We start from the raw sequence: 72,089 nt of genomic DNA on the forward strand, positions 1-72,089 counted from the left end.
TATAAACTGCCTAAAAATATAAACTGTCACTGAATGTTTCCAGTGTGAATTACATAGAGTACTGATTCTTTAAAAATTATCTTTATGGAAAAAAAATAAATAAATAAAATAAAATAATAACAGCTAACAGGTTTGGAACGACATACGGATGAGTAAATAATCCTTTTAATATTTTAGGGAGAACTATTCACTAACACCATTACTGAACGAAGAGATTTGTGTATCCTTATTCATGTAATATAATGAAGAAATCAATAGAATGCATTAACAGTGAAACCAAGACTTCTTTATTGTTATTCCATCAATAAATTAGCACGACCTCTTTGTGAACCAGCCTGACTCAAATTAACAATCAAGGACTCTCCATCATAAATCACAGAAGACAACTCTAAAAATATAATGTTCCTCACAAAATGTGTTCTGTTTATAGAAAGAAATAAACTTCCATTATAAACAAGTCAAAAGATTTACATGTGTGTTTTGTTCATATTCATTCCGCACGGCACTCCAGGTGCTTGTACACATACACATAAAAATGTTGAAATGTGGAAAGAATCTGCAGGATATAGTATAAACACAAAGAATAAAAAAATATAGGGGTGTGAATAATAAAAAAAAAAAAAGTTAAATTTAGTATTAAATTTGTCTTCCCTCCATGGACTATTGCAAATTTCCTACAGAACTGAAAGGTTGGGCAATTTTCTGGATCTGTAATGTGTATAAAGTTTACAGTATTTACTGAAACTGACCTACATATATGGCACCTGATAATTTCATATCAGTTAATTAAAAAAAATTAGAATAATGCTATATATTATATATATTATATACTATAACTTTGAACTTGAGCATTTCAATAAATGATAATTTCAATACTGTATGATCTTCGATAAAATTCCCTGTAAAGGCATAAGCGTAAAACTCACGAAAACATATATATATATATATATTAAGAATATGTATATACTGTAAATATCATTAAGAATTTACATTTTTAACATTATTTTCAAGACAATTAAGCACATATTCACTCAAAACTCTCAAAACTAAATATTAACCGTAATGCTGTAGTCCAGACATGTCACTTTTTAGTTTTTGTAATTCTACTGTATTACAATAAAAAATACTGTAATACAATGATTAGATTTTTTATTTTTTTTATTTTTATTTAACCCTTATGTTGTGTTCCAGTCATTTTCACCCGGATTACTTTTTTTTTTCTATTACTTTTTTTAATCCAATTGGAATACATTTCCTTGACTTGACTGGTATCTGAAAGCACACAAAAAATTTAGACCATTTTCTTTACATTTGATTTAACATTTTTACACCTGTTGTGTTCCCAAAAATGACCAGCCATTGAAAATGACTCATTCACACACACACACACACACACACACACACACACACACACACACACACACACACACACATGTTGGTGCAGCTATCATTATGAGGACTCTCCATAGACATAATGATTTTTATACTGTACAAACTATAGATTCTATCCCCTAACCCTAACCCTACCCCTAAACCTAACCCTCACAGAAAACTTTCTGCATTTTTACATTTTCAAAAAAACATCGTTTAGTATGTTTTTTAAGCGATTTGAATTATGGGGAGACTAGAAATGCCCTCATAAAACATATTTATAGCATAATACCCTTGTAATTACCAGTTTGTAACCTAAAAAAATGTCCTCATAAACCACGTAAACCCCCCACACACTACATACTACAGGTATGTGCAATTTCTGAGAAATTAAAAGTGTGTCAAAGCAAACTTCTTTGTTAAACATTAAAAGAACAGTAAAATAATAATTGTGTGATAAATAGCAAAGACAATTTTGAATGTTTTTTTTATTTATTATTATTTAGTTAAAAATAATCAATAAATAATGCTATTTAAAAAATGTTTTATTATTTATTTATTTTTAATTTATTTTTTTAAGTTTTATAAGGTCATGTCACTAAAGTCTACTATATATAAGTTTCAAAAAGAAGTACAAAACCACAAAGTGAAATATCTAGTGAAAATACCTTCATAATGAGAGATTTATATGCAATTTAATGGGCCAGTCATTTTCGATGACGCCACAAGTGTGACTTTCTGCCATTTTTTACTAAATAAAAGTTAATGTATGGCATTTAATATAGTAAAAATATCCATAAAAAAAAAAATAAAAAATTTAGAAAAAAGATCTAATGCAATATTTCGTGATAATATTTGGATTATGTGAGATTCATAAACCATTTAAATGGGCCTGTCATTTTGACCTGGGAACACAGGGAGTGGTAGCTAATGAGGAACACCGCACAAGGGTTGAATCATCAAAAGTTAAAGGCAGTACAAAAATACAACCATGATTTATAAATAATTACGGGGGGTAAATCTGCTTAATTGTCTTAAAACTAATAAAAAACTAATATCATAATGCAAAAACTCTTAATGGTCCTAAAAAGTGGCTTTCATTTTTGATTTTGGGATAAAATGTGACCTGGGCATATTCTTGACAGTTTTCGTGAGATTCACTTAAAAAAGTAAGGGTTATTTTAACTAATTCCATATTGAAAAATGTTAGATTTTCTTAATTTTTTTCCCACTTTCTTTTAGTTCCTTCCTTCTACATAACATACAAACCTTCTGAACTCCTGTCTACTGTCTTTTTATATATTGATATAAATATCTACAACATATTTATCATTTCCAGTAATCTTTACACTTCCTGTTACCTTTTCAACTCCATTGTCTCTCTATACACGTTTCTCCACACCTCCAAAGGTGATATTTTCACCCTGCATTCAAAGCTCTTCATCATTGTGATGTGCTTTCGTGTTTCGGAAGTTTGCACAATTTTTCATTCTGTTCTGACAAGCTTTGTGTGTTGCAGATAAATTAGACGTCTCCTTCACTCTCCCTCTCTCTCTGGCCCTCAAGGCCTTGTTGTCATCCTCCTAAAGTGTGGTCCTTTGAGATGCTTTCTGTCGCTGGTATTTCGGAGACTTTTTCGGAGAACTTTCGCTTTTGGGAGGCCAAACTGGTTTCACTAATTTCACATCCAGATCCAAAGGGAAAGTGTTTTTCGGAGAGGTTGTTTGTGGGGGCCACACTAAGGAAATTTTGTTAGGGTTTTGATCTGGTTTTTCATACAGTTTATTTACTTCTTTTTCAAACATGTCTGTGAGTGAGTAGATGCTGCTTTGAGAAAGTGAATATCTCCAGTCTGACCCTTCATGGTCTTTTTGCAATCCTTGTCCAAACCCATCCTCGAAATTTCCTTTAGACTTGAGGAGTTGTTTATAATGTGGTTGGCAGTATAAATGTCCATGGAGAGAGACAAAGTTGCCAAGGCTGTGAGACAACAGAGTTTCATACATTCATAAGTCATATAAAATATGATGAGCTCTGGGCATTTGCACAAATTTGTCAATAATTACTGCACAGCAGGACAGACAATGTTATGCTACTAAAGTAATAATGATACTTTATGTTCACTACCAGTCAAAAGCTTGGACACATTTACTCATTCTTTATTATCGCTGCTTCCCACATTGTGAAATAATAATAAAGTCTGCAAAACTATAAAATAAGAATGGGAATTATGTAGTAAAGTCCTTAGAAAATAGCACAACTCTCCTCATCAGAGCTGCAAGATTTGAGATATCATTCATATTAAATGTTCATGTTAGGCACAAATAGTGTGGGATGAGTTTTACATCAAAGTTTAATACAGCACTTATGGTGCCTCACCCTACAGTAAGTATGGGCAGTACTTTTAGTGATGCTTTCCACAGCAATCACAATATAATAAAACAACATATTTTGAAATACCTCAATTTGCTTTTGCAGTGTTCACATAAAAAACAGGTTTTATGGAACTTCTTTTTGTCGGCTATCAGGCCTTCCATCGGGTACACCCTCTTCCTGCACACTGCACACATCTCGGACTTTGGTACTCGAATCTGGCGAGAAAACAACAGAGATTTGTTCCAGTTTGTTTTATTCACAATAAACATAACCACTCACAGGGGCGGTGCAAGGATGGGATCTTTGGAGAGGCATTTGAGTTTTTACGGTGGGCAACTGTTTATCTCTTTGTCAGACCTTAGACCCGGCAAAGACCATGCAGCATAGGAAAGCAAGACAAGGGCAATACGGGCATATAACATCCACAACTGCAATTAAATGTTATCTGTAAATTTGACAACAGAATTAGTGAAAAAGACACACAATAACAAAATTCAGTTGGACCAAATTGTTAAATATGGATATAAAAAGCGATTTAAATGTCATTTGAGATCTTTGAGGCTGATATGTCAAGGTATCTGGCACTTTCCACAAACGGTACAAAATAGGGCAGAAATTCTAACAAAGTGAAGTATTTTTTTTTAACCATTGGTGTAAAGGAGGTGCTTATGAGCACTTAAAGGAATATTCTCGGTTCAATACAAGTTAAGTTTAATCGACAGCATTTGTGGCATAATATTGATTACCACAAAAATTGGTTTTGACTTGTCCTTCCTTTCCTTAAAAAAAAAAAAAGCAGAAATCTGGGTTACGGTGAGGCACTTACAATGGAAGTGAATGGAGACAATCAGTACACATTAAAATACTCACTGTTTCAAAAGTATAGTCACTAGACGTACAAAAATAAATAAAAAATATAAAATAAAAAAATGTGTCAACATGATTTTAGTGTGACAAAATCACTAACTAACCTTTTCGGTTTGAAGTTATAGCCAATTTTACAACTTCGTTACCATGATGATTTAATGCCAACAAACCCTAAACTGACCAGTAAAAACATTCATTTAAACAACTTTACAGCTCAGATAATACAGAGTTTTATAAAAGTGTGTGTTTTATTTTTAAATAAATAATAAGCATCACATTTCCCTCCAAAAAACTGGCCCCATTAACGTCCATTGTAAGTGCCTAGAATTTTGCTTTTTTTAAAGAAAAGGAGGGACGAGTCAACATAAATTTTTGTGGTAATCAACATTATGCCACAAATGCTGTCAACTGAGCTTAACTTGTCTTAAACCCAGAATATTCCTTAAAAAAAAATAAAATAAAAAAATTCCCAGGAGGTCAAAATAAATGTTCTCTGAGCTGATTTATCTTCTACTTTATATATTTCATATGAGCAATTAAAGGTTGCAATTTTGCAACCCTGTTGGAAAATCCCATCTAAGTACTGAGCTTGGTTATTTTAACACTGATTTGAGCCTGTTAGTGTTTGGTGTTGGGTATTTTTTGTGTAACCCACCTTGCTGGGTTAGTTTAGTCCAACATGTGTTCTCTCCACTATTTACCCTGTTCTGAGTTTGCCAGTTCAGTTATTTTTAACCCAACCATTTTTAGGGTATACTGAAGCCTGAATGTGAATTGGGTTATACATTTTTATAAGTTACAATTTTTTATAAGTTATTATAGGAAATACGAATCTAACAGATACTCCAAAAATTGTTTATAATGTACAGATAGTGTATAAAAATACTTTTTAATTTATACAATGTATACATTAAAATGTATAAAGACTCTCTACAATGCAAAACAGCACTCTCAAATGCAAATAAGACTGAGATGAAAGCCAATTAGTGAAAGCTCTGTGTTTCTGTTTCTCATATGTGAAATTCTAAGCTGATAAATAGCCCAATTTGATTCTTTGAAGGTAAAAATGTTGTCACATGGCTTAAGCCTTGGTGTTCCATGTGTAACACTGCTTTTATGTACTGCATGTAAATTATGATTTATGTTCAGTCTGAGAGGAATAAAATGCGTTAAGAAAACATATAAAGAACAAATGCACTGCAGACAATGAAAAGGAGTGCTAATGTTCTTATTAAAGGGATAGTTGACACAAAAACTTAAAATTCTGTCATCATTTACTCGCCCTTATATTTTTCCAAACCTACATTCTTTCTTCATTGAGTGATGCCACGTGAATGGTGACAGAGGGTGTCAGTCCCTAACATTCTGCCGAACATCTCCTTTAGTATTTCATGGAAGAAAGTCAGAGAAAATTATGACAGAATTTTCATTTGTTGGTGAACTATCCATTTAACTGTACCTGAAAACTGTACCTGAAAAAGAAACTAAATCCGTTCCCCAAAGGATGGCGAAGTTAGAAACAAGCAAACAATCTGAACCAAATTAGCCATCAGCTCTAGTAACTCAGAAGCTGTGCAGTGGCTTGGTGTAAATTTCCACTCCAATCATGCACCACAAGCGTGTTTACCAGTCACAGCAGCCTTTGTTTGAAGCACTAGTGGGTGGCATGGCTCTCTCACCTGTGACACTCAAGCTTTTGAATACATTCTCACTTTCTGTCCACGTCTTGTGGAAATTCTTCATCAGTTCCTCAGCAGAGGCCTCGGGCGAAACCTTCACCTCTGTTGTTTTTTTCTTCACAGCATCAGCATAGGAGAAAGGCACCCTTTGCGTTGTAACATTTTGAGTGTGTTTGGAAACTGTTGTAGAGCTTCTTGACCCGATCATTTTTATGCCGTATCCATCAACAGAGGAATATTGTTCAGTGACTGTTTTTGTCTCCGAAAAGCCTGTTGGATCGACAGACGTGTCTACTTTCACTACTTTGCACACAGACGGCGGGGAGCTCTGCAGGGTGCATTGTTCCCTCTCTGGAGGAATCTCAGGCTTTGAACCGTCAAACATAATTTCAATCACTCTTGACTCCTGTTCCTCCTGTTTGTTTGGTAGCTCTTTGATGTGGGAACTTTGCTCACCCATTTCAAAAACATTTTTAATATCCTTAAAGTTGAAAGCGGGCATATCCTCTTGTTGACTTGCTTTCTTCTCCATATCATGCTCCAGGTCACTGCCAGTCTTCTCTTTTTTGTCAGTTTGGTCTTTTTTAATAACACCTTTCTCTGCCAAAGTCTCAATTTTGTTGCCCAGCTCAAAAAGCTCCACCTTGGAGCGATTTTCTTTCTCTTTCACTTGACTCTCTGACTTGGTGTCTTCCTTGAGGCCTAAATGCTCTGGAACTTCAATGGCATCTCCCTGTATGTTAGTTTTATTCCCTTTAACTTTTTGAGCCCCCTCAGAAACTAACAATGTCACCGTTGCCATTTCAGAAGATCCGAATGTCTTTTCTTTGGCCTTTTTCTCTTCAACAGGTTTAGAATCTATTTTTATTTGTCGATGGAACGTGGCAGGAGATTCTATGATTTCAGACTTCTTTCCGGTGACCGGCACTACGCGAGGCAATGAATCGGGCGAGGCTCCGCGGGAGAGTGTTGCTGTTGCATTTCGTAGTCGTGTCAGACTATCCGCCCTGCTCGAGGAGGGTGATGGAGAGGCTCTGCTTATGCGTGGTGGAGGTGTTGGCGCCGTTGGCAGAGGCAAAAGTGGCACTGTCTGGGGGGAGTCAGTTCTCCTCGTGGACTCGATGGTGATGAATGTGGGTGAGGCAGAGCGCATTCGTAATGATGGAGATGGAGCTCTGAGGTCTAGAGTTTTATTGTCGCTGTTTTGCTGCTTTCGGCTTTTGTGTTGTTTGACTATCTTTTGTTTTTCACACTTTGTAGAACCAATGGTTATTTTGGAAATTCTTTGTGTTGCTCCAGCAGAGACTAATTTTTCTGATGTGGCATTACATTCATGCTTTTCAATAGTGTCAGAACTTCCATCGAAGTTTGTTAGTTTAGTTTCAATAAGTATTTTTATGTGAGCAAGAATTTCTTTGAACTTCTGTTCATTGGGCTCAGCTGCTGCTCTTTCCAAATCACTTTTCTCTTCTGGCCCAAGAAGCCAGGCTGGCATTTCAGTAAGCCATGCCTTCACAGACTTAAAGTCATTTTTTTCCGCACCCTGTAAGTCTGTGATATGAGACAACATCTTTTGAGCTTCAGCATGCCTTAACAGTGTGCCAACGCTCTCCACTGAGGACTCAGCAGGCTCCCTTTGTGCAGAATTTCCTGCCATTTTTATTGGAATATTTCGGCTTTTATCTTTCGATTTCTCTGGAATCTGCTGCTTGCCGTTGTCCTGCTTTTGAAGTTTCACAGCTGTGTCCTCCTCATGGAAACTCTGCTGCTGGACTGTACTCTCAGTAATGATGACCTCCTTGTAAACCTCTGAGTGTTCCCCTCGAAAGTTCTGCAGTTTTTGCACAACTGTGACTTCCTCTTGCTTTTTATTGGATGATAATACTGGCCATTTTGGCTCAGCAGGCTTGGCCTCTGTGGGCAAGGTGGATGCTTCACTGGTGGTGCTACTTTGCACTTGCTGAGCCACCTCCCTGTCTTTCTTATTTTTACCCCTCCTTTTCTTTTTTGGAGTGGCGAGGGGCTCCTCAACAGGTTTCTCTTTGGCCTCCTTTTCCACTTTACCATCTATTTCTTTTCTCTCATTGTAATGTATAACTTTCACACTCTGTGTCTGTTCCACTGTTGTTTTCACCAAACTCTCCAGCTTAGCACTGTTACTAACTTTCTTAGCTTTTTGACTGTTAGCCTTTTCTTGATTTTTGTTTGGCATGCTCTCCTCTGTTTTTTCTTCAGACATGGATCCATCTTCATTTTGAGTGCTGCTTGTAAAATCTTTTCCAACAGTCTTGGCCTCAGTGGTACCCTGCACAGGCACATTTTTAGTCTGAGGCTTGTCATTTGTGACAGACACCTTTACTCCTTCAGATGCTTGTGTTGTATTGTTAATAACTGTCCTTGTTTGAGTAACAGATGTCACCTGTTGTATATTGGTTGCCATGGATCTCTTCTTTTTCTTCTTAGTTGAAGTGGAGGTGGTCTGCTGCTGACCTGAAGAGGCTTGCGATGGCTGATTAGAGATAATGTTGTTTTTAGCTGAGGAAATAACAGGAGATTGTGAAGGAGATTTCTCATTTGCAGCAGTGATCAAAGCCTTGCTTGGGGGAGCATCTGAGAGATGTGGGTGCTTGGATGAATCTGTGGCTGATTCAGATTTGGTCACACTCTTTTGAGCTCTCTCTTGAGTGAAATCAAATGATAAGCTTGCCTCTGATTGCACTGTGTCCGTGCTCTCAGAAGAAAGCATTTCAAGGGCTGCGCTCACAGACTTCTGCATGTGAATTTCAAAAGCCGGGGAGCGTGGTGGCGTGCAGCTCCCTTCCCTTTGCTGTCTGTATTTGTTCTCGGCTTGTATTAATGGGGTTTTGAACTTGCTTGTGGGGGATATGCTTGGTGGGGGAGAGACGGGAGGGGTGAGTCTCAAGGGGGCGAAAACTTTCTTGGGAGGCCGTGGAGACTCTGGTGGCTGCTTTGTAAAAGCTGACTGAAAATCAGAGGAGATCAGAGTGGATTTGACTGATGAGGTGGTGCTTTGAGTCAGTACTCCGATGGTGTTTTTCACCATTTCAGCACTCTTGGTCTTTTTTGTAGCTTGTATGTCCATTTTGTCAAATGAAATAGCAGGCTCAAGCTTGGGTACTTTGCACAAGGTAGGCATTTTGATGGGTTTGACGGTCATTTTAGTGGGTTTAGTTGGTGTTATGCTGGGTGCCGGGAGGAGGTCTAGCTCCTGCTCAGTGGGAGGGGGAGGGAGGATATCTTGCTCTGCTGTGGGCAAAGGAGGAGGAGGTGGTGTTGGTGGAGGAGGTAAAGGGTCAAGTTCTGACTTTGCTGGATAACAAATTGGAGGAGGAGGCGGAGTAGGGGGAGGAGGAAGATCATGATCACCCCTGATGCTCGGAGGAGGAGTGGGGAAAGAGATGCTATCATAATCGAGAGGGGGTGAGGGAGGGGGAGGCAGAGGTGGTTCGGGCTCAGATGGTGGAGGTGGTATGCAAATTTCTTGTTGCTTTTCTTTTGCTTTATCCAGTCTGATTAAACCCTTACGACTACTTTTGAGGTTACGGAAGTCCGTCTTTAAAGTTTTGACAGCGTGTGTTTGAATTATCGTTTTTTGTTCCAACACAGTGGTATTTGTCTCCTGGCTGTGTGTTGTGGTTTGACTCTCTTGAGATGTATATCTGTCGTGCATTGATTTGGCAGTTGCATGCTCTTGAGCATTCCTCTGTGATTCACAGCTTATATCAAGGTTTTTAACTGCAGGGGTGGGCCTATGTGTCTGGATCTCCTTTACAGATGGAGACAGGGTTTTGACAGGAACTTTGACCTTTCTTTTCGGCTTCCTCCGGGGAATCGTTGGACTTGCTCTCTGTGCTGTTTCCATTAAGGATTTTATTGTGCCCTTTACATCCCCCTTTATCACCTCCTCTTTCTCCGATTGCACTTGCTCTTGGGTCTCATAGAGTGCTTTTATGGAAAGCTTCACATCACCCTCTGTGCTTGCCCTACGTTGCATTCTGGGAGATGGAGGAGGCTCGAATAAGAGTTGAATCTTTCCTTTCACATCTCCCTGGACACCAATATCCTGCTGGTAAGCCTTTATCTCATTAGAAGCTTCTTGCAGACTCTGTATTGCTGTGTGAACGTCACCCTTAACAACTGTCTCCTTCTCTACCTCTTTCACGGCATGTCTGGCCTCCTCTAGTGATTTTAACATACCTTTGATGTCACCTGGTACTAAATCTTCTAAGACTATTTCCACCTTGGTGGAAGCAGAGTCTTTGAGTGACTTCAGTGCTCCTTTGATGTTACCAGGAATGATTTCTGGTTTCTCTACCTCTCTCATCTGATTTTGGGCCTCCTCAAGAGACCTAAGGGTTGTAGGTAGATCACCTCTAACTAATTCTTCTTTCTCCAGAACAACCGTCTGGTTTATGGACTGTGTCAGTGAGTTCATAGCTGCTTGTAAGTCCCCTCTTATTATTTCTTCTTTATTTAAATGCTCAAATGAGACTGGAGGCTCCGTCATGAAAACCTTGACAGTGTTATGAACATCGCCTGGGACTATATCTTCCCTGTCTACCAGACGACCGATTTCTGTCTGATTACGTGTCAGGCTGAGTTTTGTCCCTTCAATATCACAGCCAATGATTTCCTCTTTTTCAATTTTACCTGGCTCAGTCTCATCTGGCCCTACCTGCAGCTTTCTGAGGTAATCCAGTGCACCCGATTCGATACACGTAGAATAAAACCTCACCTTTCCCCTTTCTGCTTCATCCACTTTAATTCTCTCAATCTCCTCTGTGTCTGGATTGTAAAGTCTCTCTAGGCACCCTTTCACATTACCGCCGACTATATTTTCTTTCAAAGTGGTCGATTCTTCATGTGTATTGAATAAAGAGTAAATGGTCATATGAATATCCCCCATTTCATCTTCCTGAATGAGAATACCCCGTTTTCCAGTGCTCTCCTCTTTGAGTAGGTTGTTTATGGCTTCCTCAATGTCACCTCTTATTATCTCCTCTTTCTCCACAGTGGTGTCACTGTGCTGGTGGAGCAGCTGTTGCACTGTGCCACTGATGTCCCCTCTCTCCTCTGCATTTATAATGATTGCCCTCTCATTTTTCTCCTGTCTGTTTAGGAGGTTCATCATGATGTTTTGTAGATCACTTTTGATGATTTCTTCTTTCTGGATCTGAGGAGCCTCTTTATTCATTAGATTGTACTTAGCCATGCGAACATCTCCAATTTCATCTGCCTCAATAATAATGCCTTTTGAGTCTACCATTTTCTGAGTATATAGTTCATCGAGGGTTGCTTTGACACTTTTACCAACAATTTCATTTTTCTCCAAACTGCTCTCATTGAAATCAGGGAATGGAGTGGTTTCAAAAAGCCATGTTGTCATTTTTACGTCCACTCTGGGGATCTCTTCATGCACCACCTGTTTAGTTTCTTCACTTTCTTTAATTTGATCAAGAGGATTCTTCTCAAACATCCAAACAGATTGTTTGACGTCCCCCTTCAGCTCCTCCTCCAAAACAACTGTATTTATTTCATCCTCTGAACTTTCATAGTGGATCTGATCAATTGTGTGAGTTTCAAACATCCATTTTGCTGTCCTAACGTTACCTTTATTAATCTCACTCATGCTAACAGTACGCACCAGCTTTTGAGACATTTTATCAGACTCGAAACGCTCTTTGTTTGTCTTAACATCCCCCCCTTTAATGTCTTTGACAGTTTTGATTGATATTTTGTCATCCTTTGCGATCTTATCCAGGGGTTGGGTTTCAAACTGCCACCTCGCTGAGCTGACGTCACCTTTGTGGACATCTTCCTCTGTAACAGATTTTAAGAGGTAGACCTCATCTGTGTCTCTAATTGAGTCCAGAGGCTTTGTTTCGAACAGCCAGCGGGTTCCCACCACATCACCTCTTTGTATTTCCTCTTTTGTAAGTGTGGTCACTTCGTGATAATAACCTTCTTTGTCCTGGATGGCGTAAAGAGGCTGAGTCTCAAACATCATGGCGTAGCTTTTTACATCTCCTTTCTCCTCCTTGTCTCGGATGACTTTCTGGATTTTTCTCATTTTGGGCTCGTCTTGAATCTTATCTAAGGAGTAGGTCTCGAAAATGAATCTGCCTTTATCTACATTGCCTCCCTGAATGTCTTGTACAGTGCGGGTTGTTTTCAGCTCACCAGGGGTCTCGGAGATTGCATCTATGGGCTGGTTTTCAAACAGCCATTTGTGGTTTCCAACATTTCCTTTCTGAATATCCTCAGACTGAACACTCCTCAGCTGTCTCATGAAGTCCTCAGAGGTTGAACTCATCACATCTGAAGATTGGGTCTCAAATATGTATTTCATCCGAGACACGTCCCCAGACTGAATGTCTATCTCAGTCACTCTCTTGAAGGCTCCCCTGTCTTCACCAGTAATGTCCTCCAAGTTTTCAGTCTCAAACAGGAAGCGTGCCATGCGTACATCTTTTCCTTGAATATCATCTTGTTTCACAGTGCGAGTTTTCAACACCGTCTCTGAATTATCCTGTACGGCATCAAGAGTTTGCGTTTCAAAAAGCCAAGTGCATGTCTTCACGTCACCTTTTTGAATGTCGCCACAATCTTTTTCACTTTTAAACTCTTCTTTTTCGTAAAGCGTATCCATAGGTTTGGTCTCAAAAAGCCACTTACAAGTTTTAACATCACCTTTCACTATTTCTGTCGTTTCCCTAGTAACACACTCCTCATCTTCGATATTGCTAAAATACTTAATAGCATCGAGCGGCTGGGTTTCAAAAAGCCATTTTGCTGTCTTAACATCCCCAGATTCAACCTCTTGTTGAGTTATGCCCCTTATGATTTGGAATTTGGTGACACTTTCATCAAATTGGTCAATAGGGCGAGTTTCAAACATCCATTGGCAGCTTCTGACGTCTCCTTTGACAATTTCTTCTCGTCGTACGGTTCTGATTTCGTGATAATGTCCTGAGCTGTCTTGTATGGCATACAAAGGCATTGACTCAAACAGATCTTTATTTGATTGCACAGATCCGGTGGTGACACCCTCAACTTGAATCTTCTGACTTTCATCATATTGGCTTAAGTCGTAAGTCTCAAAGATTTTCTTGCAATTGCTTACATCAACATTTTCAATATCCTCCACATTCACCATTCTTGTCATTTTCTTTTTTTCCTCTCTGATCTGCTCGAGAGGCTGGCTCTCAAACACCCATTTCTGGTGTCTAACATCGCCCCTCTCCTCAGATGTCACCATTTGTTTGAGTTTCCCCACCTCTGCAAGCTCCTTCATCTCATCTTTTGGCGCAGTTTCAAAAAAGTTTCTGGCTGATTGAACATCACCGCCTATAATTTCCTCTGTGTCTACTGGTTTGTCATTTGAATCATCCTTTAACGTGTTCATTGGCTGCGTCTCAAACACCCAACAATTTCGCCGGACATCAACCCTGTAAATTTTATCTGTTTGTTCGGTCTCGATTGTTTTTGTAAACTTTCTCTTTTCCTCTCTAATATCTTCCAAACACTGGTTCTCAAACAGCCATCTTTGATGTTTGACATCACCTCTTTCTTCATTAGGTGCTACAGTTTCCTTAAGTTGGCATACCTCATCTTCCTCATCTTTGATGTTCTCCAAAGGCTTATTCTCAAATAACCACCTCTGGTGTCTAACATCACATTTTCCTTCCTCAAATTCAACCTTTTTATTTAACTTTCCCACCTCTGGCAGTTCTTTTAGCTCACTCGGTGGAGCACTTTCGAATAAGTGTCTAACAGAGCGAACGTTGCCTCCAATAATCTGCTCTGTGGTGACAGGCCTAGAGTTGGAATTGTCTTTCAGCGTGTCCATCGGTTGAGTCTCGAATACCATGCAGTGTTTGCGTACATCTGCCCCAAGAATCTCTTCTTTCTGCTGCTTTTGCAGTCTTTCCCACTGTACATTTATGGAGTCAAGACTCTTTGTCTCAAACAGCCATCTTCCCCTTTTTGCATCACCCAGATTGTTGTCCTCCATGGAAATGCTGGAAATGAGCCGAACGTGAGAAAGGTCCTCTTCAATCTCATCCAAAGGCTGGGTCTCAAAAAGCCACCTTAATGTTTTGATGTTACCTTTTTCTGTTTCCTCTCTTCGGACAGATTTAATAAGAACCATCGCACCTGAGTGCTCCCTCATTACACAAATGCATTGAGTCTCAAACATCCATATCACCTTCTTCACTTCTGATTTGATCTCCTCCAGCACAGACTTGAGACTTAGAAGTTGCTTCTCGTCCATAGTTTCCGTGTCGCCAAGAGAGTCCATCTCCTGGTTTTCGAACATATACCTTACAGACTTCACATCCCCTTCGGTTGCCTCTTGTGTGAAGATGACTTCTTTGGTTTGCTCTTCATCAGCATGAATTTTATTCAGCTTATCCATTGGCTTTGTTTCAAACAACCAGGCCGCCGCACGAACATCTTTCTTTCCGACTTTATTCGCTAAATAGTTGCGTTTAGCTGAATCACGATCCAGCCCCAGTGCATCCATGGGCTGCGTCTCGAACATCAAAGCGGTGTTCTTCACATCACCCCTCACGATGATTTCCTGTTGAACCTCACTGTCCTCCTCATTATCTAAATAGTCATCCTTAATACAGTCCAAAGGTTTGTTCTCAAACATCCAGCGCATGGACTGCACCTCACCTCTTAGACTCTCATCCCACTCCAGGTATTCGTGTTCTGGGCTTTCATTTGAAACGCTACCAGTGTGTTCAAACTGGTATGCTGCCTCCTGAACATCTCCTACAGCTTCAATTTCTTCATCCATCTCGTCGTTATAGAAATCTCTTTCTAAGTCTTTCCTGACATCTGGGTGAATGTGTTTGCAGAGTCGTTTTAGCTCTGATAGTTCTCTTTGTGTATAGTATTGCTCTCGGTTCATTGTGTGCTTCACTGGGTAAATTGGGGGTTCTGGGAAATCCTCTGCTTCTTCTGGGAATTCCTCTAGTAAGTCTGGTGGGGGTGGTGGCAGATATTCCAAATAATCATCTTCATCATCATCAAAAGCAGGCAAAGGGCTTGATTCACCCTCCTCCACTTTGTCTTTTTCAACACTGTTCAAAGTTTTTGATATCTCGCTCTGCACAGCTTGATGGGATACATTCACATCTGATGCCAGCTGTGAGTGGCTGTTGTTACGTTCAATCTTGTTTCAGGAAGAGAATATTAAATAGAATAATTCAGTGGTACTCTCTGAAATGATATTTACCTCAACTGGATCAGCTTTGAAAAGTTCTTAAAGGAATAGTTTACCCAAAAATGAAAATTCTATCATTATTTTCTGACCTTCATGTTGTTTAAAATTCATAAGCTGTTGTTATTTTTTCTGTGTCAAACAAAAGGAGAATTTTATAGAATCTTCACTTAGCTCTTGTCCATATAATGACAGTTCATGGTGACCATTTCTAAGAAGCCCCAACGAGGACAAAAAAGTGCTATAAAGCACCATTAAAGTATAGTCTTCTGTAATACAAGCTTGGAGCTTGACAGACATGGTCACTATTAATTGTTGTTGTATGTAAAAGAGCTGCGTGAATAATCTTCAACCAACTTTTTTGTTCCATGGAAAAATAACAGTTTACGGGTTTGGAGCCACAAGAGGGGAGTAGATAATAATACTATTTCCATTTTTGGGTGATCTATTCATTTAATTTCTTGGTAACATTTTACAATAAGGCTGTTTTTTTTTTGTTTGTTTTGTTTTTTTTTTTTTACATTGGTTACCTCTATTATTAACTATCAATTAACAAAAGTTTTACAACAATTTTTAATCTTGGTCATTTTTAACTTCAACATACACCAATACATTTTTAAATTAAAAGTTGTATATGTTAGCATTAATAAATTAATTATGAATTAACAATTGTATTTTTATAGATTAACATTAAACAAGATTAAAAAATGCTATAAAAATACAGTATGTTGTTTATTGTTAGTTCAAGATACATTATGCATTTACTAATGTTATCAAATACAACCTTATTGTAAAGTGTTTCAAATTTCTTTGATCAAATGTTCAAAGGCATCCTATATTAAAGGCCTTAAATCTATTCAATTGACTTTTCAAATGAAAATGTATTTAGTGCATTTACAATAACAGAACATACTACAGTATTTCTGCTTCTGAACACAGGCTCTCAAGTGCTGTGAAGCTCAATAAAATGAAGTGTTGTACATACAGTATTGCATAAACAGAGTGACTGAAAATAGGCTAATACTAGGGTCTCACAAGAGGGACTCTTGGAAATATGGGGGAAAACAAGGCAAGTAGAGCCTTTTATGTTTTAAACCTATTAAAGCATAATGCATTTATATGCCAGAGTAGATATGTAGGCTAAACAGGACTTACCTTAATTTTCTTGCTTGGGGCTGCTTCCTCAATAGTTTTTTCAAAACGCTGTGCCAGTTCTTTAGTTGAGAGTCGTGGAAAGTACTCTTCCTCCTCTGAAAGCAAATGTAAAATTTGTTATGTTATTTTAAAAAAGAGAGTTCACCCATAAATGAAAATTCTGTCATCATTTACTCATCATCATGTTGTTGCAAACCTGTATGACTTTTACTCTTCCATTGGACGCAAAAGGAGATGTTAAGCAGAATGTTCAGTCCTAGTCACCATTCATTTTCATTGTATGGAAAAAGATGCAATGAAAGTGAATGGTGACTGAGACTAACATACTGCCTAACATCATCTTTTCTGTTCCACAGAAGAAAGAAATTCATATGGGTTTAGAACAATATGAAGGTGAGTAAACAATGACATAATTTTCCTTTTTAGGTGAACTATACCTTTAATGTTAATAAAACTAATCTCGTCTATCTTTATAAAATTTACTATAAACCAAAGAGTGAGCTGCTGTGGCTGATTTTAATCAGGTTAATTACGTAATGTTGATTGATTAAACAAACAAATTGCAATTAATCACAGATATGAATATTTGGGTAACACTTTACAATAAGGTTCCTTTTGTTAAGATTAGTTAACAACATTAGTTAACATGAACTAACAATGAACAATACTTTTAGAGCATTTACTTATCTTGGTTAATGTTAGTTTCCACATATACTAATATATATATATATATATATATATATATATATATATATATATATATATATATATATTTTAAATCAACAGATGTATTAGTTAACATAAGTTAACGCTGTATGAAATAACGAACATTTTATTCTTATTAACTAAGATTAATAAATGCTGTAAAAAATATATTGTTCATGATACCTAATCAATGTTGTTTGTTCATGACACCTAATGCATTAACTAATGTTAAAGAATCGAACCTTACTGTAAAGTCTTACCAATATTTGTTAAGAAAAGCCCCCAAATGAAGATAATTCCAAGACAATATTGTGTCAGACAAGTAAATCAATGAATATACATTTACAAAAAGTTGCTTTCAAAGTCATATATTGTTTGTTTAATTTCCATATCATTACACATAAGATAATCACTGGCCGACAGTCCACAGGGATCCATTTTGCAATTGTGTTTGTTCATCTGTATGAGCTACCGTAGACTTGGGATCCATTCACACAAAATGTTAATGTGCTAATTTAAGTTAAGTTTTATGTAATTTTTTGTACTAAACTGACACATTAAATTGACAACCCTAATTGTAATCTATAAACCGTCACAATCAAACTTACCAGTTTCATTATGATGATTTTCATAACTGGAAATAGCCTGCCGGTGATCACATGCAGTCTGTAATATAGCAACATAAAAACAAAAGGTTTTAGAAACATTTGTACAATCAAACAGTGTTCAATTGCAGTAATATAATAATACATATATTTTTTACTTTTATATTCATTTGGCAGATGCTTTTATCCAAAGCAACTTACAGTACATTCAAGGTATACATTAAATCAGTTTGTGCGTTCCCTGAGAATCAAACCCATGATCTTGGCATTGCTAGCACCATGCGTTACCAGTTGAGCTACAACAAATGTAACATTTGGCAGACCCTTTTAACAAAAATGACAACAAGCAACCTGGGATTTAAACCTGTGCTTTACCCTCTGCTTTTCCTCTAATGAAAAAAAAAAAAACATTAGGCTACTAGTGCGTCATACTGCACTTAAAGCAAACCAACCAAGTTCCAACATGGAAATATGGATAGTAGAAGTATCTCTTTCACATACACTGATGAGACAAAACATTATGACACTCACAGGTGAAGCGATTAACATTGATCATCTCCTATTAAGGCCACAATTCAAGGTCTGTGTAGATTCAGTGGTAAGCAAACAACCAGTTCTCGAAGTCAACATGTTGAATGCAGGAGAATTGGGCAGTAGTAAAGACTATAGCTTTGACAAGGGCCAAATTGTTATGGCCAGACGACTTGGTCAGAGCATCTCTGAAATGGCAAGGCTTGTTGGGTGCTCCCGGTCAGCAGTGGTGAGTGCATACAGACAGTGGTCCGAGGAGGGACAAACCACAAACCGGCGACAGGGTGTTGGGCGCCCAAAACTCATCGATGTGCGAGGGCAAAAAAGGCTATCCCGTCTGGTCCGAACTGACAGAAAGTCTACTGTGTCACAAGTCACAGAAAATGTTAATGATGGTTACAGGAGGAATGTGTCACAACACACAGTGCATCGCACCCTGCTGCGTATGGGGCTGCGTAGCCACGGACCAGTCTGAGTGCCCATGATGACCACTGTCCACCATCGAAAGTGGCTACAATGGGCACGCGAGCGTTGGAACTGGACGTTGGAGCAGTGGAAGAAGGCCGTCTGGTCCGATGAGTCATGTTTTCTTTTATATCACGTGGACGACCGTGTACATGTGTGCCATTTACCTGGGGAAGTCATGGCACCAGGATGCACTGTGGGAAGACAACAAGCTGGTGGAGGAAGTGTGATGCTCTGGGTAATGTTCTGCTGGGAAACCCTGGGTCCAGCCATTTATGTGGACATCAATTTGACACGTGCCACCCATCTAAACATTATTGTACACCCCTTCATAGCAATGGTATTCCCTGATGGCAGTGACCTTTTTTAGCAGGATAATGCGCCCTGTCACACTGCACACATTGTTTGGTAATGGTTTGAGGAACATGATGAAGAGTTCAAGGTGTTGCCCTGGCCTCCAAATTCCCCAGATCTCAATCCAATTGAGCATCTGTGGGATGTACTGGTCCAACAAGTCGATTCACGGTGGCTCCACCTCGCAACTTACAGGACTTGAAGGATCTGCTGCTAATGTCTTGATGCCAGATACCACAGGACACCCTCAGGGGTCTTGTAGAGTTCATGCCTTGGTAGGTCGGTGCAGTTTTGGTGGCACGCGGAGGACCAACAGCATATCAGGCAGGTGGTCATAATGATTTAGCTCATCAGTGTATGTACAATAGTGACTTTTAAACAATTAAGGCACTTTCACATTACTTGTGTCATCATTGCCCAATGCATTAAACTCTTCAGCAAATGTCAGCCCTGTAAGTGCAAAAGATACCTTTGAAGTGCAGCCAATGATCACCAGACAAGTCGCCTGACGTATGCAATGTCTGTCTTTGCAATGACCAATGTTGCAGCAGTGGTCCAACTTTGCTCACAAGTTTGAAATTTTCACATACGTTTACACCCAACCCAATTTTATGAAGAATATTTCTGAATATCTCAATTTATTTTATTGCTGTTAAGCCATAGATGTTCAGTGAAATCATTTAAATTCAACATGAGCATCCCGAGACCGTAACGTTTTTTTTAACTTTTTGTAATGTATCTAATCCAATGGCAGGACTTTCTAACGTTCAAAGCTCAAATACATGTACATGTTTTTCACTATTTACTTCATTCACTTCATGTGAAGGTAATTTAGGTTAATGAAGCTTGTAGTGAGCTGTGCATTAAAGCCCAGCTTCAAAGTGAGATTTCTAAGATTTTAGAAAATTGATCATAGTGGTTTATGTACCGTTTACTATCAGGAGTGAAATGGCACTGCAACTCAGTGCCATTTCACTCCTGATAGTAAACGGAACATAAACCACTTCAGCACAGTTTATTGGGTGACTACGAGCTGTAAATTAATAGCTGTGTGATTGCCAGCATGGCGTTCTGTTGGCCAGTGCAGCTAAAGTACTGCTAGCTTCTGACTTTTGTAGTCTTGTGAAAGCTTGTGAGGCTTTGGACTGATGTTTGGTTCAGTTTAAATAATTTAATGTATTAAATGTCACAATAAAATAATACATTTACAAATTGTGCTCTGTTTGATGATCATGATCCCTTCAACCCTGTCTAATAAATAGTTTAGCAGGTTAAAATGCAACAGCCTTCTTTTGGAACAGCTCAAAATAAATGCTAAACTTCATCATGTTTTCAACTATGTTTCATGTTTTCTAGTTTTATTGGTAAAATATAGTGTAATTTATAGCTTTTCAATGCTTGAGATCCTCACTGTTTTTGTGTCAGATAAATACAGCTCTGATATAAAATATACAGTATATTTTAAAATAGCATCAGTGTAATTAGCTACATAGCTAATAACTTCAACAAATGTGCAACTTTGAACTAGTTGTGCAGCTATGGAGAGGTGTGCATAAAATAAATGTATAAACTGAACAAGTTAAAAACATTTATGTTTGCCTGCATATTAGTTTAATATAGTAGTACATATATAACAGTCAGGGGGCCCAGAATTCCTAGCTATTTCTAACTTCCTCCCCATTGGCTATCGGAAATGCCCGTACCGTTTCATCCTTGAGGAAGACCTGCTGTGAGACATGTCGACCCCCGCTGCTGCTCACCACACTCATCGCTGATGAATTAGACACCTCCTGTGTGACAGCAGACAAGGGTTGTTAGAAGATGAGAGATCTCAAATACACACACAGACCTTCCTGGACAGTGTTCACACAATGCTCCTCATAAATACACGCATATACAGTATACTATCTGCACCGCCTTTGCTCAGTCACACACACACACACACACACACACACACACACACACACACGTTGGTGCAGCTATCATTATGAGGACTCTCCATAGACATAATGGTTTTTATACTGTACGAACTATAGATTCTATCCCGTAACCCTAACCCTAACCCTAAACCTAACCCTCACAAAAAACTTTCTGCATTTTTACATTTTCAAAAAAACATAGTTTAGTATGTTTTTTAAGCGATTTGAATTAGAAATGTCCTCATAAACCACATTTATAGCATAATACCCTTATAATTACCAGTTTGTAACCTAAAAGAAAGTCCTCGTAAACCACAATTTATAATGAGCCTAATTTACATTTAAAGGAAGCATATTTGCACAAAAAGGAATTACAGTGACTTAATTTAAATATTCAAGACACCACGCTGTTTCAGCACTGATTGTGCTGGCTTAAACTACATTGCAGGTGGTTAGTGAATTAAACAAAGGTTTTTGCACTGAAATACCATGCTCAAAAGTGGCGCAACTATTTAGTGAATTTTCCCCTAAATGTTTTTTTGTTTTTTTAATACGTATTTTCATAACATTACAGAAATGTTATGGTAACACTTTACAATAAGGTTCCATTCGTTAACATGAGTAAATGCATTAGGTAGCATGAACAAACAATTAATAATATATTTTGTTACAGCATTTATTCATTTTTGTAAATGTTAGTTAATAAAAATAAAATTGTTCATTGTTAGTTCATGTTAGTTTATAGTGCATTTACTAATGTTAACATATACAACTTTTGATTTAAAAATGTATTAGTATACAGTATGTTGAAATTAACATTAACTAAGATTAATAAATACAGTAAAAGTATTGTACAGTGTAAGTTCATGTTAACTAATGTTATCAAATTGAACCTTATTGTAAAGTGTTACCAATGTTGTTATGATGTTGTTAGAACGTCATAAACATTATTAGCACATCCAACCTGATCCGACATATCATCTGCCTAAACATTTTTGTAAAGTGTTTACCAGTAACATGCTGTAAAAAAAGCATTAGTGAGAGAAAGAGAGAGGTATAGAGATCAAATATGAAATTCCGGTGCTGTCTTTTTATATTTCTTTATAACGAATTCGCTGTTTGAATTAAAATTGTCATAGGCCACATGATTCATGTAAATCTGAATAAGCTTTACATGGGTATCTATTTTAATTCCATGCATATATTGTCCATTGTTGGCACAGATAAGCCATTGAACTAAGTTTGTATGATTTGTTTTAGTCAGATTCTTTTTTTTACATTTTTTATCCCCTTTTCTCCCAGTTTGGAATGCCCAATTCCCACTACTCAGTAGGTCTTCGTGGTGGCGCGGTTACTCACCTCAATCCGGGTGGCTGAGGACAAGTCTGAGTTGCCTCCGCTTCTGAGACAGTCAATACACGCATCTTATCACGTGGCTCGTTGTACACGACACTACGGAGACTCACAGCATGTGGAGGCTCATGCTACTCTCCGCGATCCACACACAACTTACCACACGCCCCATTGAGAGCGAGAACCACTAACTGCAACCACGAGGAGGTTACCCCATGTGACTCTACCCTCCCTAGCAACTGTGCCAATTTGGTTGCTTAGGGACCTGGCTGGAGTCACTCAGCATGCCCTGGATTCGAACTCGTGACTCCAGGGATGGTAGTCAACGTCAATACTCGCTGAGCTACCCAGGCCCTGTTTTAGTCAAATTCTTGAACAAAACACAAATATTGTAATGTGGCCTTTTTAGCATTTTGGTCATAGGTAAAATTGGCCATACATTTTTGAAAGGTTTCATTTAACATGTAGATTACGTTATTTTAAAACAAATAGAAATTTGCAAAACGCTTTGATTGGTCTTGTTTTCGTGGTCAAAATACATAACAGTATAATGACGCTTTGAAATGACATGCTTGCTCTTTGATAGGATGTGGGTAATGCCTTTGTGGTGAACCAAAATATTTACATTTCAAGTTTCAAGCTAAAATTCTTGAAAAACAAAAACAAAAAACAAAAGCAATATACACATTTGTATTAAGTTAGAAAACGAGATAAATGTAAATCTCTAATAAAGTGGTAAACAATAAAAGTGTTTGTCATGTTTTGGCGATGTACCATCCAATACTGAGGCCACATACACTATAATCCATTTTTGCTTGAAAACGCATGGATTTTGATACGTTTACGCCTCTCATCCACACTGCAACAGCATTTTCCTAGCCCCAAAACGGAGCATTTCGAAAACGCTCTCCATAACCGTATACTCTGGAAAACAGCGACGTTAGGAAACTAAAATCTGACTTTTCAAATAAAAATTGATTAGTATGGTTGTGACCTACTATCAGAACTCACTTGAGCAGCGTACTGTTGGTACGGTTATCTCCTTTGAGTAATACAGTTTTTGTTTGCAAGCATTTTTAAGTGCCAACTTTGCACTTTGATTAACTTGTGTGGTACTGAAACTACAACGTTTGAAAACACTGTTAAAACATTTCCTATATGTAAAAAGAATGTGCACTTTGGGGAGGGTTTGAGATTTAATTAGCTCCCCAAACCCTCACAATTTGCACCCTGGTTGCACCAGTGGGTCAGATTCTAACAAGTATTCATAAAAGCCATCTATTCTGACACCTGACTGCCTCAACATACTCTCTACTCTGTTAACCGACAGGTACAACAACAGTGCATGTGACATGTAGACAGAATGATGCAAGTCAGTTCACTTGCTGACAGATGGACTGAATTGCAGCACATCTCATGCCACATTCACATTGTAAATTTAGGGAGTGAAAAACACATTAAATGGATAGTTCACCCAAAAATGAAAATTCTCTAATCATTTACTCACCCTCATGCCATCTCAGATGTGTATGACTTTCTTGCTTTTGCTGAGCACAAACATATCACAGCTTCGTAGGTGCTTTGTAATGCAAGTGAATGGTGGTCAGAAGCATATAAAGACAGCATAAAAGTAATCCATACGATTCTAGTGTTTAAATCAATATCGTCAGAAGCAATATGACAGGTGTGGGTGAGAAACAGATCAATATTTAAGTCATTTTTTTTTACAATAAATCTCCACTTTCACTCCCACATTCTTCTTCTTTTGTTTTTGGCAATTTGCATTCTTCGTGCATATCGCCACCTACTGGGCAGGGAGGAGAATTTATAGTAAAAAAGTTGAAGTATTTTGACAGTCTATGTTTGGGTATTAATGTATTTTTACTGTGTGAGATATACATGTATGTGTAGTATATTCAAGGTATGATAGCGGTGTGTTAACGTGAAATAATAAAAAATAAAAACAAACCCAGCCATCTCTAAACATTCAAAAATCTACATACAGTTTGTCAATATTATTTCAGTTGAATAATGTTCTGGTAATAAAGCTCAGTTTGTTTTGACATATTTGTATGAAATTTGCATTATTCAAACACAAACTGAACCCTCGAAGTAATATGTACATTTTCATTTTGCATTTGAGGACCATGATTAGCTGGCATCATTTAATGTATAATCACTATGTTCCAACACAAACTCCCACACACTAATATATCCAGCTAAACACATATACCATGTGATGATATCAACAGGGCCAAAATCAATACTAAAAGTCTATTTAAACAGTCTGAAAACACATCATTAAGAGAGATATGACTGACATACATTGATGTACATTGCATCATTAAAACCAAAAGTGACTGAGAAACAGACTCAAAACAGTGTTTTCAGTGGCCTTGAGTCCAGAAATAATTTTCCCATTGATTTAAAACAATTCTTCAATAATGACTTCTAAACCTTGAACCAAACCAACCAGCTCTGGGATCAATCACAACATTACAACCTTCGATTCTAAGCAAAAAAGTGTTTGAAAACCAGAAAAATAAGTTATTTAATGTTTTTGATGAGGGTAATTAAATCAGCAATAGAATATTAAAACTACAGACTTTAAGTCATTGTATTTAAGTAAAAATATGTTGTTAGCAGTGTATAACAAAATATTAAAAAATATAAAAATATTTTGATTAGGGCTATCAATCGATTAAAATTTTTAATTGAATTAATTACATGGTATGCCGATTAATTAATCGAATTAATTGCAATTAATCGTATAAATATATGTTTAGAAAGCCCCTCAAATAACATTAATTCAATATATAAAGAATAAATAATTAGAATTATATTTAAATGATAAATAATATATATATATATATATATATATATATATATATATATATATATATATATATATATATATATATATATAATACAGATTTTTAAAATGCATTATTTTGGCACACAAGTAAAGCATTAAAAAAATACAATACAAAAAGTGGCTTTAGAATGCAATATATTTTTTATTTCCACACTATTGAACATAAACCTATGTAATCGGTCTGGCTCAACCCGCTCCGAGTGGGATTCGAACTGTGGTGGGAGACGGGCACACTAACAGGGAGGCTAAAGGCTACAGCCTCTAGCATCAGTCACTAGCGCGCCTCTTGAGGCCAGGGGAGTGAGGTTTACACACACTGCACAGCACGTACCAGCTGGCTACCATTACACTCACCCCCCTAAACCTCACTCCCATCTGGGTCACGGCACCACCGTAACCAGTCCTGCTCGACCCACTCCAAGCGGGATTTGAACCAGCGTCTCTGGAATTAGAGGCGGGCATGTTAATGAGAAGGCTAAAGCCCCTAGTGTCAGTCGCTAGTGTGCCTCTTGAGGCCAGGGGAGTGAGGTTTACACACACTGCACAGCTACTTACCAGCTGGCTACCATTATACCTATCATTGGACTGCAGTTCATAGCAATCCATTTTGCAATTGAATTCATCAGTTAGTCCGAGATTTATTATAATGGCTTGTTTAAGTACGCATCAATGTACACCTGTGTCAGATGGACGCTTTTGGACCGTCTTAGTTGTGTCGCGTCATAAACATATTGTTTTTAGGTCGCTGTGTCGAGTTAAATGAAGTTTGAAACTTAGAAAAACATGTCTTGAGATCCCTGCATTTAGATTTGCGTTCCATCAAGCTGTGTTTTGTAAGCAAGAATGTGTTCTCATCTTGTCTGCTCTTGGTAAGTTTGGTTTGTTCTCTGTATAAGCTGCACATTGCCTGTTCAGCAAGTTTCGCTTACTGCCCCCTGGAGAAACAGGTGCTACTCCAAGCTTGAATTGCTCAGATATAAGGAATATTCCTTATTACGGTCCGGGGACATGATTAGTTGCATACATTATTTTTTGTATAATTAATCGCACCGAATTAACACGTTAAATTGACAGCCCTAATTTTGTACATAACAACAATAAAAAAGGTAGCAGAAGTAAAAGCAGCAAAGACGTACAGGGATAGTTCACCCAAAAATGAAAATCCTGTCAGTATTTTCTCATCATAATGTCATTCCAAACCCTTATGTTGTTATTTGTTCAGTGGTACACAAAAACAGAATTTCTAAAGAATGTTCACACAGTTAAGTCAAGTCATTTTTATTTGTATAGCGCTTTTAACAACACACATCGTTTCAAAACAGCTTTATAGAAAATCATGCCATGCAAAAAAAAATTAAACTGTAATATTTATAGTCTTAGAGTGATCATTGTGTAATTTAAATATGATCGTAAACTGTGTATAGGAATTAAATAATTAAATATTAGTTGTATTTAGAACTCCTGTGAGCAAGCTGAAGGCGACTGTGGCAAGGAACACAAAACTCCATAAGATGTTGGTTAATGGATTAAAATAACCTTGGGAGAAACCAGACTCACTGTGAGGGCCAGTTCCCCTCTGGCTAAACAACATGAATAGAATGCCAGTATTAGTTATTTGTGTGCAGTGCAAGTCATGGTTTTAAATGTGTAAATTAAGTTTTACATATAATGACAGTTCATAGTAACTATGTCTGTTTTCAATAAGCTTCAATAAGGACAAAAAAAACACCCCATAATGATTTAAATGTCAGTCTTTTCCTCACACAAAGCTATTGTTTGACTTCAGAAGGAAGTGGAATAATAATAGTATGAAAAGTTGTACAGGTTAAACTTGTGTTAACCTTAGTTAATGCACTATGAACTTAATGAAATGTAAGCGCAGCGTAGTTCTAGCAGGAAGACTAGCAGCTGTACATCATCACACCATTAGCTAGGTAACTCCTAGCCAATCACATGTAAGCCAATGCTTTATAAGTCTGCACACATTCTATCACATTGCTGTTTCAGTGTGCTAACACGGCAACCTCCACCACCCCACCACCACCAGTTGAGTCCCGTCCTGCACGGGGGTAGGCTCCTCACCCCTGCCTCCTGTCTCCGGCAGGATATGACGGTTCCGAGTACAACTTCTTCAAACAGACGGGGCTTACGCCAAAGAGAAACATTACATTTTCTGTTTTATATTCATCAAATAAATGTCATCTTAAATTTCAATCAAGTCTGTGAGTCTTCCTGATAGAACTAACTTTATTTTATTTTTATTAACTAGCATTAACAAAGATTTATAAATGCTTTAAGAAATATATTGGTCATTGTCAGTTGATGATACCTAATACATTAACTAATGTTAACGAATGGAACCTTACTGTAAAGTGTTACCATATGATACTTTATGGTGTGTGTTTTTTATATGTCCTTTTTGGACCTTACCAACCTCCATAACACACACACACACACACACACACACACACACACACACACACACAATACAAACATACACATTTTACTTCAAACTGATTAAGACAAAGTATATTACAATTATTGTGACTTTAAAAACAAACTCAAAAACACATTGTACATACACATAATACTGAACACACATACAACACACACACGAAACTGAAGCCATTTAAATGTTTTACACACACACACAAACAAGTTCAATAAATTAGTTTGTTACCAACAGCAACACAAACTCTACTCAAAAAGCAATCTACTGCAGCACAATCCTTTGATCCTCTCTGGACTAACTGTAGCATGATACATTATGTAAGTTTATAGTCTCATTTGTCTACTTAGAGCATATAATTTATGCCATGTTTCTCTTTGTGAGCTGAGAATTGATGTCAAACATTTTTATCGACTTGCAAAATACTTCTGAAGTTTAGTTAAGTTTAGCATAACCAGAATTTCGACTACTGGCATAAAGTCTGGTCCACATTGCAGCGTATTCTGGCCAAGGACTACCCAACTGGAGAAGAGACCATTTGACAAACATGTAAAGTGACAAACCACATTTAGTTTGGTTTTATGTGCAGTTTAGGGGAAGGGATATTTGAAATAGTTGACACCACAACAATAGATCGAAAATACTCATGTTTATGGCGCAAAAGCTTCATAAATTATCATAAAATTGATACATACTATTTGTGTGCTATAATCATAGCTGTGGGAAATAGGGGCTGTCGGCGTAGCAGCCCACTATGTAAAGTGCTGTCAAAATAGTGTATACATTCAATAAACACAACAAATGTACACTGTTGTGTTAACAGTAAGCAAATAATTATAGCATTATATATTTTGTATAGTAGCCAACTAGATAGGGTTCTGAATATACTGCAGCTTTGGTTAAAATGAAAAAAGACAAATTTAGGTTGTTATTCCCTGAAAATCTTGACATCCCTAGCTTTCCTTGGTGAATTCATGAGAAAGTTCATGAAAGAAGTTGCGAGGTCTGATTTGAGAACAAACTGTTCTTTTGATTCAGAGCTTGTCAATGAATCGGACAAAAAAAAAAGAAGAAGGTTGCAGCGGTTAAAAACTCACTGGATGGGAAGATTATCAGTGAATAATGACTTAAATTTAGGTCTGTTTCTCACTCCAAGCTATAGTATGACTTAAAACAACTTGAAATATAGTGCACGAGTCATACGGACAGCTTTTGTAATACCTTTATGGTGCTTTTACATCCTTTTTGAAGCTTGAAAGCTTCAGTTCCCATTTGCTTTTCATTGTACAGAAAAGAGTGACAAACACAGTCTCATTTTGTGGTCCACGGAAGAAAGAGCGTCATACAGGTTTGAAACGAAACGAAGCTGAGTAAATGATGACAAAATGTTCTTTTATAAGGCATGTAAACCTTACAATCTAAACCTTTGAAGCGCTTAAATGCTGGTGTGATGACAGAGGAGGTAAAAGCACATCTCTTTGTCTCATCTGTTATTTTGTATTCAGGCTGATTTTGTTCTCTATCACTGAGCCGAAGCCCCCGTTCCCTGCAGGGTAACCGAGCACACACAGACCCACTGGTATGGACGGATGGACTAGATTCAATTTGGATCAGCAGGGTTAGATTACACAGACTGTGACCAAAATTGATCTCCATTCTGCTTCTCTCACTATGAGCAGCATCTGATGTTTTCAGAGGCAGGCACTGCATGCATAACATTTGCATGTGCCAATGCTACTGGGCTACACAAGACTGGGTGAATCTATGCAGATTTTGAGAGTATATGTGTACAGATTCCACTTGTTATGATGTGAGATCTTGGGAAGGGTTTGGGAGTTAGTTTTTGCATACGGTCATCTTTAAGAGGATTAAGCAAAAGCCAAGCGCACAATACAAAACTGAAGCTCGTTGCCCTGTGAACGTTCACCCAAAAATGTAAATTCTGTCCTCATTTACTCACCCTCATGTTGTCCCAAACCCATTTGACTTTCTTTCTACCATGGAACACAAAAGGAGAAGTTAGTCATAATGTTAGTCTCAGTCACCATTCACTTTCATTGTTGAAAAGGAGCAGCGTCAACATTCTTCAACATCCTTTTGTGTTTCACAGAAGAAAGAAAGTCAAAGGGGTTTGAAATGACATGAGGGTGAGTAAATGACAGAATTTATAGACAGACAGATAGACAGACAGACGGAACTACAGACAGACGGATGGATGGACAGACAGATAGATAGCATGTAGCTAGGCATTCAATTTAGCATGATTTAGTAATCATGCTAAATTGCTAATTTGGTACTAGAAAATCACTTGCCATTATATCAAACACAGTTGAAAGATATTTGGTTCATTAAATAAAGCTTAACATTATATTTGTGTTTGTTTTTGAGTTGCCACAGTATGCAATAGACTGGCATGTCTTAAGGTCAATATTAGGTCAAAAATGGCAACAAAAAAAAAAAAAAAAAAAAACGTCAGTCAATCATTGTTTTGAGGAATGAAGGCTATACAATGATTGAAACTGAAGATTTCATACAAAGGTGTACACTACAGTCTTCAAAGACAAAGGTCAACTGGCTCTAACAAGGACAGAAAGAGATGTGGAAGGCCAGATGTACAACTAAACAAGAGGATAAGTCCATCAGAGTCTCTAGTTTGAGAAATAGATGCTTTCACATGTCCTCAGCTGACAGCTTCATTGAATTCTACCCGCTCAACACCAGTTTCATGTACAACAGTAAAGAGAAGACTCAGGGCTGCAGGCCTTATGGGAAGAATTGCAAAGAAAAAGCCACTTTTGAAACAGAAAAACAAAAAGAAAAGGTTAGAGTGGGCAAAGAAACACAGACATTGGACAACAGATAATTGGAAAAGAGTGTTATGGATCTTAACCCCATTGAGCTTTTGTGGGATCAGTTAGACTGTAAGGTGCGTGAGAAGTGCCTGACAAGACAGCCACATCTATGGCAAGTGCTACAGGAAGTGTGGGGTGAAATGTCACCTGAGTATCTGGACAAACTGACAGCTAGAATGTCAAGGATCTGCAAAGCTGTCATTGCTGCAGTGGAGGATTTTTTGATGAGAACTCTTTAAAGTCGTTTAAGAAGTTCTAAACATTTTTTTTCAAATTGTAATAGTAATTTTTCATGTTATTAATGTCCTGACTATACATTGTGATCAGATGAATGCCACTTTTGTGAATAAAAGTACTAATTTCTTTCCATTAAGAGCAAAATCCATACATTTTTCCAAAATTTTGGCCACCAGTGTACATTTGTAAGATTTGATTTTATTACGGAATGACCAACTATTGAAATGCAGTTTCACTGTGATTAATGCCTTTTCTTTCACCTTTAGGGAGGAACTCCTCAACAGAGCCATATCACAGCACATCACTGAATGGTAAAGGCTTTCTCATCGCTGATCACAATTTTCCACCTTTGCAGCTTTTGTATCTAACCAGAGAGGGGTTTGCAAATGCATGGTTGAAGCAAACATGATGCAAACCAAAAAACAGATGCCAATGGAAATAAATATTGCCTGTATACTTACTGATGCACATGAAATACTCCAGGAAAAAAGTACTTATATGATATTTTGTAAGCCTGCTGATCATTAACCCTTAAAAGGTCAAGATTTAATGAAAACAAATTAACTTATTGCTATTTTAGAGCCCAAATATTACATTTTCAAGTTTTTTCTTTTCTTCAACATACTGCTTTTATTGACAGTTCTGCAGCATGTAGCCTATTTTTCATGAAAACAACATAAAAAAGGTAGAAACATTTGCCATGAGGTCAGTGGACTTCTTACAATGCTGCTATGTTACTTTAAATTAAAATTGTGAATTGATGCCTGAGTTTTAATACAAAGTCAAATGACCTCAGTATTTGCAGGGACTCTATTTTCAATAATTTACACAAAAATCTGGCCAATTTACTCACTGGTCCCCACCCAGCATACAAAAAACTTTGTAGGGTTTTAAAGCATCAGAAGAGCATCAGTTACAGTATTGGGAAAACTGTGACCAGATAAGATTTGATACTGAAGTGGGTCATATGGCAATATTTGAATCACATTTTTTTTTTTTTTTACTGCAGCTCTTCTGTTTTTCTGTGAGCCCCAGTTGAAGACAGAAAACTTACAGATGTTGGCCTTCTAGACATCTATTCCAGTCCTATCTACACCACACAAGACTCTTTTCTGCTTAGATGACTGTCTACTTGCAAGTTCTCTTCAAAATAAGATGCATGCAAATATACTGTAACTTTGAATATTGCAAGAGCAAAGAACTATGACTTTCTTTCTTTTGCAGAACACAAACAAATGTTTTTAGAAGAATATCTCAGCTCTGTGGGTCCATACAATGCAAGTGAATGGTGGCCAGACTTTTGAAGCTGCAAAAATCAGATAAAAGCAGCATAAAATAATCCACACGACTCCAGTAGTTTAATCAATGTCATCTGAAGTGATCCAATTGGTTTTGGGTGAGAACAGACCAAAATACAACTCCTTTATCACTGTACATCTTGCCATTGCAGTCTCTAGGCACGATCATGATTTCTAGCTTGATTTCACTTTCTAGTGCTTGACGCATGCACAGAGCACTAAATGACGCTATAGGAAGTATAATCGAACTTGAAATCACTATCGCCAAGAAAGCTGCTGATGTCATGATTTATAGAGAAAAAGTTCTCACCCAAAACCAACTGCTTCAGAAGACATTGATAAAACTACTCTAGACTTATGGATTATGTTTATGCTGTTTTTATGAGCTTTTTGGAGCTTCAAAGGTCTGGCCACCATTCACTTGCATTGTACAGACCTGCCGAGCTGAGATATTCTTCTAAAAATCTTTATTCGTGTTCTGCAGATGAAAGAAAGTTATAGATATCTGGGATGGCATGAGGGAGAGTAAATGATGAGAGAATTTTCATTTTTTTGGGTGAACTACCCCTTCAAGAAAACCTTTAGATATAATTGTAAGCATATTGTCACTAAGGGTTTGTCTCCTTCTTTGTCCTCTTAAGGGGCTCCGGATGTTCCAAAACCAAAAGATGATATTGCAATATTGAATTTCACTCACTTTAATAGAAAAGAAAGATGCAATGAAAGAAAATGGCGACTGAGATGTTCGGCCTTATATCTCCTTTTGTGTTCCATAGAATAAAAATGTCTAAGGTTCAGAACAACATGAGGGTGCGAATAGGATGACAGAACTTAAATTTTATGGATGAGCTAACTCTTAAAATATGTCAAATTGACACTACCTTTAAATTAGCCTGTAATTTGTTATAATACATCTATTTGTGAATGCAACAGTGTAAAGGCATTTTTTCTATAATTGACCGTTAATTCTTAAGATTTATATACCGTAGGAAAAAATAACTTTGAATAATTATGTATTTGTAAATGTATTTTGTGTATAAATAAAACATTGAGTAACTGAATGTGCTGTGTGTTTAATAAAGAGTATATCAGCATTGTTTCAACGTTAGGTAAGCAAACCAATTAGATTGATAATACATTGAAACTGTGTTGAATCTATGACGTCATTTCTCCAATTACATTTTTATGTTAGTTTTCAATGGTGTGAACGATGTAGATTCAACGTGACTTCAATGAGCAAAAGATGTAGAATCCATGTCGTTTCGATGCCGCAAGAGACAGTCAGTTTGCTATCTGGGGGTAAGCATTGTTAGCATGTTGCTATATGTTGCTAGGCATTGCTAGCGTGTTTTATTATGTAGCTAGGCTTTGCTAGTGTGCTTTTAGGCATTGCTAGAATGTTTGTTTGGAGGTAAAAAATAAAAAAGAATTGTATTTTTAAAACTGATGATCTAAAAGAGTAAAATAAACATCAAGCATTTCAATATTTACTGTGTGAAAACGATTTCTATCAATTGTTCAAAAATTCCGACTGTCCCACAGTTGTGGCATCATTTCCACCAATTCCACCAAACAATTTTTCCCCTAAAAAAGTTTTTTAACATTAGTATAGTTGTTAACAAAGTTGACAAAAGTGTCAGTGAAGAGCATGCTTGAGATGAAATATGAGACGTAATGTTTGAAGAAAACAAAGAAAAATCAAGGTAAATATCACTTGTGAGCAGAATATATTTGGGAGTGTCATCTCCAATCAAACTGCAATTTTGCCAAATTATGCAAAAGTGTGAAAATATTATTTAATTGTGTGTACTAAGGATACATAAAATGTTAGCAATGAAATTAGCTTTAGCAAGATAAAGGAGTCAAACAAGTCACAGACTCCAATACTGATTTCATGGGGTTTTTAAAACATGAAAGGGCTACTAGCTTGCTTGCATGAAAGGATGAAGATGCATACTTGCTTGTAACGTCTGTTAGTACCTGCACAGATCTGTGTGAGAGGTGAAACTCGTTGACCGTGTGAGTAGAGGACATCGCTTCATTTTCAAACTGTCTACGGATGCTGGCAAGACCCCCAGGCAAAGAGCAAACCTCAGCTTCTTCCATGACCTGATGAAAAACAAAGATAGAGTGTTGAAAAAAGTTCAATAGCTTTAAAGGAATACTGTAGTTCACCACAAATGAAAACTCCGTCATCATAAACCCTCATGTTATTCCAAACCCCAAAGACTTACTTTCTCATGTGGAACACCAAAGGTGAAATTTTTAAGAATACCCTGGTGGCTCTTTTCCAAATAATGAAAGTGAAAGTGGTGCTTTTTTGACATTTAGGAGCTTGACAGCACCCATCATCATTCCTTTCCATTATATATTCACCTATTTAGTTCCACAGAAGATAGAAAGTTATACAGGTATGGAACAGCATTAGGGTGAGTAAATAATGACAGAATTTAGATTTTTGTCATGAACTATCCCTTTGAAAGAGCTGCAAAGTTATGGTAGTGAAAATGTGATTACTTGTCTCTTTCCTCTACTCAATCAAAAATGTATTCATGTGTTCATGAGACAATGTGGCTTACACACACACACACACACACACACAGAGAGAGAGAGAGAGAGAGAGAGAGAGAGAGAGAGAGAGAAACCGATTCCAGCCATCATCTCATTATCTCTGTGGCTGTACAGAAACAAATTTTAAGATTTTGCATGGCTGTTTTATTTCATTCTGTTGCCCTGATGATGTGAAATTTCATTTACCCAGAAATCCATTTAAAGTGAACACGAATTGAAAACTGACACTATTTACTTTCTTAATGCATGTTCTTGGTCTTATAGTGCATGATTCATCTGTGCACCAGTGAGTCTTGTAGGCTAGTCTATAAACTGTTGACACAAGTTGCTATTATTATCTGCCATTACCACATACATTGCTTATTAATAACAACAGTCTGGGATGAATTACATTAAGCTTTTCAAAATTCCATAACTATAAACTGATGTAAACGATAGCCTAATAAATGCATGCTTTATGTCAGTCTGCCATTTCTGTCCTTTATGTAATATAATGCAATCATTTATATAATTATATTTTCCGTTCAATTACTTTTGTATGTTTTCAGTTTCTGAATGTTTATTTGAATACTTAATATTGCTGTTAGATATTTCATGTGCTGAGATTTGTTCTATTTTTTATTAGTTTGATCCCTTGCAATTCTTTGTTCTTCATTTAATCAACACTTAAAAGCAACATTCCATTGTTTTAATGTAATTTGTGAATGTTTATGTAAATATTTAACATTAAAAAACTAAGGAGTGTGTTTATTAGCATACTAGCTGTTGCTGTGGTATTTAAATTTGTATTGAGAATCATGAAATTTCACTGGTATTGGTTTCGACTACTAATAAAGAGATATTACCCCCAAAAATTACATTGAATTAAATCAAATAAATTACTAAATGAAATCAAATGAAATGACACCGTGAAATCAAAATTGTTTGGTCCATATACTGTATATTAGCTTCAAGGTAATCTATAAGCTAGTGTACTTCTAAACGTTGATAAAATTAGTTTTCAGAAGATATAGTAATTTAAAATCTGCAATCTCTCTCTTATGGCTAAAAAGACACCAGAGGTTGAGAAACCTTGTATGGTCAAATGCTTTCTAGAACGAGAACGCAACCTCCCCCTACAACTGTTCAGCGCATCTATCTGTGTTCTAACTGGCGCTGATCATGCCTTCCCAGGGCACTTCGAAGGGAGCACAATCCATGCTGTAGGATTGTTTCAAATAGAATTTCCAATAAGAATCACTTAAAAAAGGGAGTTCTGACTGACCGTTATCACCTTTCAGCCTTCTTAAGCTCTCACAGAGGAGGGTGATTGTCTTTGAAGGGAATAGGGCATAGGGATGATCAGTTCCGAATAGAACACGCCAAGTCTTTCAAAAAGCTGGCTGGTATTGAGATTGCTTCTCAAATTTCCCCGGTAACTGGCTCTGGAAAGAGCAGCACGGTGGAAAGGAGTATGTATATATAGCTGTAAACTGCAGCCTATTGGCTATTTTTAAAAATGGGAGGAGTCATTTTTTTGCTATGGAGCAAACAGGAAGCAAGGATTCTCTTATCACTGAGTGGGGAGCAGGAAATGGACAACCCGGAGTGGAGCTGGAGTGGAGTGATTATAGAATGCTTTGCACAGAGGGGAAATTATTGCAACTTCACTCCTTTCACATACTCTGGAGGTGACCTCTAGGGGGAGCAGAGGGGTCATGCAGTACCGTTTTAGCTGCCAAAGTAAGATGGAGAGATTTGGGTTTCTGGAGATGTGCCGAACACCCACCGTTCAGCTATCATCACATTCCACTCTCAAACTGTGACATAGCCATCAGACCAAAGCACAACAATGATGTCATTGGGCACGTACATGACCCCTTTCTGCAGGGTTTGCAAAGACAAATTATAGGCACCTGTCCCCCTCCCCAGAACTCTGGCTATGGATGGTCAAGGACAAGAAGTTGCAAGCCAAAAACTAGTTGATATGATGGAGAACATCACCAAATGTTGTTTCAAAGAAACCCATTTTAAAGGGGTCATATCATGAGGACTCAAACATTTTTCTTGATTTTTTTTATTTATTTATTTTTTGGTAAAAGAGTTCATTGGACATTGAAAACATACTTTAACTTTCAGAACTCGAAACTTCCTTCCCAGTTAAAAAAGGGCATTTATTAAAACTAAGTGCAAAAATTATTCTCTCTGAACTTCCACAACTTTCTAACATCAAGACAGATTAATACATTTAAACACATGAATGCCCACATTTACACAATAGCTCCGCATATTCGATAAGGTAATAAGGAGGAAGTATGAAAGATACTATTATTCCTAAACACCAAGGCAAGGTAAGTTTATCTATATAGCACATTTCATACACAATGACAATTCAAAGTGTTTTACATAAAAATGATTTAAAATTTTTATTTTAAAATGTATATTATTTTTAAATCAATTAAGAACTAGAAATAAGAATAAAAAGTAATAAGATATAAGAAAAAAGAAAAGTATAAAGTAAAAATTAGTTTCTGCATATCCGACTGTTAATGTCATCAATGCACAGGCACAGAGAGTCTATGGGGCTGTAGTCATTTGGTGATAGGGCTAGGTAAATCTGGGTTTCGTCTGCATAGCTATGGTATGCAATTTAGTTCTTTTTCATAATTTGGCCTAGTTGGAGCATATACAGGTTGAACAATAGTGGTGCAACAATTGAGCCTTGTGGGGCTCCACACGTCATGGATGTCCACTCAGATTCATCGTTCCCTATGTTCACATAGTAACCACTCCCTTCTATATATGACCTGAACCATCCAAGGACCGTTCCAGAGAGCCCAACCCAGTTTTCCAGTCTGTCTAGTAGAATGTTGTGGTCAACAGAGTCAAAGGCAGCACTGAGATCAAACAATATCAGCACTGATATTTTGCCTGAATCAGTATTCATCCGAATATCATTAAGTATCTTTATAAGTGCCGTCTCTGTGCTGTGTTGCAGTCAGAAACCAGACTGGAAATTGTCTAAGAAGCCAATCCGAGAAATGTCAAGTTTTGGGCTCATAACTCAAATATTTATGTTCCTTGAACTTACTTTTCTTAAAAATTCATAGATTTAAGATTAAGATTAAGTGTTAATATCTCAAACTATTGAGTACAAAATCGTGAAATAAGTTTATTTAATGATTGACTAAGAATCCGTTTATACTCTTCTTTATTTGAGCTGTGTTACTGTATGATCTAAATTTAAGTCAGTGCAATTTCAATTATTAAGTAGAAACAACAACATTTAAACAGCAATTCTGAGTTTAGTCTACTTGCATCTAGTTACCTTAACTAAGTTAAGTTAATTCTATATGAACACCAAGTTAAGTGAACTTAATTACACAAGTTTTGGAGACACCATTACTCAATTAAATTGAGGGAACAAGTTTACTAAATCAAATGAGTAGGTCAGCTTATTAGGGTTTTCAGTGTAGAGTTCCTCATTCGCTTTGAAGTCATTATTCGTGCCTTTCCAAATAAGGTATTTAGCTTCAGGGACATCCTTGGTGTGTAGCACCTGCAGCTCTGCAGATCTTTCTGAAGAATCCCAATGTTAGAAATGAGCTACTGAAGTTTATTTTTAATAAGATCCCTGATCAATTCAGTCTGATCTTAACAGTTTGAGCAGCTCATTTCAGCACTGATTGTTTTATGAATCTGTCACAATGTAATGCAGCTTTACAAAGAGGCTGTTATTGAAGGATGAGGCAGTTAAAAACTATTAAACTCAACAGCAAACCCACAGATCGTAAGCAAATGCAGTAAAGCACTGTTTCTCACTTTGCATGTAAAGATGGTGTTTACATCAAGTCTTAAAGGCATAGCAGCAGCAAAAAAAAAAAAAAAAAAAAAATGTCTGTTTAATTGTAAGGGTCAGAAAAAAGGTCAAAACATGATCATGAAAAACAAAATTATGACTTCATTGCCATTATACGTGGACACTTGCTTGGATTACTGGATAAGTCCGCACTCACAAAGAGCAATTTCTAGTTAGCGCATGCTTGAAAAATTTATATTCACTATACAACTTTCCATTACTTTTTGATTTACCTAATTTCCATGAATTTTTGAGGCCTGGAAACCCCTATTTTAAAACTCACTGATATTTCCAAGTTTTCCATGACCATGGGAACCCTGAAAAATGTATGATATGACCCCTTTATTCCATTTTGGCAAGGACTGCCTAAGACTTCACGACTTTTAAAGTCCATTTCTTTTCTTTCTCTCATTTTGTCTCCCTCTCCATCCTTCTTGCTGTATTTGTCTGTCAATCTTTCTCTCTCTCACTCCCTATTACTGTGACGAAAGACTGGGAATGAAACAAATGCAAGTTTCCTTTGTGATTTGATGTATGAAGGCAGCAATTATTGTATAAATCAATGAGTTTGGAATAATACATGAATTTGACACCGAGAGCTCGGTCCTCACACAGTGTTTAAACACAGAACAGTCAGAATTTATCAGCCTTCATCGTTTGCTCTAATGAGACGTTGACATAACAAGCTTGCGGGCTGCACAAGTGCCTCATTTGCCTCATTTGAAATTATATTGGTTGATCAATTGGATGGAACTCAGACAAATGGCTAAATAGGGACTTCTGTTGATTTCAGTGTGTAGATAGCTTTAGTGTTGTCAACAGAAGAACTTAAAGAGATAGTTCACGCAAAAATTATAATTCTGTAATTATTTACTCACCCTTATGTTGTTCCACACCTGTACGACTTTTCTTTCACCCGTGGATCACAAAAGAAAATGTGAGGCAGTAAGTTAGTATCAGTGGTCATTCACTTACATTGCATCTTTTTTCCATACAATAAAAGTGAATGGTGACTGAGGCTGACAATCCCTAACATTCTGCCAAACATCTCCCTTTGTGTTCCACGGAAGCAGTATACATTTAATAGAGCTATATATATATATCTGTCATAATTTTTGTCTCTTGATGAAAATGTCCTTTAAATTTTATCAATATTTCATCATGACTTACTCATTAAGCCAATTTTACTCGGACTAAAATGGCATATCATTTTAGTCGATAAAAACACATTTTTTTGTTGAGCATAATCTAAAAAATATGTCAAACTGGAACAGACTAAATTAAACATTTAATTATTAACATGTATCAAACATACTTATCAACATAAACAACACAAGAAAACTGTCCTGAAATAATAGGCTATAGCACATAAAAATATAATATAATAAATACTAAATAAAATACTAAATACAATTTTAGACTATTTAGGAAATTGCATATGTGTAGCAGTTTTTACAAAAACAGTTTTCACAAAGAAATTTACATTTTCTGACTAGCTCGTTCATTCGCTTCATTATTTGTACATTTCTAAGTTGTAATATTACATGTTGTAATAGTATGATATGAACATTGCTGATTGATCTCATATATAAACATTGATTGCATTGCTAATATCTTGCGGTATTATTTTTTTCTCATCATATTTCTTTAAAAAAAAAAAAAAGAATTATTCAAATTGCTTGATTGTCGTCAAGATTTTTTTCATCAAACAAACAAACACTTTTGTCCGTCATTTTTTTGACGAGATTTACACTTACACGGCAGATAGAAAGTCATACTTCAGAGCCCCTTAGAGGACACGGCAGGAATTTCTTTTCTGAAATAGTTTTATGTTCCCTCGCAATAAATGTATGTGGTATTACTACAGTAACCATATTTTAATCTTGATATTAGTAAAACCACAGTAATAATAAAGGAAAACAAAAAATACTACTATAGTAATAAGTATATTTACTACAATATTACTATAGTAAAACCATGATTTCCAAAAAAAAAAAAACATAAAAAAAAAAAACATGGTTAGCCTAAAACAGTCAAGGTTACTTCAATATTACTATAGTAAAACCAAAGTTAAACTATTATCACAAAATTCTGATTTGTATCACCATTGTTTTAATTTTCCTGTATTATCACTAGGTTTCACATCGAATATCATGGTTAAAATATGGTTACTGTAGAAAAACATGCTCAATTTCTTGCGAGGGAACGCAAAACTTATTGCGACGAAGTGCAAACTATTTAAGAAAAAATATTTCCCGCACTGTCCACTAATGGGCTCCATACTATACAGATTTCAAAATACATAAGGGTAAGTAAATAATGACAGAATGTACATTTTTGGGTGAACTGTTCCTTTAAGAGGGGCTTTTAGTTGTACCCTACCTGGCTGGAGATATCTGGTCTATCCTGTTTGGAGACCGCCGCCTGGTACATCGCCATACGGTTCTGCAGGGGGACAGGTTCAGAATGAGCCGGGCTCGTCTGACTGTCGTCAAGCCCTGCTCTGGATATTACAACGCTGCCTGCAGCTGTAAATAAATCAACATAACAAACCATTAACAACAAACTATAACTGATCATTAGTGTGTACAAGCAATTGTGATTATTAAAAACACGAGTAACTGTAGGACATATTGAAAATTGTAAACCCGGTGAGCTGTATTACTTTTTAAAGATGAAAAGTTAAAGAAAATAACTTTATAGGTCGTCACTTTATGAAAACAGCCTTCAGAAATGGAAAGCGACTGCAAAAAAAACTTCATTAAAAACTGATTACAGCAGTTTGGGAGTCATACAGTGGCTTCATTAAGAATTTAATTGTGTTGCTCATTAAAAAAAGGAGATGAACTGCTTCATCCACAAAAAAATGACAGCTTGCTAATGGCTCGACAATAAAATTATATAACATACTACACTCTGTAGTTGGGCTAAATGGAATAATCAAGAGCAATATTCATGTTTTGGAAAGGTGCTGCAAGTGATTCCACACCCCCGTCTTTTTATGGAATATTATATCACGCATAAAATGTCATAACTACCTGACAGATATCACTGAAATAGGTGTCTTGAGAAATCACACCTGTCTATGTGACAACAATAGACTCTGTATACAGCAAAATATGTCAGGAGAGCAGCCCTACCCGAACTTATGTGAGACCAGCATCACAAAACAGACATCCCTGCCCCCATTTGGCTATTTAGGATGTCAAACAAACGTAACAATTTTTTGAAAGCAAAACAAAGCCACAGTGTTTACACATTTGGGACATATCAGTGCCAACAAATGGCTTATTTATTGATATTTCTGCATATTATGATGGCATAGGATATTCTAAAATCACAGGATATTGTGAAACAGGATATTTAATGAGAAGAAATGTACAGTGTGACTTGATTTTATCCATCAGGACTTGACTGGATTGTAAAAGCGGGCATTGCATACCATAATGAAGCCATGAAGTGGTTGGAGTGGAAGGGTTGAAAAGGAAAAGGGATCTGTGACATCAGACTAAAAGGAAAGTTGTTTCAGAGATGGAGCAAATTATTTATTTATTTTTTTTATTTTTATTTTTTTTCCTTTTCTCCCCAATTTGGAATGCCCAAATCCCAATGCGCTCTAAGTCCTTGTGGTGGCGTAGTGACTCACCTCAATCTCAGTTGCCTCTGTGTCTGAGACCATCAATCCGCGCATCTTATCACGTGGTTTGTTGAGCGCATTACAGCAGAGACATATCACGTGTGGAGGCTTCACGCTATTCTCCGCAACATCCACGCACAACTCACCAAGCGCAACACCGAGAGCGAGAACCACATTACACCATCCACGAGGAGGTTATCCCATGTGACTCTACCCTCCCTAGCAACCAGGCCAATTTTGATTGCTTAGGAGACCTGGCTGGATTCGAACTCGCGACTCCAGGGGTGGTAGTCAGTGTCTGTATTCGCTGAGCTATCGAAGCAAGTTATTAAATTTTAAGGTCAAGGTCAATTTATTTATAGAGCACATTTAAAAACAACAAGTGTATACCAAAGTGCTGTACATGGGCAAATAAAACAATGAATATATATAAATAAAACAATAATAATAATGGTGGGTGTGTTTGCGCTAACTGTGGGTGTATTCGCACAAACTGTTGGTGTATTGTTGGTTAATGAAGTGGTGCAAAGCACAACTTGTTATTTTCCTGAGAAATAGGTAATTGCCCTCAATTTTCAGTGCAAAGTGAAAATTTCTAAATGTAGTTCCCACATTCGCAGTTTGGAGATTCCATCAGCAGGTTGTAATAAAGTTAACGTCCAAACTCTGAAAATATAGTGGAACATCAAATTATGTCCCTGACAATAAGCATTTCATGAAACAAAAATGTATTAGATTTGTGTTAAACAATCTATAGGTCATGGTTTATTTTTCAATTATTCTTATTATGTTTACATTTACAATTGAATCTATGATCTAATTTGTATTGGTATTTTTCCACCTGTTGTCATGGAGTGATTTCAAAGCAAAAGGGGCCGGTGGAAAATGTTGGAGAGAGTAAAATGTATGGATTTGGTATGATTTTATTGACCACTTCGTTATTTTGTTTATATTTTCATTTTGTTTGAAGTGTAATTTGAATTTAGAAAAATTTTTGGTTTAATTTTTTTGTTTCAATAAATGAATTACATTTTTCAAAATCAAAATCGACTGGTAGAAGTAAGTGAGTGCAGATACAATCACTGTTAATACTAGCCATGATTTGTGTGTCTGTAGATGAACACTTTTAATAATACTTATATTTTCTATAATTTAACGGAGCTTACAAATCACGTAGAACCACATTTTCCATGCATATAAAAATGTCTGACAGTCAACAAGGACACAGTTAATGCATAAAAGAGGTAAATCCATATTTCTATTCTTCTAATTCATTGCATACAGTCCATTTATGCTACTAACTTCTTATGAATGTGCTGTATTTGTTTATATCGCTGGTGCTTGACAGGGAATGGACTACACTCACTTTATAAACACTTTATTAGGAACACCTGTACACTTACATATTCATGCGATTATCTAATCAGCCAATCGTGTGGCAGCAGTGCAATGCATAAAATCATGCAGATACGGGTCAGGAGCTCCAGTTATTGTTCACATCAACCATGAGAATGGTGAAAACATGGGATCTCAGTGATTTGGAGCGTGGCATGATCGTTGGTGCCAGATGGGCTGGTTTGAGTATTTCCGTAACTGCTGATCTCCTGGGATTTTCACGCACAACAGTCTCTAGAGTTTACTCAGAATGGTGCCAAAAACAAAAAACATCCAGTGAGCAGCAGTTCTGTGGACAGAATGCCTTGGTGGTGAGAAAAGTCAACGGAGAAAGGCCAGACTGAAAGTCTACGGTCAGCTCGGGGCATTTTTGACCCATAATTTGATAACCATTCAAAATGCATAAATTCTTGATTAGTGTCACTCCATTCCTTCTCACCTTCTCCAGGCAATTTCTCCATCCATCCTACCTGCACTCAGACACATAATTAACACATCTCTACTAACAGGCACTTTTCCCACTACATTCAAGCAGGCTTGAGTAACCCCGCTGCTGAAGAAACCCGCACTTAACCCCACACCAATAGAACACTACAGACCAGTCTCTCTCATCCCATTCATGGCAAAAACACTTGAAAGGACAGTTTTCAATCAAATCTCTGCCTGTCTCTCACAGAACAAGCTGCTGGATGACAATCAGTCAGGTTTCAAAAGTGGACACTCCACCGAGACTGCCCTGCTGTCTGTCACTGAGACGCTGAGACGGGCGAAAGCTGAATCCAGATCATCCGTCCTGATTCTGCTGGACCTTTCTGCAGCCTTTGACACAGTCAACCATCAGATCTTACTCTCTACCCCCTCCTCATTGGGCATCACAGGAACTGTGCCTGACTGGTTTAACTCCTATCTCTCAGGTAGGACCTTCAAGGTAGCCTGGAGAGGTAAGGTATCCAAGCCTCATCAGCTATTTACTGGGGTACCTCAGGGATCAGTGCTTGGGCCACTTCTCTTCTCTATATACACAACATCACTGGGACCCTTCATTCAGGCACATGGTTTCTCTTACCACTGCTACGCTGATGACACGCAACTCTACTTGTCTTTTCAGCCCAACGACACCACAGTGACTGCTCGAATTTCTGCCTGCCTGGCAGACATCTCGGCCTGGATGAAGGAGCACCACCTGCAACTCAACCCAGGCAAGACTGAACTCCTTGTCTTCCCAGCCAACCCTGCTGTTGAACACAACATCACCGTGCAGCTGGGTGCAACTACAGTAATGCCTTCCAAATCGGTCAAAAATCTAGGGGTAACCATCGACAACAGACTAAATTTCACAGACCACATCTCAAAGACCGCAAGATCATGTAGATTTACATTCTACAATATCAGGAAGATAAGACCCTTACTCTCTGAACATGCCACACAACTTCTTGTCCAGTCACTTGTCATAACTAGACTGGACTACTGTAACACTCTCATTGCAGGCCTCCCTGCATGTGCAATTAGACCCCTGCAAATGATCCAGAATGCAGCAGCACGTCTGGTCTTTAATGAACCAAAGAGAATGCATGTTACACCACTCCTTGTCTCTCTCCACTGGCTGCCGGTTGATGCACGTATCAAATTCAAGGCTCTGATGCTGGCATACAGAACAGTCACTGGGTCTGCTCCAGCATACCTAAAATCATTTATGCAGAGCTACGCGCCCACTAGAAGCCTGCGGTCAGCTAAGGAACATCGCCTTGTTGTACCAACACAAAGAGGCGCCAAAACACTTTCCCGGACTTTCGGCTTCATCATACCACGTTGGTGGAACGACCTTCCCAACTCCATCCGTGAAGCTGACTCACTCTCTGTCTTCAAAAAACGACTAAAAACACATCTTTTCCATGAGCACTTAACCAGTCATTAAAAAAAAAAAAAAACATTCCTGTTGCACTTTATTCTGTTTTGAATACTATTCTGATACTAGTGAAACTTTGTAAAACAGCACTTTTCATACGACTGTCTCCTTAAGATGATTTGCTCATGTTTTCCTCTTTTGTAAGTCGCTTTGGATAAAAGCATCTGCCAAATGAATAAATGTAAATGTAAATGTGTACAACAGCACTAAAGCCCCCTTAACGAAAACGATTGTGATCCCAAAGCGTATAATGAAAAAATTATATATACTGAATGTTAATGGAGAAATATAATTTTTAAAGAATGTTTTTAAATAATAATAAAAAATAAAAAAAACATTTTAAAACTTCGCAAACATTGGCCAAGGATGTCTATGTTATTTCAATCACTTTTGGCATTTTAAAATATCTTAATTATATCACAACAATTTCTGATTTATTTTTCTTGTAGAAAATTAAAAGTGTACATTTTATAGTTCACAAATGAACCTCTATTGCCTTTTCCAGCAGTCAAAATGGGCCCACTTTTCACGTCTATTGCAACAAATCCATTCCTTCCCACTAATTTCAAAGATTAAGTTGCAGTGTTATAGGGGTTAAGGAAGGTGCCGTAATGGATATTCCTGCCATCTAAAATTTTAGGAGAAAATTATATGCAATAGGACTTTTACCATTGGGGGGCCTTTGTACCCTATCTTTAAAAAAAAAATGTAGTACACTTATTTACTGACATATTATCAGTTAAAAACTGTATTAAACAAACAAACAAAAAAATACTCTACTCTCTCTCTCTCTCTCTCTCTCTCTCTCTCTCTCTCTCTCTCTCTGTGTGTGTGTGTGTGTGTGTGTGTGTGTGTGTGTGTGTGTGTGTGTGTGTTTGTTTGTGGACATGTGCACACAAACCCAGTTTGAGAGGAAAGTATGCAATTTGTGGGAATGATGCAGCACCAAGTGGAGCTGGTTAAGGGGTGGAGAACAGTATGGCCCAAAAAATCTGAAATATTTTTAGGTCAAATTTGATTCATAGATGTACAAAAAAATTATTTAAAGCTGTATAACACCCAGAAAGTCTGAAGATTAAAGGTCACAACTGGTTCTTCCCATATGGGTCAAAATTGATAACAATAGAAGGAACAATTTGATTTAAAATGTTACTTCTCTTAAACAATTAAAAAAAATCTTTATTACATTGTTTGTTTTGATGGTCTCGACAAAGTCACAACGTTTGGTTCCAATACCAAAAACTATGCAGTATTTATAACATATTCTTTACCTACCCCAGGTCAAAAATGACCCTAAGACAATAGGAGGGCAAAGGGGTGATATGCGACAGTCGTATGTGCATGTCGGAGACAGTGAAAAGGCAGCTTAAGACCATGAACATATATTAAGAACATAAACAGGGTCAATTCTGATTTCACATTGTGACGAGAAGGAGGGCATGACTGGGCCCTGAGGCGATTGAGGGTTAACACTCACAAAGACTTTAATTAGACACCAACATAAAACTGAAACATAATGACACATTAACACATCTCAGTGCTGGGTGTGCATCCTCACGGGCCGGCCACGCCCTTCTCCTCGACACACACATTGATTTTAAATTGAGTCAAGCACCTTATATGGAGTTAATATTCTTCTAAACAGAGTAGAGTTATCAAAGGTCATGTTAGCAGAGGTAAGGGTATTGTTTTCCCAGTCTACATTTAACTGCTGGCACAAAGCCTTACAGTCCAGCGGTTGAAATCCAGCTAAAACAAAAGACAGTCTGTCAATGGTGCTGTCTTACAGAAAGGTCAGACACCTCTGCATTGTTATAGGATGAGGTCAGACTGTAACTCTTAAGGAGCCTAAACATAGCCAGAGTTTGAAATGCCGTCTAGGTTGGCAGCTCACTAGGTTTTGGAACAGAGCTAATAGCATCATAAAGGCACGGAAAACAACCTAACAAGCACACTGGATCAATGCTGTTGCTACAGAACTGCACTAGCTGAGCTGTATGTCAGAAATGTGTCCAGTCAAATTAGGGGCTATTATACACCGCTCAGTCAGTTTGAATTAGACTTAGTCAGAGGGATTGGACATTTAAACACCCACGTTAGTGCAAATGAAGCATTTTAGCCCTGATACAGTATATACATCAATATAAACACATAGTGACACAGAGGGTGGGATTAGATGTTCAGTTATGATGTGCAAACTCTTTGAGCTGACAAAAACTCATTACCTTAATTATGCTTTAAGAGACAGAGAGACACGGCTCCATTTTGTACAATGTTTAATTGGGTTACCAATGGGCAGATTGTATAATCAACATAATATTATTAGTATTTGTATGTAAATGTATTCAGATTGACAGTCTCAGTCACCATTCACTTTCATTGAAATGAGCAAAAATACCATGAAAGTGAATGGTAGCTGAGGCTAACATTCTGCCTAACATCTCTATTTGTGTTTTACAGTTGTTTATAGTGCCTATTTAGAGTCACTTATGAGGCTTCAATTTCAGATAGGGTGATGCCTATGTAGGAAGTAGACAGCAAGATAGCACACTTTAGATTTGGAAACAGAGCTGTTATTTTCTTTAAACTGCAGCTTTTACAAAAGGATCAGGCACACTCTGAAACTGAATAATCAGCTGCTCTAACAAACAAAAGTCTTTTTTTTTTTTTTTTTTTCTGCAGAAAGCAATTAAAATAAATGATTGTACTCTGGATGTGTTAGTGAATGCATGAATATGAGAGGCAGCAGGGTTTTATTTGTGTTTTGTTTTGGAGAAAACTGTTCACAGCACTGACAGCAGGATTGTGGGAAAATGCTTTGGCATCTCTGGTGGTCTAAGCGGGGAGCTGATCACATGCAAGTCAACGAAAACATGTTCAGTGGACAAATCTGTTGCTTAATTATGCTGGGGAAATATTAATATACTTTAGTATTTATTTATTTAAAAAAGAAAAAAAGGATTTGAATAGCATTATTTTTACATTTTCAAATGCACCTTTAACATAACACCAAATGCTAAATAAATACTGTATTTGGAAACTAAATTGGCAATACAGAATTATTTGAAAAGCACAGTAGGGATCTTAACATTAAATGGGCTAAAACTTACTCTGCATGTCACATTGTATCTGAATTGTCTGTTTTTTAAAACAAACATCAGTTGGTTGAATCTCACGAGGGCTGTCATATAAATGTGCTAGTCATATTTCACCCCAAAATCAAAAAGAAAATAATGAATAAATTATTGTTGCATTTAGAAAATAAAGCTTTCATTTAGGACCATTAAGATATTTTGCAATGTGAAATTATTTTCATGACAATTAAAGCACATTTTACACTTGTAATATGTCTGGTAACTTTATTTTAGGTGTCTTTAACTGCTATGTACTAACATTAAAATACATACAATACAATGTATTTACTGTGTAACTACATGTTGTTCTACAAACTTCTCAAGATTCACATTTGCTCCTGCTGAGGTTGAGATACAGGTATATTTAGGGGTAGGGTTTAGATAAGGGTTAGGGTTAAATTAGGGTTAGGTTTAGGATTAGGGGTAAGGTTGACAGTGTAACTACAATGTAATTACAATGAAACAATGTGTATGTGCATAATAAGTACATTGTATCAATTGCTTAGTGCATACTAGTTAAAGAAACATAATATGAAGTGAGTCCATTAACATTGTTTTTTCATGATACCTTATGCATTTACTAATGAACAATATTTTTAAACAGTAATCATTCATTTTTGTTAATGTTAATTTATAAAAACACAATTATTCATTGTTGGTTCAAGCTAGTTCATAATGCATTAACTAATGGTAGCATACACAACATTTAGTCAAATAAAAATGTATAAATAAAAATGTATAAATAAAATAAAAAAATAAAAAAATGTATTAGTCACAATGCAAAACATTGTGCTTAAAATAGCATTTGTTTTCAATATATAAAGTACATCTAGTTTTTGATTCTTTTGATTTTGGATTTAAATATGACAGGAGCATTTTCTTGACTTGCTTCATAAGATTTGCCCAGTTAAAATCTTACAGCGTTTATTATAGGTTTCACTAATGGTTGGTGACTGCCTGCAGTGGCAGTAAAAGCAGCCATGTCTGTCCAAATATAAAATGCTGTGTGCTGCATGATCAGCACATCTGCCTCTTCAATAACTTTTAATGCTTATGTACCATTTAAAAACATATTTATGACAACAAAGCATTTATTAAATAGATACATAATAAAGAATAAGACGCTTGTGTCAGGCTGCATGTTTTGGGGTCACTGCTGGCAGCCCAGTATTTTAAATCATCTGTAAATTATAACTACTTATTTCCTTAAGATTTAATGGTTCTTAATGCTGCAATGTTTGGTCAGGCATTACTAGTTGTTACTGTAAAGTGCTCCAGGAACACATCTTTACTCTGAAATCTCGGGTACTTTAATTTACTTTACTTATCAATCTGTCATGCAGCAGAACATTTTAACCACAGCTAAAAGTACACTCATTACCTCCCTGAAGCATCCTGGGGTTTAAAGTGCTTTGATGTTTTCTGAATCATTTCTTGTGGGTTTGGAGCCTACAACCTAGTGATAACAGAGCAAGATTTTTTTTTATCACGATTCTACACCATCCTTAAAATCTTTAAAAAGATAAGCAGATTTTTTAAAAATGCGGTGTATCATTTCTGCACCACCAAACAAAATCACAAAAAGAATTTCTCAAACACCCACCCAAAACTTACACGACATGTTGAGCCAATCCTTAAACAGACCTTTTCAAGACTGAGTTGTAATTAACCAAATAAGACCAAGACCTGCTTATTTATAGTTGTTTCTACATACTACATTGGGATAGGAGTATTTTAACTACTACTAAAGTACTTTAACATTGATTATTACACAGGTCTCTGGAATACTCGATTTTGATTGGTCAATGGCAACATCTAATGGTCTGATATGTCTGAGTAACAACCGCACATCTGGGGATTCAGACATATCAGAACGAGTATTGCGGGTCATCTTTCCTACTTCTCGGATCACTATGAGATCTCTAAAAGTAAGCTAATAAAATAATTTCAACTCATATAAATGTTTCATGTCCATTTATTTCATTATTTAACAAGCAGTTTTGTAATAAGCAGGATAATGAGCAGTAAGATAATCATTATTTATGAAATAAACACAAACAGAACTCTGATGCAAACTAGGGATGGGCACAAGTACTCGAGTACTCGGATGTGGCAGCAATGGTCAATCATGAAAACGATGATCAATGGTGATCACGCATGATGTGACTTTTCACTTAATTCGAAATTCAGTGACAAATACCTGATAACTAAACACACACGTGTAAAAAAGGGAGCTTATTTTTAATTTTGAGATTGATTACGTTGTGGTTTTGAGGGGTACATTGATTGTCAGAGACGTTTCATAGCAAACTAACTGGTACAACGCTGCAATGCTATCGTTACGATAATCAAAACAAAGAGAGTGTAATTAACCGTGTTTTTAACACCGGTCTTTGCAAAACGTTTGCTAAACACATTTTATTATCATTTAGTGTAAGAACTTTGACTCGTTAATGGATATTATTTAATAAAAGTTCATGTTTGTCACTGACTGTAAACCTCCCTGCCCTGTGTGACATAACACACATCTGCATCTCGACTAAATGTGAGATGAAGATTTCCGCACGAGTTTCCAAGTTAGAAGTCCAACATAAAGTGTCATTCCGTTGCACTTTCCCCAGTTGAAAGGTGGAAATTCAGACTCTCTGAGTTGAATGGAACGCTTCATGAATCATTACAGCAACAGCAATACTGAAAATTGCAGCTTTCCCCACAGGAGCGAACACTTGGGAACACACACACACACACACACACAACAACAACAACAACAACAACCACCATTCACCACTAAGTGGCGGTGACGTCACCACGACACTTGTGCCAGGCTATGTGCACCTTGAGGCCACGTGAAGCGTCAAAAGCCCGCTGGCAGGAGGTCACGGGACAGACCCAGATGCCACGGGTTGACTGACTGAGACGACTGGCTGATGGACCACCTGTGCCCCCTACTGTGCCAACTTGCTGTGCTTTAGCCACCCGACGCTCCGCTCACTGTTGTGAGCATTGCTCCTTTGCCCTCCGTTGTTGTTGGAGGGCGACTGCCTCCAACTGCCCAGTAGTGTCCTTCACGAGCCTCTCCACAGAGGCCGATCTTGACACCACTGGTACCAGTCAGCGGCAAGTCCACTCAGCTCCAGATCCTCCTGTACCACATCATTCCACATAACACCCCCCCCCCCCACATTACTCGTGCTGCCCCATTTATCCCCCTCAATCCAGCCGAAAAAAAGTTGTTTAGGCATGCGGTGGCTGGGCATGCGGGCTATATGGCCCAGCCAACGCAGCCTTGCCTGCCGGAGGAGCTCACCGATGGGACTTTGTCCAGATCTTTCAAGGATTTGTGAGCTCCTCACACAATCCAGCCTGGTTAAATCCAGGGTGGATCGTAGGCAGGTCAGCCTAAATGTTTCTAACCGGCGAAGATGTTCCATTAACGGGTCCATGTTTCACAAGCGTAGAGATGGGAGGGAACGACCGTGGCCGAGAAGACCTGAAGCTTCGTGCGGAGCGACAGACCAGGTAGCTTCCACACAGTGTTACGCAACCGATGAAAAGATAATGCCGCTCAACTGATTCGGAGTGAGACCTTCGCTGCTAAACCGGAGCCGGTCATGAGCACACTGCCCAGGTATGGGAAACTCTCCACTATCTCCACAACTGCTCTAACTCCAGTTGGGGGGGTGGAGTTTCCGATGGTACAAAATACCCTGGCAGGTGCTTAGTTTTGGTGGGGCTGATGGTAAGGCCCCACCTCTTAGTGGCAAGCTCCAGGTTCAGCAGCAGCACCCCCAACTCCTCCTCTCTGAGCAGCAATTACCAGATCATCGGCATACATAACATGGTTGAGCAATAGGGAGCCATCCCTTGACTGCACCCGGGCATCGATCAGCCTTCCATTGTATCTGTACCAGATGGAAATTCGGTACAGCTTTTGAAGGCTTCACGAACTACGTGGTTAAATAGATGTTAAATAATTTGGGAGCAAGAGGACATCCCTGTCACACCCCAAGGTGTACAGACTCCCGGCCACGTAGTTTTACCCAGGCCCACTCACCAACATGAAGGTCCTTAATGATCGTGAGCAGAGGGTCAGGGACTCCGAAAGCACGAAGAACAACCCAGAGCCCAGGTCTACTGATGGTATCATAGGTCTTGACCAGGTCAATAAAGCAGAGATGTAGGTCTTGTTGGAATTCCCTACACCTCTGCTGTAGCAGACAGACAGAAAATATGGCATCTGTGCAGGACCGCCCTTTCCTGAAACCGCATTGGGGCTCCGCAAGCCTCTCCTCAGCGTGCCTAGGGAGGCGATATTGAATAATCCTTGCCAGGACCTTTCCCGGCACACTGAGTGAGATGCACACATACATGCACACAGACACACACACACACACACACACACACACACACACACAGAGAGACACACACACACACACACAGACACGGCGTATGGCAGTGGACTGAACACATATACAGCAGGCGAATGTTTCAAACAGCTAGACAGAGCGCAGCTAAATGGAACAGACTGTAGCGTCTTAAAACTGAACTTCAACTTAACGCACATATTAAAAACGCGATGGTTATGACGTCTCCTGTTAATCCAACTGCGTTTTGAAAATAGACTGTTCAGACAGTCACTAAAAAAACTGGTGCCCACTTACTAAAATTATTACGATAACCTGAAGGAAGAACAGACAGACGCGCATTGTGCACATTCTTTCATTGAGTTGGGCAGCGAATCTTCACATAATGACAAAATATGATGCATTATATATTGATCATGCAATCTTTTGTACATTTTGTAACATTATTTAATAACAGCCTATAATAATGAAGTTATGTACATGTAACTGCCCCTCGAATACTCGAGTAATTAGTCCGAGTACTCGAGTAGACAAAATGACCAAAATGCCCATCCCTAATGCAAACTGGAGTTCCAGTTTTTTTTCACAATAAACACGAGCAGGAATTATATTATATATATATATATATATATATATATATATATATATATATATATATATATATATATATATATATATATATATATATATATATATATATAATTCCTCCTTGGGTTCATTGTGAAAAACAAAACAAACATTTTTATTGTTTTTTTCACTTTGTGCATTAAAAATTGGGCAGACTTTATTGTAATTTGCACACTTTTTCAGAGCAAATACATATATTTTGAGACATATATTTTTTTTTCTTAGCTATATCGCCCAGCCTTAATGCCAGGACACATTTCTAAAATGCAAAGCCTCGGATTGTCTGGGTCATTTGATGCATGGTCATGGGTTTTGGTATATGTCACATTACCGTAGCTCTGTCTCCGATTCTATTTTAGCTGTGCTCATGTGTGTGTGTGTGTGGGGTGGGGGGGTTTAAACCCATCAAGCTGTCAAGAAGGATGAGCAGCTACAGATACCCACCACCCAAAATAAGCCTGCTAACAGCTAGCCCTACGCTTCAAACCCATTTAAAATGCTACTCTGGAACAGAGAATGATGAAATATCCCTGCTCTTCAAATGTAGGACAACACTCTGTTTGACAGGCTTGGTTTGTTGTTGGTTTTCTAAAAGCGCTTGTTCAAAGCTTTCACTCCTAAGATCAAACTCAAATCCTCACGACTAAAATATGTCAACAATCCTGGCCTATCTTGTGATGACTTATGTGCAGTCCACAGCTCACTTGACAGGGAAATGAAGTAATCTAGGCGCCACATACCCGCAAAAATAAATCAAATTTATTTTAAACCGAAGTGGTTGGTGGGGTCAGGTTTCTGGGGGAGAGCTGGTGAGCGGTCTAACGCCCAGAAACTGCTCACTGAACTGAACTCGTCTGATTAACCTCAAGGGGAAAATGTTATGACAGAAGGGGAAATTGAATTTGGTCACACTTTGCATTACAGTGTTAGAACTAATGAATTACATATAGGCTAGTTCAGTGTTGGGGAAGCTACCTTGAAAATGTAAAAACATGACACTAGTAAGATCAAGGTCAAGGGTTCAATTCAAAAGAGACACACAAACTGATCAAATTTAGCATCTGAATGCACTTGTAATTGCATTAGATAAAAGTGTCCACCGAATAGGTAAATGTACTGTATATAAAACTACTTTCAAAGCCACTTTCTTAGCTGCATTTGTTATTTATGCATAATAAACACCTCCAACCATAAACGGTTTTCCATTATCAGGATAAGGTTATAGATGGTTTCAGCATAAATTGATTGGCACATGTAGATTTTTGTCCATTACCCTGAATTTGCATAAACACAGACATTCTTAATGGCTTATCCAAATGTGCGCAAGTGTTGTGACTGTTTACGTTTTGACATCAAAAGCAGACAATAGCCCAATGATTTCAAATCTCATATAACGCGGTTTACTTGCATTGTCAAAAAAATGTTCCGCATATTTGTGTGCATGCATGTTAATGTACTAAATGATGTCAAATCTGACACATGTTATCGAGGAGCCATTTTTTACACTATACAGTAAGTTGAAAATTACTCATTATCTATTTCAGACAATCCAAGCAGTTCAACAGTCCAGGTAGCCATCACACTCACCCAAGAAGTGGAGGGTTAGAGATCCACAGATTGGGCCTGTAGTTTAGTGCCTGTCCTGCAGGTGTTCTCCTGAGGTTGGTGGAGACCAGCTCCAGCAGCACCCAACAAGTAACGCGTATCTAGCGAGCCCAGAAGAACAGCAGCTTTTATTTCATACCATCTTGTTTACTCCCCTCCCAACAGTCCAGTCCTGCGCACTGCCAACAGGGCTTTTTTAGGAGGCCTTCATTCCTTTCATGTCAAGCTTGCTGGGTAGCAACAGTCAGACAATCTTTCTTGCTCTCTCAAATCTCAATCTATTTATTTAAAATGTAATCTGTGTTCTGTCATCAAAGAACTCAACATACTAAAGTGAATGCAATCATTCCAAAAAGTTACTTTGACCAATATTACTTTGGTCAAAAATACAAAAAGATAATTTAGGCGATTTATTTCGCATTAAATCACTTGACTATAGCACAGTTTTCATCCTTTGTTTTCTTTTTCTACTTAAGCTTTTTAACTACATCCATCAAACTTGGTACAGACCTTCAGACTGTTCTAAAATAGTGTGCTAGGACTTTTCTAACTGATCGGACTTAAAAAAAATCAGGAAAATCCCATAGACTTACATTGATGGAATGTTCAAACTGGCCAAGACTATTCAAACTCCAGCTGTCAAAAAATGTATATGTAAACAACCCCACACAGGGCCTTTGACCTGCTTTAAAGGGATGGTTCACCCAAAAATTTAAATTCTCTCATCATTTACTCACTCTAATGCCATCCCAGATGTGTATGACTTTCTTTATTCTGCTGAACACAAACTAAATTGTTTAGAAGAATATTTCAGCACTGTAGGTCCATACAATGAAAGTGAATGGGTAGCAAAATTTTGAAGCTTCAAAAGCACATAAAGGCAGCATAAAAGTAATCCATAAGACTCCAGTGGTTTAATCCATGTCTTCAAAAGCAATATGATATGTGTGGTTGAGAAACAGATCAATATTTAATTCCTTTTTCATTGTCAATCTCCACTTTCACATAATTATTTTGTCACCAGCTGGGCAGGGAGGAAAATTTATGGTTAAAACGGACTTAAATATTGATCTGTTTCTCACCCACACATATCATATCACTTTTGAAGATATACGTAGATTTAACCAATGGAGTCGTATGGATTATGCTGCCTTTATGTGCTTTTTGGAGCTTCAAAATTTTGGTAGCCGTTCACTTGCATTGTATTGACCTACATTGATGAAATATTCTTCTAAAATCTTTGTTTGTGTGAGCAGAAGAAAGAAAGTCATACACATCTGGTATGGCATGAGGGTGAGTAAAGCTGGCTGGCTGTTTGTCTTGCTGTAATGTTTGAACAACCATCGAACTTTTAAAAACTACTTTAAATTTTAAGACAAGGCTTTGTCAAGCCAATATCAAAGTCTGTCTACAAACTTTATCTATCTTATTCCCATTGAAATTGTGGCGGTACATATTGAAGGGCTATAGAACACCACAGTGCCTGGCCACTTTTTCAGCCATCTTGGTTCAGAAAATATTTTGTTCTTTTCATTTCTTCCATGAGGATTCCATCAAATTCTTCATAAAAGAGTTCCAAAGACATGAACCAAACCAACCAGCTCCGAGGTGAATCACAACATCACAAAATTTGGTTTAAAGCAAAAAAGTATTTAAATATCTGACAAAAAGTAAAAGATACAAGACTGTGTACTTACGTCTTTTATGAGGGAATAATCCCATGAAGCATTGCGAATGACGTAACAATTAAAATCAATGGACAAATATAAAACTATTGATTTAAAGTTGTTGTAGAGAAAAAATACATTTTATGTTTACTGCACAGTATTCAGATATATACAGTAATTTGAGAGTGTAGGGGAGAGCGACTCGATTGTGTCATTCACAGTGCTCCACGGGTCAGAGTTCTAAGGGGCTGAAGATCAGGTTGGGGGTGTTGAAAGCTCTGAAAACCAGGTCAGTGACGTAATGAGAGGCTCCAGGGACTGAAAGAGCACAGCAGACACTTGAGACCCACAGAGACGTGGGGAGGGGCAGATCTATGAGAGAGATTCTGTCTCTTTACCCACAGCAGGGCGCCAGACTGCCCGAACCATCCACCCAAGACCAAAGAAACAGACAGCGATCCAGGGTTGGGGAGTTACTAACTAAAAGTAGCAATGCTACAAACTTAAAGGAACAGTTCACCCCAAAAATTGAATTCATTATTTACTCACCCTCAAGCCATTCCAAACCTGTATGACTTACTTTCTGCTGTGAAAACCAAAAGGACACATTTTGAAGAATGTATTGGTCACTCTTTTTCATGTAATTACAAAGAAAGGGGACTGGAACTTTCAAGCTTCAAAAAGGCACAAAAGAACAATAGAAGTGTCATAAAAGTAGCTGGATATGGCTCATGCACTATATTCCAAGTCTTCTTAAGGCATACTTTAGCTTTGTGTGAGGAACAGACTGAAATTTAAGTTGTTTCTTAATGTCCTTTTTCTCTGATAAAATTCAGTGTAGCATGCGATTCATTGAAGTGAATCGGTTCATTCGGAGAGTTCGTCATGCAAATCAAGCCATTCAAAAAATGTATTAATTTAATTCATCCCTGCAAATAATTTTGAGTCAGTAACATAATTGAAGGAATTTGACACTTTTATTGGTTGTATTAGTATAAATGTATTTGTTCAAGTTTAATGCTGTCACCCTAATTGATATCCTCATTGTTTTGGTGCCAGATTGTAAAAAATACATTACATTTAAAAATATACTGCCACCTTAAATAGCTTCAATGTATACTCAAAAATATTTTAGTCTATTTTAGTATTTACTTTATAATTTTTTTGTTATTTAATATAACACGTCATTATAACTTAATTGGGTAATTTTAAAATAAACTAATATAAAGTAATCAAAAATGTAACGTATTTAAGTTTAATTAGATGCACTCAAAACATATTTTTGCCTACTTTTTTATTTATGTATTTTAATTTAATAACAAAATTCCATCAAATTGAATTATGCAATTTTACTAAATTAAATTAATAAAACTTAAAATATTTAGTGTAAATTTTATTTTATTCAGTATTACTCAATATTCAATTTGATGTAATTTTTTTATTAAATTGAAATGCTTAATTTTTTGTGTACTTTACACTATGCTTAATTCCTAATATGTACATTTTGTTAAAGATTAATCAATTCAGTTGGATGAATTTTGTCATAAAATTTAAATGTTTAAATAGTAAAAATAGACAAATATTTTTTGAGTGTTTCTTTAGAGGAAAGACGGTAATTGAACTACTTGCGCATCGCCAAATCTAATGCTTTTTAACCCTTAGAGAACATGGAATATAGTGCATGGGCTGTATGGACTAATTTTATTGTACTTTTAAGGTGCTTTTTGGAGCTTGATAGTATAATTCAAAATAATTCTGCCTAAAATAAAAAAAATTGAAATAAAAAATAGGATAAGGGTGACACGAGGGTTAGAAACAAACATGTGATGGATGGGTTTGTTTCAGAATCAAAGCAAATGTGTATATGTCCAACTAATATTTATTTTATTGCTCGGAAGTAATAATTAGATTAATTAGTACATAAAATAGACAAAATATGATTTTTCATAATTTGCAGTTTGTTTCATTGCAATGGGCTTTCCATTACTTTGAACACACAAAAAAGGAACTTCCGTTATTAAATCACTTGTGTATTGTGATATAATTATATATCGTTATCATCCAAAAATAGAAATTCTTGTTCATATATGGACCACCACTAGAGATATGCAAAATAATAGAATTATATTCATTACAATTATTCTACAGAATATTATATTACAATTTTAAAATAAAATCTTTTTAAAAGATGGCAGTGACTACAGATAGATGTAATTAGCTATTTTGTATTAGTTTGTAGTGTAGCTAAATACTTTATTTTTTCACTATATTAAATTATGAGTAGCTTTACATGCTACTGTTTGATAGTGGCGCCCCTAACTATTCATACTTTCTATAATTTATTCTTTCTTGTAGAATGTTTTTTTTAACTGCATGTTGTTATTAATGTTACATTAATGGCCCCCTATTGTATCTTTTCTGTCACGGTGGTTGTCTATATTGGTGCTTTGGCAATCATGTCAATTAAGTACTTTGAGGGATATATCTGATGCCAGTAAACATAGACCAAAAAAATATTTTTTTTAAAAATAGTACAGACTGAACATGAACGCTTCCTGTGTGATCGGCCCCCTCAGAGACAAGAAAGTAAACAGCTACCACACAGGAGAATAGTGATTGTACTTCTTCATAACCTTGCCATTAGCTCATAGGACAACAGGGCACTTTTTACACCCTGGGCAGAGCTGATCAACACACACACACACTCATGCACCGCATTCAGAATGCATCCCCTGCAGAGAGCCACGGTAGCTGAAATGATTGCAGCGAATGAATGCGGACAGTCAGGGCTGTACCAGGGCTATCACTTTTGTTTTGTCTAGCATGTAATTCACCCTTACAGCAGCTCTTGAGTGATTGACGGACGCAGCATGGTGCCACCAGCATAATCGGTCATCTTATTTTCAGATTTGTGTGATCTGTTACCGTCATTCTAAATACTTGCTGAAAGAATGAGAGGCACCTTGGACTGAGACGAAAGACAAATGCAGGAAACATTGGCCTTTGTATATGGATTGAAAATATCTTGCATTCTAGGTCTAACAAAGGCATTTGCTTGACTGCATTGACTGAGGAATGACAATACAACTGACATAACACCTATTATGAGGTTTTGTGTCAAAAAGAGATATACATCCATTTGTATTACTGAAGACACACATGGTGAAACATCATTATTCAGGACATCCATACCTACAAAATGTTTCTGCAATATCACAATTCACAGGGGTGGCAAATTTACACCGGGTGCCCGCTCTGAATGGTGTGTCATAAAAATCATGCCTTTTCTAAATGTGCTTTTAAACCATGAAACAAAAGTGATTTAAATCCACAGTAACATTTCGAAATGTGCATTAGAAGAACAAGTGGAAAATTACACTTTTATTTTTGAGATAAAGTGCATGAGGCAGCATTTTCCCAGGTTTTTAATTGCTTTAATGACTGCTCACCCCCATAATTGGATCTGTGCTAATAAAATCGCTTTTGTCTATTTAATATACATGAATAAATGTTTGTTGCTTTGTATTCAAAGTTAATGTTCTCCTGCATTTCAAATTACCATAAATGCTTTTTTTCCCTTCATTATTATTGTTATGATTGTACTACGTTGTTTATCATTGCAAAATCATACAGCTTACATCTATTGTTAATTCATAAGCTGAAAGTGGCAGAGACTACACTTACATATTTCAATGTTAATGACTTTGTGTCGTGGTTTTGGTGCCTTTTTAATCAGCAGTTATATAATACCCATAAGGCCTTTTTCAATCAAACTGAAACTTTGATTGAAATAACTTTGAACAAAACTATTTCTGTATGTCTGTCTGCCTGCCTGCCTGTCTATGTCAATAAATCACTGTCTGTCCGACTGTCTGTCTGTCTGTCTGTCAATAAATCACTGTCCGTCTGATCATCTGATCGTCCATCTGTCCGACTGTCTGTCTGTCTGCCTGCCTATGTCAATAAATCACTGTCTGTCCGATCGTCCGTCCGACTGCCTGTCTGTCTATCTATCTATCTATCTATCTATCTATCTATCTAAGCTATTTATACCCTTTAGGAGAAACTTCAGCAACAAAGTTGATAGTTAAATGAACATAATTGAGATCAATATTAAGTGACCCGAAATATGAAAGAGCAATCTCTGAGAAATAATATGTTCCCCTGGGCAAATTCACATTTAATTGGTCTGTTTTTTACTCTCCTTTATTAATTTGTTAAATCACAAGGGCCTGAAAAAAAAAAAAAAAAAAAAAAAGGCATGGCAGTTTCTTTGTATCCTACTACACTTGTAAGATTAAAGTTATTTGAATGATTTAACTGCAGCCTACAGGTATACAATTGTAAATTTAAGTCAAGTCAGCTTTGATTGTCATTCCACTATGTCTGAACATGGGGGACAGAATTGCATTTCTATTTCAGTTGCCGGTGCTAATTTTTACCCAAAAATATATTGAACTAAGACAGAAAACACTGTTCATAAAGGACATGGCTTAACATACTGTAAATTACAGTAACGGCTTGAATAACATACTAAACAATGTTTTTTTTTTTTTTTTATGTAAAAATGCCAAAAGTTTTCTGTGAGGGTTAGGTTTAAGGGTAGGGTTAGGGTTAGTGGATAGAATCTATAGTTTGTACAGTATAAAAATCATTATATCTATGGAGAGTCCTCATAATAATAGCTGCACCAACATGTGTGTGTGTGTGTGTGTGTGTGTGTGTGTGTGTGTGTGTGTGTTTAAGTGTGCCTGTGTACATCTCTGTGTATATATGCTGTGACTGTTTAAACATGAATGCCTGTGCACACATGAATGCTATTCCATCAAAACATTTTAAAAGAGCAGAAAGAGACATGATTAATTATAAAGCCTTTTCTAAATGAAATATTCAGGCTCTGTTTTAGACAAAAATGCAAAGCATATGCATACATTAGTGCAATGGGAGAATGCACTCATGCATATTCATCAGGAAACATCAATACAAAAAATCTGTTGCCATTCATATTTCATCAAAAAGTTCTGCGGCAGGAATTACTTAGAATTTTCCTGACATATTTTTGTGGAAGTCTCCCAATGATTTCCAGCAATTAGCCATAAAACGAGTGTAAACAAGCACAACAGACAAAACATAATTCACATCTACTGTCATAAACTAAAGTAAAATGATATTGGCTTTTCTATCGTCTTGCTTTATATTCTAATGTCTTAGCAAATTTCCTTTTAGAATAGAATATATGTCAAATCTGTATCTAATTTGAAAGGGTTGAATATTAAGCAAGATAGGGAATGTTATAATTAATTTAGTAATGTGCTGCTGCAACTTTATCCTCTTATCTTAAAGGAATAGTTCACCCAAAAAATGTGTCATCATTTAGATTTCTTCCATAAGACACAGAAGAAAAAAAAATGTTATACAATGAAAGTTAATGGTGATTTGTATTGCCAAGTTCCCAAAAGGTCAAAAAAGCATCAAAAAGTACCATTAAAGTACTCCATATGATTCGTCTGCTAAGTCCTATGATAACTTTATGTGAAGAAATGACCGAAATTTAAGCCCACCCCTGAGCTCTTGAATTTAAACATGGTGGCTTTGGACACATCGTGACATTTAAAGTAATTAATGCCATGTAACCGATCGCAACACAACACATAAAAGTGTGACTGTGTAAGTTATCATTTGAGAGCAGAGAGGATGATTATCGGGGAGTACTCCATGGGTCTAAACAACACAGGAGTAAGAAAACGCTAAAAAAAAAATCCGAAGTTTACTTTAAATCCGGCTGCACACTGTACGATTTTTGCCACAATTTCACCATCAAGACAAATTTGGGGGATTGTATAAAGATTTATTTTGTCGTACGGCAGGGATATTCAACTTCATGGACAAATGGGCCAGATGGAAAAAAATTTGAGGGCACGCAGGCCAGGCGAGGATATTTTGTTACTGAAAAGACTCTATCTTCAGATATTGTATTATAGCAGGCATGAAATATTTGTTTACTATATTAATGAAGTGTCTGTGTTTTATAACTTTATTATTTTATTTATTTTTTTTATCATGAGAAATATTTCCACCTAGCAGGAAATTATGGAGAAAACAATACAGGTAATTTAAGAAGAAAAAAAAGTGCTTTAAAAATGTATCCATTACAGAAAGAGTAAATCAGACTGATCCTAAAAACTTTTGACTTTTCAAATTTCTTGACCAATTTAATTAATTGAACTTTTCTGTTGCTCCCAACTCATGCTTGTCAGTCGTCCATGATTTTACGTCTTTAATCTTCCCCTTTCGTCAAAATGATGGATAATGATTATTTGTAGCGCAACCTCTAAAAACATCTAAAAACGGCGCGATCATGCACAAGACACTGTAAAAACATCAAGGCATGGCATGACGTCTGTTTAGCGCAAGTTTGCATAGAAAAACTATTTAAAACTGTGTGAACAGACACAAAATGCGTTCGATGTAATTAGCCCCCAAGACAACTGACAACCTCACACGGGCCACTGAAAATTTCAAAAGGGACGGATTTGGCCCACAGGCCGCCAGTTGAATAGACCTGTCGTACAGTAATCTTGGATCACTGGGTATATTTCGGTTTTCAGTGGGCCGCTTCGTCTCGTGCACAGTCAAGCACTCAGCCTTTCAAAGGATACTCTTTTGCCCACGAGCACATACGAACGTCTTCGGTGCATGCGCACTACGACTGCTTTATGATACTTTTTTAGCAAAGTCAACAGCAGGCGCATGCGCAGACGCCGCGCAAAGTCTACATGTCTAGAAAAACTTTTCTGCATGCGGACAGTCCTCGCATATTGTGCTGATGACAAAATTTGCGCCACGCACACTGTGTGCAGGACGTATCGGCATGGAAAAACCGAAGGATACGCTAGCCCTAAGTGTGATATGCTCATTAATATCCGATAAATTGCCTTTGATGTAGTCTTGTCAGTAGCTGGTTTCCATTGGTTTAAATTTTGGGCTCAAAACTTTGTAGTTCAACTTTGAAAACCTTCTTGAGAAGACTGTATTCTCTTCCATCCCATCTAGCTGTTTTTGAATGCAAAAAAAAGCACTCCTTGTATAAGCAAAACACACCTTCAGTTAACCTACCAAATGGGAAAAGTTTTCAGTCAATGCCAACAAAATCAAAGCGACTACACTGATGCGACAAAACATTATCACCTAATGGCCTAAAATGCTGTTGGTCCTCCGCGTGCCACCAAAACAGCGCCAACCCACCAAGGCATGGACTCTACAAGACCCCTGAATGTGTCCTATGGTATCTGGCACCAAGACATTAGCAAAAGCTCCTTCAAGTCCAGTAAATTGTGAGGCCATCCACGTGATGTAAAAGAAAACGGGACTCATCAGAGCAGGCAACCTTCTTCAGTCTCTCCAAGGTCCAGTTCCGATGCTCGTGTGCCCATTGTAGGTGCTTTCGACGGTGGACAGGGGTCATCATGGGCACTCTGACCGCTCTGTGGCTACGCAGCCCCATATGCAGCAGGGTACGATGCACTGTGTGTTGTGACACATTCCTCCCGTAACCATCATTAAAATTTTCTGTGACTTGTGCCACAGTAGACCTTCTGCCGGTTCAGACGAGACGGGATAGTCTTCGTTGCCCTCGTGCATCGATGAGACTTGGGTGCCGGTGTGTGGTTTGTCCCTCCTCGGACCACTGTCAGTAGGTACTCACCACTGCTGACCGGGAGCACCCCACAAGCCTTGCCATTTCAAAGGTGCTCTGACCCAGTCATCTGGCCATAACAATTTGGCCTTTGTCAAAGTCTTTACTCCTGCCCATTTTTCCTGCATTTAACACATTGACTACGAGAACTGATTGTTCGCTTACCATCTAATCTACCCAGACCTTGACATGTGGCCTTGTTAGGAGATGATCAAGGTTATTTGCTTCACCTGTTAGTAGTCATAATGTTTTGGCTCATCGTGTATACTATATTAATTGATTGGCCTGACCAGTATATAGGTCTCTCAGTAGTTATAATAGTCAAACTGGATGTTGCTCACCTTCCATATTGACTTTTCTCTTCTTACAAATGCTGTTTTTTTTCTGGTCTGGTCAGAGGAGAGTGATTTATCCAGCAGATCCACTAAGAATCTCACACTTCCTGTGAATCGAGGGAAAGAGACAGCATCAGTTCACTTCAAAAACTTCATTTAATTGCACAGTAGTACATTTAATTACCATTTTCACCTTCTTTGGCCCCCAAAATAAACCCTTTTCTTTTTATTAATTTTACCTATGTTCACAAGAGTTCTGAGATATATACAAGAAAATGAAAATATACAAGACAGCAATGAAATCGGATAACAGGATGAAATTTGCCTGTGTGAATCACCGTAATGGCACTAGCTATAATGCACAATAACAGCAGTAAATTTTGTGCGTTTTATCTGGAAACATCACAACTGATACAGCGATGTTGCCGTGGCAACCAGAGGTAACCACATCGCTAATGGAAATTGTCTGTCTTTGCCTTTCATCTTTGGGAAAGCTAGAAAGTCCAGAAGCCATTTTTACCAAGTCATTGATGCTTTTGACGACCTTCTAAAAAAGAACAAAACAGCACTTTTGTCTTTTCAAAACTATTTGCAAATCAAATGTGATCCTGTTGGTGCCTCTCTAAGAGTCCCTCGAAGGAATTGAAACTCCTCTAATCACCAGCTCGGTAAACTCTCAAACTCCTACTTTGCGGAGCTTTGTTTGCTGAAATACCGTGCCTAAGAAGCTGTGGTTTAACAAAAAAGAAAGAACACGGCAAAATTCAAATGAGCTCTTTTCAGTAACACTCTCCCCCTGGATCAAATTATCATCCATTTCTGACTTAGTCTCTCTCTATTCCTGTGTGTGCATATGAAGCAGCATGCACTTTTTCAATGCAGTAAAGATTACCCTTTGCTAAAACACAAACAGAGCTGCACATACTGGTCTCTATTATTACTCTATGTTGGCTTTTATTGAACAAACTTGAGATTTTTTCCCAATTCCCTAACCTCATCAATGAATTTCCATGACTTGTCCAGTTGTTTGTCTAAATACTTTTTAAAAATCCTTATGCAGTAATCATAGATTTGTGAATGATCTGACCGTCTCCTTGAAAAGAACAGACTCAAAAGATTGATTCATTCACAAATCTAATATCACTATGGATTGCGACCAAGCCATAGACACAAGAGCAATATCCAGCCAATGAAACATTTTAGAATAGTGCATAACTAAAAAAATATTAGATATTCACCTTTCAGATTTGATCATTTTCAGTAATATTTCCAGGCCTGGAGATCACCGTTTTAAAAATCCCTTATATTTCCAAGATTGAGGGAATCGTGCAACTCCCTCTTAGAACTTTCAAGCTAAATCCACTAAATGTTACTCAGTCTGTTCTGTTTTAGTGTGCTATGACTCTTCTAACTGATTGATCAAACAATTTTCTAGTTGGCAATAAAAAATTCCATTGACATCCATTGAAAATTTCAGTCAAGTTACGTCAACCAAATTTGACACAGTCCTTCAGTTCTGACTTAATATGCTTTATTTTTTCTATTTCATTGGGCTCACTGCCAAGCAACTGCATAGCAACCCTCAGAACACCTTAGCAACTGTTTAGCAACATACTAGCAACTTTTTAAAGAGAAAGCACTAAAAACTTTTTTTCCCCCAATATGTAGATGTTAGGTGAAAATGTCCATGAATATGTAAGAGAAAGTTTGAATTGTAGGTGCTATGACAAGTCAATATTTCTTCACTATTTCAAGTTTTTCACCATTTTAATCACATTTCAACTTTTTTTTCCAGAAGTAAAAATAAACCAGTGTCTCAATTAATATGAGGTCATGGAAACTGCAAGTATAATCATTTCAGGGGGACACTTTATAATAAGGTTGTATAAATGCATTAGGTTTCATGAACAAACAATGAGTAATATAATTTTACAGCATTTATTAATCTTGGTTAAAGTTAATTTATAAAAACACAATTGTTCATTGTTTGTTCATGTTAGTTCATATTGCATTAACTACTGTTAAGATAAACAACTTTTTAGATAAAAAAATGCATTATCAGAAATGAACAATAACCATATACAACCGTATTGTACTGTTACAGTATAGCTATGGAAATGTAAACATTTAATTACTGTACATATTTTAAATAGGGCTTGTAACACAACACTTTCCAAATATATATATATATATAAACAAATATAAATATATGTAAAGTATAAACATACCTCAGATCTGGCCAGATAAAATTGTTTGATTATTTTGCAGACTAACTGCTCATATTTTCACTCTGTGTGAGTTTTCTTCGTCTTTGTGTCAGCAGTGTTTAAATTCCTTCTCCAGGCTATTCTTGAACAAGCACTGTTACTGCCATCCATTAAACAAAGTAAATTATGCAGATTGCTGATTTTATATATAGCACACTGCTGTTATTTTATTTGCTGTAACTTAGTTTATCATTTGGTGATTTTTCAGAGCTCGTGTTATTCTTAATATATTGTTTTTAGTGGTCACTGTCATTGTGATTTGTATGTAAAATCAACACGCATTGATCGCTTATAATGCGTGTGCAATGGAATGCTTTGAGTGATGGGGAACTTTAAAGCAATAGATGTTGATGTTTCTTAATGTTATGGTAATTTGTTCATTGAATATGCTCGTATTCATGGGGCCACTCAGGCACCTATTTTGCCTATAGGTAGGGCTGGTCCTGCACTCAGAAGCACCTTAACTGCTTAGCATTGCTTTAGCAGCCACCTCCAAAATCTCTCTTCAAACTGGTCAGTTTTCAAAGTACACAAGGCATGCAACATTTAAACTTCAAATCTCCCAAGAATTCAAACTACAGGATAATATAAGGCCTCAGTAACTAGACTTCAGGGTTATTTTTCCTATATTCCCTTGTCAGTTTTTCTTGACAAACTGTCTTTTTCTAATTATGTCCTGCAGTTATCTGAAATGCTTCACTAATAGAAATGGTGAAAATGCTATTAGGAGACACACGAACAAAATCACACACACTCTCTCTCATTCACACTGAGTTTATGTGTACCATATTTCAGGCATGGGCTGATCCACCAGATTCTCTGGCTGGGTTTGGGATTCAATTTCTATATGTGAGTGGGATAAATTTAGTGGTCTGTCACTGAATCCCACAGAAAGGGGCTTTCCATCAGAGAGCTTCAGTTACAGAACATAAACCCCAAACAATCCCACAGAGCTCTTCCTATCAATCAACAAAGCTAGAGTAGTGTGAACACCTCCAAACTAAAGCTTCAAATTCTATATATAATCTATAATTCAAGCTCATTCTCCAATATGTGCATGCAGAGTGATGTACAAATACCAAAACACACATTTAGACACTGAATATATTTGGAATGGTACATTTATGCTCTACAGACAACAGTTTTTGTGTTTCACCATACAGTATAATGGCATCAGAGAATGCATTAAATCCATTGATTCCAATGGGTATGATGCATTGCAAAGACGTAGAGGGAAAACGCAAGGGTTTAAAAAGGGATGCTTTATCATGCAACCAAAAGTTGAGAACATTTTAAAAGGAATAGTTCAGCCAAAAATGAAGATAATTTACTCACCTGCAAGCCATTCAACCGCCATCCAATTTTCCATGAAAAACAAAAGGAGAAATTTTAAACAATGTACTGGTAGCTCTTTTCCATGTAATTACAATGATTGGGGATGCAGATTTCAAGCTTCCAAAAGGACCCAAGAGCACCATAAAAGTATCATAAAAGTAGCCCATACCACTTGTGAAGGAAATGTTTTTTTTAGGAAAGAAAAGGGTGACCAGTGTGTTCTTGATTACAGAATTTCTGGGTGAACTACCCCTTTAAAATGCCAGTGTGTGTGCGATATAATGCAGGGAACTCTGGACAGCTATTTGAATCCAGGCCCAATGATACAAGTGTCCATGTACACAAAGGTCAGTTTGAAGAACAGCAGCATAAGGGAGTTTTATTTGAGAGTGACAGTCAGGGGTGGCTGATTTTGCCTTGGGTAGCGGTCAAACCTCTGTATGCCAGTGATTATGTTGTAGCCACAGATTTTCTGCCTCAGATAAGGCAGATGAGGAATGGAGATGGAGGCGATTGACAAAAGCGTTGGGGGAAAAATCAAGGGGATTTAGGAAAGAAGCTCTATCTCTTGCTCACAGCTTTCCCAGGCTGGCTAGTCGGAGAAGACAGAGCTACAGACAGAAAGAGCTGGTATGTAAATCTTCATTTGGAGGAAGTGTAGGTTTAAAATGGCATGAATTTGTGTCCTGAGGCTCATCATTTAACATTTCACAGTCCAACATGGATGGACAGTGGGACTCAGCTTTAGTCTTGTCACTCTTACTTAAGACTGGCTTTCAATGCAGCATGCAGAGCTTCAGGCTCAACACTCAGGAGGAGACTACAGATTCATATTTAGCAGCAGCCTAAATGGACGGATGGACAGATGGATGGAGAATGGGTGATAGCGGAATAGTTGAATAGACAGATTGATGGATGAATGACAGAGGGATGGATGGAGGGATGGATGGTTTGACAAATGAATGATGGATGGATGGACAGGTGGCTGGACAAATGGATGATGGATGGAAGGACAGATGTATGACAAATAACAGACAAAAGGACGGAAGGATGGATGGATGGATGGATGGACAGATGATAGGGGAATAGATGAATAAATATATAAAGGAGTAGATGGATTGATGGATAGAGGATGGGTGATAGGGGAATAGATGGATAGACAGACTGATGGATGGATGACATGTGGATGGACAGAAGGATGGACAGATAGATGGATAAATAGACAGATGACAAAAGGATGGATGATGGATGGATGGATGATAGGGGAATAGATGGATAAATACATAAAGGAATTGATGGATGATGGATTGATGGATGGATGACAGATGGATAAATGGATGGATGGATGAATGGATGATGCATGGATAGATCAATGGATGGATAGAGGGAAGGACAGATGGATTGACAAATAGATGATGGATAATGGATGGATGGATGGATGGATGGATGATAAGGGAATAGATGGATAAATACAGGAAATACAGGAAATTGAGGAATGGATGGATTGATGAATGGATGACAGATGGATGGACGATGGATGCAACGGATGGAGGAAGGATAGACGGACATATGGATGATGGATGGATGGATGGATGGATGGATGGATGGATGGATGGATTGGTGACAGGGGAATAGATTGATGGATGGAAGATCGGACAGGGGAATAGAGGAATGGATGGATGATGGATGGATGGATAACAGGGCAATAGAGGGATGAAAGATCAGACAGGGGAATAGAGGGACAGATGGATGGATGGACTGACAGGGAATAGATTGATAAATAGAGGAATGGATGGATGACAGAGAAATGGATGGGCAGATGGATGGATTGACAGATAAATGTACAGACAGATGGAAGGATGGATGGATGGATGATAGGGGAATAGATGGATAAATACATAGAGGAATGGATGGATTGATGGATGGACAAATAGATGGATGAATGGAGGACAGATAGAGGATGGCTGGATAGAGAGATGGATGGACAAATAGATGGACAGACAGACAAAAGGAAGATGGATGGATGGATAATAGGGGAATAGATGGAGAAATACATAAAGGAATAGATGGATGATGGATTGATTGATGGATGACGGATGGTTAAACGGATGGATGAACGAATGGGTGATGCATGGATAGATCGACGGATGGATGGATGATAGGGGATAGATGGATAAATACATAGAGGAATAGATGGACAGATGGATGATGGATGGATAGATGGGTGGATGGATGGGTGGATGGATGGATGGATTGACAGATAGATGGATAGACAGATGGAAGGATGTATGGATGAATGATAGGGGAATAGATGGACAAATACAGGAAATACAGGAAATAGAGGAATAGATGGATTGATGAATGGATGACAGATGGATGGACGGATGGAGGAAGGATAGATGGACAGATGGATGATGGATGGATGGATGGATGGATAGATTGGTGACAGGGGAATAGATTGATGGATGGAAGATTGGACAGGGGAATAGAGGGATGGATGGATGACGGAGGAATGGATGGATGGATGGATGGATGGATGACAGGGCAATAGAGGGATGAAAGATTGGACGGGAATAGAGGGACAGATGGATGGATGGACTGACAGGGAATAGATGGATAAATAGAGGAATGGATGGACAGACGGATGGATTGACAGATAGATGGGCAGACAGACGGAAGGATGGATGGATGATGGGGAATAGATGGATAAACACATAGAGGAATGGATGGATTGATGGATGGATGACAGATAGATGGATGGATTAATGATGGATGGAGGGATGGATGATGGATGGATGGATGGATGGATGGATGGTGGATGGATGACGGATGTGATGGATGGATGAATGGATGACAGATGGATGGACGATGGATGCGACGGATGGAGGAAGGATAGATGGATGATGGATGGATGGATAGATGGATTGGTGACAGGGGATAGATCAATGGATGGAAGATTGGACAGGGGAATAGAGGGATGGATGGATGACAGATGAATGGATGGATGGATGGATGACAGGGCAATGAGGGATAAAGATCGGACAGGGGAATAGAGGGACAGATGGATGGATGGACTGACAGGGAATAGATGGATAAATAGAGGAATGGATGGACAGACGGATGGATTGACAGATAGACGGACAGACAGACGGAAGGATGGATGGACGGATGATGGGGAAAAGATGAATAAATACATAGAGGAATGGATGGATTGTTGGATGGATGACAGATAAATGGATGGATTAATGATGGATGGAGGGATGGATGACAGATGGATGGATGGATGGATGGTGGATGGATGACTGATGTGATGGATGGATGGACGGATGAGTGGATGATGGATGGATGACAGATGGATGGATGACAGT

At 37.5% G+C, this 72,089-nt stretch overlaps 1 protein-coding gene across 1 annotated transcript; it reads right to left on the bottom strand.

Moving 5' to 3' along the window:
• Nucleotides 1-3,204: 3,204 nt before the first annotated feature.
• LOC127447635 (xin actin-binding repeat-containing protein 2-like) lies at nucleotides 3,205-41,245 on the bottom strand. Its single transcript, XM_051709577.1, has 8 exons — nucleotides 41,136-41,245; nucleotides 34,325-34,453; nucleotides 21,032-21,151; nucleotides 18,015-18,051; nucleotides 16,702-16,796; nucleotides 6,294-15,498; nucleotides 3,832-3,962; nucleotides 3,205-3,351 (listed from the first exon to the last, which is right to left on the bottom strand). Exons 1-7 carry the CDS (start codon nucleotides 41,190-41,192, stop codon nucleotides 3,871-3,873), a joined length of 9,735 nt encoding a protein of 3,244 aa, XP_051565537.1. The 5' UTR covers nucleotides 41,193-41,245; the 3' UTR covers nucleotides 3,205-3,351; nucleotides 3,832-3,870.
• Between the last annotated feature and the right edge of the window lie 30,844 nt (nucleotides 41,246-72,089).

This window comes from Myxocyprinus asiaticus, chromosome 10 (genome assembly GCF_019703515.2).
Source record: "Myxocyprinus asiaticus isolate MX2 ecotype Aquarium Trade chromosome 10, UBuf_Myxa_2, whole genome shotgun sequence".
Lineage (NCBI taxonomy): Eukaryota > Metazoa > Chordata > Actinopteri > Cypriniformes > Catostomidae > Myxocyprinus > Myxocyprinus asiaticus.

Bases quoted from the DNA above. Each gene is read 5' to 3' on its own strand.
- LOC127447635 (XM_051709577.1), bottom strand. From the start codon at position 41,192: ATGGCGATGTACCAGGCGGCGGTCTCCAAACAGGATAGACCAGATATC. The intron at 18,052-21,031 runs GTTAGAAATAGC...GATCACCGGCAG, and splicing joins CGATAGCCAATGGGGAGGAA to GCTATTTCCAGTTATGAAAA. The intron at 3,963-6,293 runs GTGAGAGAGCCA...TTTTCTCGCCAG, and splicing joins CAAAAGCTTGAGTGTCACAG to ATTCGAGTACCAAAGTCCGA.